The 72089-nt window shown below is 35.0% G+C and overlaps 3 protein-coding genes and 1 long non-coding RNA gene across 4 annotated transcripts; 2 read left to right on the top strand and 2 right to left on the bottom strand.

The window, feature by feature from the left end:
- The first annotated feature begins 9075 nt into the window (after nucleotides 1-9075).
- Nucleotides 9076-12099, top strand: LOC114740935 (disease resistance protein At4g27190-like). The gene has a single exon (XM_028929188.1). The coding sequence runs from the start codon at nucleotides 9076-9078 to the stop codon at nucleotides 12097-12099; it is 3024 nt and encodes a 1007-aa protein (XP_028785021.1).
- A 16639-nt stretch (nucleotides 12100-28738) lies between these two features.
- On the bottom strand, nucleotides 28739-29317 carry LOC114740934 (uncharacterized mitochondrial protein AtMg00810-like). Its single transcript, XM_028929186.1, has one exon. The coding sequence runs from the start codon at nucleotides 29315-29317 to the stop codon at nucleotides 28739-28741; it is 579 nt and encodes a 192-aa protein (XP_028785019.1).
- An 8875-nt stretch (nucleotides 29318-38192) lies between these two features.
- On the top strand, nucleotides 38193-38909 carry LOC114740933 (uncharacterized). Its single transcript, XM_028929185.1, has one exon. It carries the CDS (start codon nucleotides 38193-38195, stop codon nucleotides 38907-38909), a length of 717 nt encoding a protein of 238 aa, XP_028785018.1.
- Nucleotides 38910-42490: 3581 nt separating this feature from the next.
- Nucleotides 42491-63111, bottom strand: LOC114740932 (uncharacterized). The gene is made up of 3 exons (XR_003739729.1): nucleotides 63028-63111; nucleotides 59834-59836; nucleotides 42491-42503 (listed from the first exon to the last, which is right to left on the bottom strand). It is a non-coding gene; the product is annotated as an uncharacterized LOC114740932 (long non-coding RNA).
- Between the last annotated feature and the right edge of the window lie 8978 nt (nucleotides 63112-72089).

Here is a 72089-nt window from a genome sequence, read left to right as displayed (position 1 = left end):
ATCTACATGCTTGTTTTGTGATCCATTTAAACCATAACGCTTTCAAACATGTACTAAAGAAGGTTTAAGGAAGAATATTTTAGTCAACTTGCAATTTTAATAACAATATTTTCGATACATTTTTACCTTTAATTTAGTGTGTGTTTGGATTAGCTATGGAAGAAAAGGATTTTGATAAAAATAATTTATAAAAAATTTGAAATATGATTTATAAAATTAATTGATAACAATTGCTCATCAGGAGATCCTTTAAAAAGCCTACAATGAAACATTTAAACTAATATTTTAACTCCAAAACAGATTTTAGAGTTAAAAGGTGTTTGGATATTTTCAACAAAACCAACATTTTGAAATATATATTTGTATAACATTCTGAATTTTCTGACTCAGGATGAATAGAAAAGAAAAAATTCATTAAAATTATTTAGTAGCCAAATAAAATTGGGAAAAATTATGGAATATTGATTTTCAGAGTTTAGAGATATTTTGGAAAAGTTATTTCCCAAAAAATGGCTTAAATAATTTTAATAGATAATTTTAAGAGAAAAATGGTTTGTTTTCTCAGAAAATTTTGGAAAAATACCTAGAGATATGTAATTAATCTTAAAATTTTAGCATAATTATTTTAGATAGTAAAGAAGGTATTGGAGGCATAAAATCCTTAAAATAAATTAAGGATTAATTACTGGAATTAAATGCTATTTTCTTGGAAAATTCAAGAAAAATAGTTAGGAGTTAACTTTTGACCTGAGATTTTTAGAGAAGTTATTTCATAGGTCAAAGAAGTTAATGGATAATATAGATCCATATAAAATATTATGGATTAATTCTGGATTTATCTTATAATTTCAGAATTATAGAGGAAGGATGAAATTGAAAGAAAACATTAATGTAAGGGCAAAATGGACATTTCATTTTCACCCCACACCCACACCTTACAGGCGTGCTTGGCCCTTTTAATCATCAGATTATATACTCATCTCCCTCATTTCACTTCTGCTCACGGAGAGATTAAAAAGAGAGAGTGACCAAGAGTGAAAATATAGAGAAGGAGTGAGTGCGCCGACGGAGGGGTGACCGGAGATGGTTTCCATTGCATGCAGTCAGTGTTTTCAACTAAGGTGAGCCTCCTGAACTTCCTTTCACTCTTGTTTTCTCCGATCTGTGGCTTAATAAGGTGCAATGGTTGAGTGACAGAATCTGGTTAGTGAGACAAAGTGAAGAAAGGAAGAAAAGGATTGGTGAATGTGTGTTTGTTGGTAAGATAGAAGTGTGTAGAAGTAGTTTTTCTGGTTGCATGCGCTGCTTTGCTCTGTTTTTTTCGTCGAAAACCAGAGGAAAAATAGAGAGAGAGACAAGAGAACGGTGGAGAAGCAGAGAAGAAGAAAGTACCGATTGGAAGCCTGAAACTTGCATGCAATCTTGGTTTTTGACGGAGGTGAGCCTCATGAGTCCCCTTCTGGTTTCATTTTCTTTATTGGTGCTGTTCTTTGGGTGTGATTCCAGAGAGAGAATCTTGGTTATAGTGAGAGGAAGTGTGGGAAGGGATAAGCTAAGCTATGATGTCGTGTTGAAGGATGACAATGGATGGTGTAATTGTGGTTTTTGGGTTTGCATGTTTCTTTTTCCCTCTCTACCGTGAGAATGTGAAACGGGGTGTGAGTTTGGTTCATGTGTATCGGGTTACATGGTGCTATGAGAGAGAGGAGTCTGAAATTCATATATATTACTTTGCATGTGAGTTTTCTGCTCTTGTTCATAATTTCCGAAACAGGGGACAAGCAATCTAATATAAGACTTGGAAATTTCTCAGTTTGAACTTCAAGAGTTGGATTTCTGGAAGTGCATGTGATATTATATTTTATTTTTGTGTTGACCGAATCGGGAGTCCAATGAACCAAAAGAATGGCGTTGAATTTGGGTTTTATATATACATATATATATATATATATTTGTATATGTTAGTAACCCAGTTCATAGGTATCGTTTTCTGCTTGATGGAGTATTATTATTATGATGCTAGGCTTGAAATGATTGTCATGGAATGAAGGCCGTGAGGTACATTGGAAATAGGTTGCGTGCAGTGGGGTTTAGTAGGAAATGTAAGAATATATTTATATGTGCCTATTCATTTCTCTCGGTCAAGCTTATCAAGGAAGAATTTGAGCTTGCTCGATTTGAATTTAAATGATTAAAATTAAAAGTTAATGATAGAGGACATGTAGTTAAGTTTTCAAATGTAGAAAGATATCGGTAGGTTGAATTATGAATGTTAAAGTATGTTCGTAAATCTGGAAAATATTTCCAGATTAAGTGCAAGGTTATGTGAATAATTAGAGATATAAATATAAATGTGTATAGGGATGTACTGTTATGAAAACTCAATATATAGTTACTGTTTAGTATCTCTAGATGTTCAACAAGTATTTTAGGTTACTAAATTGAGTTTAGAAACTTCAAATGAAGTGGTGCTGGTATGGTTTAGGGATGCGACATAGTACTTAAATATAATAACTAAAATAATATTGTTTTGATCAAGATGGCCAGTTACTAAGTAAAGTAACTGTTTGGATTAAGATAAAGAGAGAAACCCTCCATAGTAAACATATTGAATAAGAAAATTATCCAGGATGACCAACTATTATGTAAGGGTAGAATTTAAAGAAGGTTAGTTAATTTATAAATTTTATTGGATCAAGTATTAATCTACCCTTACTAACATAATAGGTTTTGATATCTGCTCAAGCCCACCAAAAAGTAGAAAGAAAGGAGAACGGTAAGCTTTGATTTGGAGGGAAGTGGCCCAGTTCTTTCCTTCCTTACACTTGTGTATGATTGTTGCATGTCTGTTTATGTCATATTGCTGTTCAAAGCATGAGAACATATAATTCTTATTTCCTTACATGGATTATTTAGCCATGATCAAGTGTAGCTGATAGACATGGGGCAATATTCGCCAATTATTTGCATATTATTTATTTAGTTTCTCTATCTGTCATTGAGCATAAATGCTTAACTGCATTAGCTTGCAAGGTTATGTTCTACTTTGGCTTGTTTTGCATGCTTTGTGTAATCTGCACATTTGTTTGATGGAAATTACTACTACTGAGATTCTTTAGAATCTCACCCTTCCATTCATGATAAACAGCGAAGGTTAGTAGCTTGAAGGATAAAGAGTTTGTTTAAGAAGAAAGTGAGCTGGTTGAAAAGCAGAGATGCTTGCTATATTTTGTACTTATGAAGTAAGATATTTTGATAAGTTAATATTTGTACTATTGTATATGTCATATGGGCAAGTAACTTTACTTGCTTTGAGTAAATATTATTTTGTATCCTTCATAAGGAGGAGAGTACTGCCAGGTGCCAGTGTGTACTGTTAACCAAGATGGTTATTATATTTTTAACATAATAGTATGAAATTGCACAGTATGAAATCATTCTAGGTGATAATAGATTAAGATGAAAGTAGGGTTGATTGTGATTACTCTTTAATAATTCTAAAGGTTTGAAATGTTTGATCAACGTATTCCAATGTTGAAGGAAAAAAAAATCCCTATCTCTTTCCAGGTCAGAAACCTGGCGTTAGTGATTCACGGCCCTTAAAATGACTTTGTAAGAGTATTAGAACGTTAGGTGTTGCATAATTGCACATCTTGATCTTTTCATAATCAAAGGTGTCATAGCTATAATAACAGCCACACGCTTTCAGTCCCAAAGAAGATAAGATAACAACTTCTTGTGGTCCAACAAGGATTGATTAGAGTTGAATAAGGAAAATACGGAGTTTGCGAAGTTCAATACAAGAGAAGTGTTAGATTTTTTTTTTTTAAGATAGGTTTTTACCACAGAAAAAAGGCTAGGGCGCATCATTGTCATCTGAATTAACATGATTAACATGATTTTAGGAATTATAGTGTGGTTGTTAGAATATCCTTATCAAGTATTATATGATTCTTATTTTTTTTAATTTTATTAAATGAATATTGAGACTATCCAAAATTATGTCTTGATAAAAATTTAACTTTCCAAATTATGAAAATGCGTAGACTATATCGAGACTATATTTTTATTTTTACAAAACAATCTTCTCCGAGTTTTACAGTCATGAAAACATGAGAATCAAATATTTTTGCCCCTTTTTGATCATGACAAAAGCCTCAATGCAATAAATTAGTGTCAAAGTTGCTCTCCCTTAATACATGCGCCGACATCATGTGAACGGATTATAGATAAACCAGCAGGAATATTCAGAGGATCAACGGACTGAAATATATTAACACTTTGAGGTAACACAAGTTCATTAACAAGTTCAATTTCAACAGCCAAATCATAGGTCATTAATTAACTAACAAAAAATCAAAGACATAAAAGACATACCAATGACCGGATGGTAAATCTTTGAGCGTTTGGATTAACTGGTTAGGAGATTGTTTCAGTTTAATCAAAAATCTTGAGTTCAAGATTTGGGAATGCAGCAACATTGAACCTTGATGGTAGAGGTAGCAACCATAAGGGTTTTCACATACCAACATGCATATTAGAATGGAACTATAGATTCTTTATGACGAGGCCAGCGGGAGATAGTGGGTGCGTACCCAAAAACAAAAGGACTAAATGGTAATAGTTGGAATGTTAGGAAAGTCAACTTCAAGTCTTCAACTAAATATGTGGTCCACAACTTCCAAAAGACTCTCTCCCAATTTCCTAATGAATTACGTATTGTGTATTTTGGGGTTATAAAAGACAAAGGAAAACCAACAATACTTAGTTGGAACCTTTTTTTTTTTTTTTACTTTTTCAATTTGGATTTAATGATTTTAGGTGCATTTTTCTTTGATTTAGTACAGGCAAGGGTTAACGGCGAGAATAATAGATTGCTGATAAAATTAATTTATAAAATCGATTTTATTGAATTATGACTTATAACAACTGGTGTTTTTCTAGGAAGTCACAACTTTGGTTTTCAAAATTGATTATGAATGTTATTTTAAATTTACAAAGGTGTTTTTAAAATTCGTTATGATAAAAAATGATTTTAAGAATAATTAGAAATTACTCATACTAATTCTAAAAGTAATCACCTATGCGGTCCCTTCAAGAAATACCCATGTATAGTAAACGAGTATATATCTTATCTAAATTTATTTTTATTTTTATTTTTATTTATTTATGCTCGTAAATAAAATATATAGAAAAATACAATTATTTTTTTTAATAATATAGCGTGGTCTCTGTCCAATGAGAAGAGAATTGCACATCTTATATAACCATAACAATGGCCACATGCTTTCGGTCCCAGAGAAGATAAGATAAAAAACTCCGGTCGTCTCACGAGGATTGACTAGAGTTTTTTTTTTTAAAATATTTTTCTTGGGAAAAGAATCAAATCAAATAATCAAATAATATTAAAAAGAAAAGATAGTATCTTTATAAGTACAGAACCGAAGTCAAATGAAAAAAAAGAAGAGAAAATTTAAATTACACGGAGCGCCAAGCATGAACTATTACTGCTTTAAAATGAGAGAACAATTGATAAAGAAAGATGATGTCCTGATAATCTCATTAGCATTGTCTCCGCAGTTGTTAAGCTAAGTAAATTGATTATCTGAAGAGAAGAAGGAAGAGTTGATGAACCAATAAAGAAATGACTGAAAACATTTATAATTAAAATTGTGATCCCCAAAATTTCTGGACCCATTGAAAATGAGTTGGACAAGTGAAAAAGTGAAAAGGAGGACCTAAAGGATTTAATTTTTTTATTTTAAAGTTTTTAAAAAATTATTTCTATATATAATCTAAAATAAAAATATTTTAATGGTTAGTTTTTTCAAAAATAATTTTTTATTTAAATTAAATCTGAGTCGTTAAAATTATGTTTGGAGAGTGTATGTCTTACCATAACTATCGCTGCCATGTGTACAAAAACCAGTTACCTGGTTTGCGAAATTCTATAAAAAGGGAAGTTTTCAATTGTTTTAAAATAGGTTTTTACAGTACAGAAGTAAGGTAATTGTATCCAAAGAAAAAAGTAAGATGATAAACTGATAATACTTACCACAACTAAATCAGGTCCAAATAAATTTGTAGTTTAAACTTTAAAGTCAACCTAGATCATTATTTTTACCAAGATATTTATGAATTTTCTCAAATTTAAATTTAATTGCAAAATGATGTGAGGGAATATATGGACCTCAATTAAAATGCAAAACATTCATATTTAAATACATTAAAACCAATTCAAAAGCATTCCACAAACTACAATAATATTGTATGACACTAAAATATATGCAGACCAAAAAAAAAAGTAAGATAGAAACAGCACAAAATGAGTTAATTAATGAAAAATAAAATTTATTCCTCGGAAATTATAATGATGTCTTATATAGAAATACTATGTGTTGCATGTAGGAAGGAAATTTGCATTAGGGGTCTCCTCTCTCTCAGACTGCGCACTCCTTCATCCAGGTGACTTTTGAAAATGATATAAAAAAGTAATTAATTTTTCATACAAATAAATGCAAAATATGAATTCTGAAATTTCAGAGAATTGTACTAACAGTTAGCTGGAACGCACTGATTCCGTCAACTTTTTCAACTTTGATTTCATATCTTTGGGGTCCATTGGAAAGGATAAAGAAAGAACCTTATCACTTCCTTGCTCCAAGTTTTTCTTGGCCTCTTAAGTTTTTCATTTTCCGATCATCGTTTTCTATTTTAGAGAGAGAAAGAAAGAGCACTATGATTTCCAACCAAGTTGACGACTCACCAAGATCGTGAAGAGTCTGGTGATTGCAGTGGAATTCTGTTCCTCCGGTTTTTGAAAATTTGCAAGCCAAGAATCTTAAACTGAATTCAGTCAGGTATGAAAATCAAACCCTCGTTAGTCTTGCATTTTCTGGAGCTGTCACTTGCAGATATTACATTTGTTACTTGTTCTTCTTTCAACTTGCATGGCACAGAGATCTGATAGGAAATACCACTCAAAACAGTTCATAGCTCCTTTGGTGTCTAAAAAGAGCTGCAAAAAGCTTACATCTCATGGCAATAAAGTCACACCAATTGATCTTTCTTATTTTTCAGATTCTGCATCTGCAAAGTTGCCTTTCATCAGCTTGCTGTTACGTATTTGGAGATGAAGCAGTAAAAAGATTGCTCTTCACGGAATAAAATTTTGTTTTTGAAACGGTACGCACCTGAGTTTGGAAGAAAAATATCTTTACATTAAAAAGTTAATATTTCAAGATTTTTCTAGCACACATGTTCTATTTTTATTAAAATATTATTATATTATCTCTAATCATTGAGTTTTACATGTTTTATATGCATTTTTCTTTTATTGAGAGTACTTTTTTTCAATTTTCTTCAAACACTTTTACATTTCTTTATTAAATAAAGTAGAAAAATGGCTTAAAATCCCTCATTAAAATATTTATTAATTAAATGTACTTGAAAAAATCCCTATTCTTGGCAAGTGCAACATTTTTCCAGCTATGTAGAAAATAAAAGATATTTACTTACGAGTAAAGATACGTTGAACATTAAAAAAGAGTTGCATCTACTAATTCAAGTCAATACACTTTCTAAACAATGATTTACTTTATTTTATTTACCTTTTTTTTTTGTTTACCAAACTAATGAACGAACTTGTTAAAAAATCAGTACATCCACCACTTGTACTGTGTAGGAATTTCATAAGATACTAGTTCTAAAAATTTTTACCAGATATGGTCATGTCAGTGCAATTCTATGATCACTCTCCAAAATCTCCAAGCCCAAACTGACAGTGTAACTTCATCTATGACAGGTATGAAGCAATATCCCTCTCCTGATGAAGTATTTAAACACTTTCAACGGGCAAATCATCTTATGAGTTGTGACAATTTGTAGAATATAGGATTTATTGGGAACTAAATTTTATAATTCGGACTTATCTGTAAATTTTTAATATATTTTTATTTCAAAGAAAATTTATATAAATTCCAAGAATTGAAGTAACATTTAAATGAGTTCAGACTAAAACAAGCGTGGTTGATTCAATCTACTTAAAATTAATTTGCTTAAGACATCTCCTCCAGTTAATCTGAGAGATACATAATAGTAGAAGAGGGAGGAATGGAATTGAGAAAGATGCTTAGAGTATTTTAGGGGGAAAAAATGTCATATTAACTAATTTAACTAAAATCCTTAATCTACTCAAATTAGTTAATTAAGTCTTATATTAAGGACAGGAGAAGTATAACATGTAATTAATTTTCCTCTATTAATGCAAAATGAAAATTTTGAAGTTTCCAAAAAGAAAATCAGAAGATTGCTTTTTTACTTCAAATTTTACATTTGGTCTAAAGACAGCTGGAAACCAAGTAGTAGAGACATTAAGTGGAACGCATGATTTCTTGAAGTTTTTCAATTTCGATTTCATACTTTGAGGACTATCGTATCCAACAGAACTGACCGCTGAAGCTCAAGAATTCTGTTCATCTCGCTAGCGCTCTTGGAGATTTGCAAGCCCAGAATCATCAACTCAATTATACTGTGGAAGCTTAATTATCTGGTATAAACATCAAAACCTCTTCTTCTTTGCCTCTTTAGTCTTTCATTTTCTGGTCAGTGCTTTCTATTTGTTATACATACTTGAGGGTTCTTTCCTATGCACTATCAGTCCCCACTTCCAAGCTCCAACTTGGTTGACGACTTATCAGTTTGGTCATCGCGGTGCAATTCTGTTCTTCTAAATCTTGAAAATCTTCAAGCCAAGACTGAAAGTGCAAAATTCATCACAGTACGAAGCAATATCCCTCTCTTGAATCAGTGTGTCATTTTTTCCCACTTTAATATTTCAGATATTTCCTTTTTCTGTTTTTTATTTCTATCATTGTTCTATTTGTTTTTCCTTACATAAATATCTATCTATGATATCTTTCAATTCTTTGTGTTAGTCATTCTTTTCACATCTTGATGCTACCTTCATGAAAGATGAAGTACGTAATTAAGAAGCTTCAATTCTTCAAAACGAAATCTTGAGTTAATCATTCGATGATCATGAATAACTCTTGCTTCAGGTTGCTATAATACTAAATGGCAGAGGTGGGAGTGTCGGTAGCTGCAAAACTTGCTGAGTATTTGGTGGATCCAACTTTACAGCAGCTGCAATATTTGTTCTGTGACGGAAAAATCACCAGAAATGTTGAGATCAGAAAGGAGGAACTGATATTGAAGCAAGGGAGGGTGCAAAAAGATGTTCAAGGGGCCATCAACAGGACCGAAAGGATATATGACGAGGTTAACAAGTGGAAGAATGACGTGAAGACCCTAATAGCAGAGGTGGAGAAACTGGAGGAAGAACTAAGGGCCAACAATGGCTGCCTTCGAGGGTGGTGTCCCACTTGGAGGAGATATTGTCTCTGCAAAAGGTTGGCTAAAACAACACAGAGGATGATTGATCTAAATACAAACTGTGGTCGCTTCAATGAAGTTTCCCATCCTGTTATTGCTCCAAATATAGAATTCCTCTCTTCTCAAAGCTTCAAGTTCTTCAACTCTACACAAATAGCTTTTGATCAGTTGTGGGAGGCATTGCAAGATGACGATAGCTCCATGATTGGGATACGGGGCATGGGAGGGTCAGGGAAAACCTCCTTGATGAGAGTAGTGGAAAAGAAAGCCGAGGAGTCACAGCTCTTTAATCGAGTTGTGTTCACTGCAGTTTCTCAAAGCGTAAATATAAGAAAACTTCAAGGTGAAATTGCTGATGCGTTGGGGCTCGAATTGAAGGAAGAATCTGAAACGGGAAGAGCAAAAAGAATAGCACTACGATTACACAGTGGAGAACGAATTTTGATAATACTGGATGATGTATGGGCCATGCTGAATCTTGAGGACATAGGGATTCCCGTGGGGGTAAATCATCAAAGAAGTTTCAAAGTTGTCCTAACCACACGCAGTCTTGATGTATGTATTTTGATGAAATGCCAAAAGAGGATTCAACTTGATTTGTTAAAAGAAGATGAAGCTTGGACTTTGTTTCAAACTCATGCTAATGTCAACGATGCTGCTAAAGAAGATATGGCACGACAAATTGCAATGGAATGTAAGGGCCTACCCATTGCAATTGTAGCTGTGGGAACTTGCTTGAAAGAAAAAGGAGTTGATGAGATGAATGTAATGTTATATCAGTTGAGGAATGCAAAATCAACTAATGTGAATAAAGGAGTGAGGGATGCTTTTGCTTGTCTTAAATTAAGCTATGATTATTTGGCAACCCCAGAAGCGAAGTTGTTGTTGTTAATGTGTGCTATGTTTCCTGAAGATCATAATATTGGTGTTGAAGACCTTTTCAGGTATGGAGTGGGTTTAGGCCTATGTGAAGATGTAGACTTATTTGAAATAGCAAGAAGCCAAGTTAGAGCAACTGTAAATTATCTCATTAACTCCTCGTTGTTGATGCATTCTTCAAAATTCAACATAGAGTCACAAAAATATGTGATAATGCATGATATGGTTCGTGATTTTGCATTATGGAAAGCATCTGAAGAGGATCATATCATTAAGGTAAATTGCAGAAAACAATCGAATGAATTGATTGCTGATGAAGTGGTGAAAAATTGTTATGCTGTATCTTCATGGTATGAGGACAATAAATTATTTCAATTTCCCTCTCAGTTGGATGCTCCAAAGCTTGAGTTTCTATTGTTACGTTTAAGACAACCCTTGGACATATCACATGCATCATTTGAAGGCACCAAAGGACTGAAGGTGTTAATTATTAGGTCCTCCTATTTTGGGCCCAAGGTTCGACTATTACAACCTCAATCAATCCAACACTTGTCCAATCTTCGAACTTTGCGATTGCAAGGCTGGAATTTACTTGACATCTCTTTTTTGGTAAGCCTTACAAGACTTGAAATTGTTGACTTGCAAAGGAGTAAGTTTAAGAGAATGCCGAATGGAATTGAAAATTTAAACAAGCTGAAGTTGTTAGATTTGTCATATTGTAACATAGGTGAATGTTGTTACCAAGTAATAGGAAGGTGCTCCCAGTTAGAAGAGTTGTATGTTTCCACACATTTTCCAAAGTCAAAAAATGCAAAATGCTATGAATGCCTTATGGCCCCCATTGCTTTGATGAAACTGAGAAGGTATAGGATAGAAATTGGGGGGCGTAACATAGGCTTGATACCTCAAAATGAAAGTGCAAGATATTTACGCTTTGTTCAGTTAAATATCGCCATGCTAGGTGTAGGAATCAAGGATCTTGCACAAATAGCAACTGCAATTGAATGTTATAAGCTTAAGGGAGGCAGCAGAAGTTTCATGCCTAATGTAGTTCAAGCTAGCGGAGGCATGAATGAGTTATCTAAACTCTATCTTAGAAGGTGTTCAGAGATGGAATGCATTATTGACAAAAGTAATGCTCATGAAGATGCGATTGCCCCAAGATTGGGTGAGTTAGTGCTAACAGACATGGATAATCTTCAACAACTACATCGTGGTCCTTCTTCTGTTAGCTTGTTCCAAAAGCTAGAAACACTAACTATATCCAATTGCCCTCAGTTGCTCCACATATTCCCTGCCGATTGCAACTTAGGCAATCTTAAGTTTCTCAATATTTTCAGTTGTCCGAGGTTGACATCTCTCTTCACTATCTCTACTATGTGCACTTTGTTGTCCTTACAAGAGCTCCGAATAGAAAGTTGCAGTGAACTGAAGCATGTATTAGAGGGAGAGGGTGATGGTGATGCATGGGAGAATTCTAGATTCCCAAAATTGAAAATTTTGTCTATTGATAAATGCCGCAAATTAGAATCTGTATGCCCGGTCTTTTTAGCTCAAAGGTTTGTACAATTGCAGCGTCTATCCATAACAACTGCTCCTCAGATGAAATTTGTGTTCGGTGAAAATGCTGATGAAGAACAACCACTACGTGACCAAGATGAGACTCAAATAGCTCTTTCTCTTTTGGAATACCTCACACTAACAAATCTTCCAAACCTTGTCGGAATTTGCTCAAAGAGGTATCATCTACGGTGGCTATCTATAAAGACAATAGAAGGGGAGAATTGTCCAAATCTGGTACGTGCTGCCTCACATATTGTGATTTGATTTGCAAAAAAAAAAAAAAGTTAAAAAATATTAAAGCTTTTTATATAATAAGATGTCTTTGTTCATGTGATTTAAATTTTTTTAGTAAGCGTTGAATATCAAATAGTGTTCAAGTGTATACATCTTGAGACATGATCCAGTCAATTAACTCATTCACATTCTTCTATTATTTAAAATAACAAATGAAATTAAAATATCTAAAATCATACATCATTCTTTTTGTGCATTTGAGTCTCACCCTGCTTTTGGTTTGAATTACTCTGCAATATGAAAATAAAATGCAATTACTAGTAACAACTTTGGTTTTAGATTTGCTCCATATTAAACAAATAAAATACAGGTACATGTAGAATTTTAATTTTGTTATTTCAGACATTCGATTTGTTTACCGTTTCAACGGCCCACCATAATCAGTGACTCTTATGGGCCCCTCGTTATAATTTTTCCTGTACTTCATTGATTGTGAAACATATCTATGTATATATTTGCCATCATGTATATTGAACCAATTGAACTAAAAAAATTCGTAACTTAACTTCTGTGTGTAATATTTGTTTTCTTATATATGCAAATGGCTGATCTTGTTTAATTTACCACAAAATTGATGGACTGAGTCTATGTAAGAATGATACATGTACATATATATAGAATTTTAATCAATCTCAATTTATTGTTTTTAAGGAATTATGTTAATACATGTCATTTTCTTCCATTCTTTTTTTCCTCTTTCACAAAGGATTTGCAGGAACTTGAGAGCCATCCACTGAGGAATGGAGAACACAGGTCATTGACAACTATAGAAAGTATTCAACTTCATAACTGCGGAGTAGAATCCATTTCCCTCTATAAGACAGGCGCTGAAGAACAATTTCCAACATTTGAATCCCTTAAAAAACTAGTCTTGCGAAATCATGCAAGATTGAAATTTGTCTTTTCTACTCGTATGTGTCAAAGTCTTCCAGAGTTAACTTCTGTAACCATATCTTGCTGTGAGGAGTTGGAGGCAATCTTTTTGGAGAATGAAAAGACTCAGAAAAATCTAGCTAATGCAGAATCCTGTCTGCCGAAATTAAGGAGGTTGGAAGTCTTTGAGTGCAACAAGCTTAAATTCATTTTATCTTTCATGATTGGTCCTACTGTCTCAATGCTTCCACAACTAAGCACTCTAACCGTATCAGATTCTTCTCAAATGGAAGCAATTTTCAAATGCTCAAAGGTTGAAGATCATCAAAATGACAGTAGTGAAAAGGAGATTACATTACCAAACCTGAAATCTATGAGACTGGAGAACTTGCCAAGACTTGTTAATGTCTGCCAAGGATTCAAGTTGCAGACAGGGGAGTTTTGCACACTTAACGTTCATGAATGCCCAAAACTTATGCCAATGATGGGTGCAACTATTGATTGGACTAACGAGGTAACTAATATTCTGCATTTGTAATTTCTCCATATTGCAAATATTTTTCTATGTTTTTTTTTTTGCAATATTAATTAAACTCATGCGGGCTGAATATTTAATACTTCGTTTTTTTTTTGTTTTAATGTTTTGTTTTGTTCATTTAAGCTCATGAACTGAGGTCTAATACATTCCTTTCTACATACAAAAAGCTGCTTCAAAAACGAATCATTATGCATTTCATGAAACGAACCAAACGAACTGCGGTTTAGTTTATCAACTAGTGACTATTTTGGTACTACCGATACAAATACGATATAAATTTTTCTTATACCATGTTACCTCACAATAAATGATAGTTCAAATCATAGAAGTTGAAGAGAAGAAGGATTTCGGCAATGCAGAGCATTATATATTTCCAGTTTTAACATGATTCTGGCATGTAGACAAGCAAGTGACTAAGACATCATATATTCCTGCATACAAATCTAAGTTACCAGTTAAGAACTGAAAATCTTAACTTGTACAAATAGATACAGACGTTGAATGTATTGCAATCTCTTTCTTTTCATAACCTTTTCACGGAGCATAGAATATTTTATCCCCTCACCTTTCACTTCCATGTTATATGCAGCGACTCGTAAGGAAGTATGTGTTGAAATACAACCAATTAAATAATAATGAGGCTCTCAATCTTCCGCTTTCTGTTTTGAATGCTGGAGAGCTTGATATTCGAAGTCCTGGAGTTGAACACAAGTGGCGAGTGATTGGTGATGATGAGCAAGAAGAAACCAATAACTCAGAAATGTTGAGATCAGAAGAACAAATGGTGGGAGGTCTTGTTCCCACGCAAGTTTTGAGCTTTCAACATCTTCATTCCTTAGAAGTAACTCACAATAAAAGGTTGAAGTTTTTGTTCTCAAGGAGCACTATTGTCCACACCAGCCTTCCCAAATTGGCTTCCATAATCTTATCTGATTGTGAAGAACTGAAGGAAATAATTTCAGAAAATGAGGAACATCAGATCATGTCCAATGCTGAAGTTCACTTCCCAGAACTTAGGGAGTTGAAGGTTGAGAGGTGCAACAAGCTCAAAAGACTCTTCTCTGCATCCACGGGTATTATACTTCCACAACTAGACTCTTTGTCAATAACTGAGGCTAATCAACTAGAGGTGATTTTTGGACATAGCAGTGAAGGTGATACGAACTCCAGTGAGACAACTGTGCTTTCCAGCTTGAGGATCATACGGCTAATAAATTTGCCAAATTTGATGAGTGTTTGTCAAGGGTTGCAGATGCAGGCGCATCTAAGTGACATCAGCATACGGAACTGCCCTAAATTTGTGGATTCAACTTTGGGAAGGGCTCTTCAACGATTGGGAACAATATTGGTATGAATGAATATTCCATATCATCTTGATTAGAATCTTCAAAATTAGATGGAATAATATGTGATTAGGATCATCATATACATGTCATTTTGGTAGCCGTATAAATTATATAGGGAATTTATAAATTACAAGGAGATTTTCAAGGACGTGAAGAAGAAAAAAAAAACTTGATGCATGGTCACAAATAGAATTTCTTTCAATTTTACATCACAATGGACGAAAAAATAATGGAATATATATGTGTTGTGAGACTTCATTTCACGTTTTTTTTTAATATTTATTAAATGTATTCTTTTAAAATTTTTCATATCAAAATTGTGACTGGGAAATTTCACCCAAAAAAATGGCAGCGAAAGAATAATTGTGTGCGTGTTGATTCACAAACTATTTTAATAAAAAATATACTCCTCCGGTCCTTAATATAGGACCCAATTGTTGAATTAGTTTTAGTCCTAAATCTAAGATCCCTTTCTTATATTTATCAATTTTTTCTAAATTACCTCTATGGATATTCCCTCAACCATAATTAAGCAAAAGAGAGAGATGGGGTATTAAGAAAGATGATTATGGTGTTTTAGAAAAAACATATCACATTTCTTATAATTAACTAACTTACCTAACCTTCTTCAGATTAGTTAAATGGATCTTATATTAAGGACCGGAGGAGTATTTTATAGGAAATTAAACTCAATCAATTATAAATTGATTTTTTTTTTCCGCCTGTAGCCATACACTGATGATATATAAACATTTGTACATCAGTAAAGAGCAAGGAGTTTGCTTGGTATGCTTACAATGTATCTAATTTTTTTAAATCCAAGTTTTAAAAAAGAAACTTTGAATACTCTAAATTTGATTGATGTGAATAAATTTGTCCTTTCAAAAAAAAATGGGATTACAATTGCCACAGGTTTCAACGGAAGATTCGAATGTTCAAACTTTTTCAAATGGAGAAAAAGAATTGCAATTAAATGAAGAAAAAGGGACGGTGGTGATCTCAAGAGTAGAGTTCTTGTATTTGGAGGATTCAATGAACCTCGTATCTGTATGGGAGAGTCCCAGTTTCATGGTCTTCCAAAATCTCAGGAGTTTATTTGTGAGTAAATATAGAAAATTGAAGTGTATGTTCCCAAGCACTGTGATTAGAAGCCTACCTTGTTTGTGGTTTCTAAGCATTGAAGAATGTGAAGAGATGGAGGAAATAATGTCATCAGAAGAAGAGCATTATCGCTTTCCAAATGCATCCTCTAATTCCTTTTGCTTCCCAAAGCTTCAACATCTTACAGTCAATAGATGCAGAAAGTTGAAATGGCTCTTTCCCTCTTTTCCCTCTACTCGCCATCTTCCACAGCTGCAAGATCTGACCATTAAAGAGTGCTTTCAACTAAAGGGACTTTATAATTGCAACGAACTTGAAATCGAAGAGGAAGGCTTCATCAACAACAACATGCTTCCAAAGCTGAAATATCTTATCGTTGAGGATTGCTCCAACTTCTCCGAAACCACACTTGCTGCTCTTCAAAGGTACGCACATTATTTATACTATCCACCACTCCTCTACCCATATTTTGAATTTCGCAACTTGAAAATTTTGGCCTGGCACACCATACCAAAGTTTTATGTATTTTGAATTTTGAATTTATTTATAAACATAATCATAGTAAAGGGCCAAATTCACAAATTAATTATTTAGAATGCTTTTAAGTTTACAACTCGCACAATGCATGTTTACCCGTAGAGAGTCAGCATTACTGTTCACATAATACAAATTAACAACTAATTAAAAACAGATTTAACATCAATAGATTCTTCCTTACTAATGTACCATCTCCTCCATGATCCATTTTCTTCTCAAAAAGATGTATTAATGTACACATTTTGGAAGAAGGAGAGAATTAAACGTTTTTTTTTTTTAAAACACATGCTGCATGTTTTCCTCATATCTATTCTTTACTCTACTAAATGTCTATTGTAAATTGATTTTGAGATTGTCATTCTTCTCATATCTGTACAGTCACGCAGCGACAATACGAAGAAGAAGAAGAAGAAGAAGAACGAGAATATGACGACGACGACGCTGCTTTATTTGGATTCATTTTTCTCATTTTTATTTAAATACTTTGATTTGTTGTCAACAAATGAAAATACTAATTTCTGAAGTTTCAATTAAAACTTTTGCCAATATATGAATGATCGTTCATTCATTTTCGGTGCAATATTTTTTGTGGCGCAAAATATATGAATTTTAATGAATAGTTTTTTTTTGTGGCCAGAGTACTAATACTTTGTGTATATCAATCAAATCCCTTAGTGGAGTCAGGGTTTTCGCCCCTTTTCTTTTCTCCTAGGGTTTCCCTCTGTGGGAGACTGTTTCTCTCTGTTAGTGGAAGCTCTTTTTTCGGCGCCTCTCTTCGGCATCTACCGTGGGAGAGGACGTCTGGATGTGTGTGTGGGTTGAGGGTGTGTGTGTCGTGGTCTGTGTTTTTTCGAGCTTATTAGGAACAAAATGGAGAAGCATTTGTTTTATAGATCCGAGAAATTAGGACCGAGAGTTGATGGCCAAGGCAGAGCCAAGTTAGTTGAGGGCAAATCCCTAACGGAAAAAATTCCGGAGCGATGGAGATTGAGATCATCAAAGGTCGTGATGCGGAGATTAAAGAGTGGTGAGGATGATTGGCTTGTGAAAGCCGGCATCTCACTGGTAGAAGAAATATTCAGAAGTAATCTCTACTGTAATAGCATCAATCCGAGTGCTCTGTTTCTCTGATCCAAAGATGGTGAGCGATTCGAGGTTAGGTTGGAGCTATCTTCGTGGCTTATGCATTCGCTGACTCCAAGATGGTACTAGTATAGTGATGTAGGCTTTCTGAACCTAATGTCCCTAAGGTATGCCAATTCCTGCTTGGTCCTGATTTATTTGTTGAAATTTTGTATCATCTTGATGAGCAGGAACTAGTTGAGGAGAGCTTCTGAAATATATAACAACTATCCTTTACATGGGAAAGAAATGGAAGGAAAGGAGAGTCGAATGAGGCTAGATTTGATTTGGAATGTAATTATCCATCTATTTGCTATCGTTTTAGCTCAGAATCTAATCTAGTCCTTTTATGTTGATTATGAGGAGAGTTTGTGGCTGCAATACTGCTTTCTCACTAACAGATCATGGATCTGTCATGGAACTAATATTATTTGCACGAAAAGAAATTATGCAAACTTGGGACATGTTGTTCTAAAGAAGCAGGATGATTTGAGATGGGTTCCACCTGGAGAATATGATTGTCTTTTGATGTCTCTGGTTTTATCTTTGGTTATAAATAGAGTGTTGCGGTTAGACGTTGGTGCTCTCAGGCTGAATGATGTATGGTCTAGTTGCTGTATGCTGCTTGTCCTGGAGGTCTATTTTGGATTCCGATGCATTCCTTCCTCTCTTGTTTCAAAGGAGTGGATTAAAGCTGCGATTGAAGATGCAGCATTGGCGGCAAAGAAGTTGGGCTCTTTTGTTGAGCAAGTCTCAAGACTAACACCTTCTATAGACGTTTTATTGTTCGTTGAAGCATTGGAAGTTGGCTTGCATTATTCAGCTGCAGAGTGTTCCATTTTACTTTCATTTAGAATTCTTTGTTTTGTGTTTTTGTTGTTAACACTTTTTGGCCTTGGAGTCAGTTTCTTTTTTTGGTTTTTGTGATGTTCTGTAGACTGTTTTTTCTTTGGATGATATGAATACATTTCTTTGGCCAAAAAAAACAAATACATAAAAAAAACTGTGTATAAAAATTTGCGGAGTACCAGTATTTTTTATATATGCACTAAAATTTATTATCTCCATCTTGTCGATAAAGTTTTTAATGGAGGACTTTTCATAATTTTTCCTGAGGAAAAGCTACCATTTTGAGGAAGTTTTAAATTAATTTGGACATAACGAATTAGTGTCACCTGATTCCCCTCTTAAATCCTTAGATTATTAAAAGTGAAGGCGTACACTTGTCTCTAGATTATTTTTTTAAAAGTAATTATCATTAAAAATATCAAAATAATTTTATTTATCAATTAAAACAATATAATTTTTATCACTCAAAATGCATTCATTTTAAAAATTAATATTGGGATAAGGAAGAGTCATTTTTTGAAATTATATATATTAATATTTATCCCTTATTTTCATATAATATAGAGTTAAAAAATCAATTTAAAATTTTCAATGATATTAAAAAAATTGAAAACATAAAAATTAAATCATCACGGTAATCATAAGATCAATAAATTATATAAAAATATTAATCAAAATAATAAAATTAATATTAAAAACTGAAAAGAAAACTTAAATATATATATATTTGGGCTAGGTTAAACTCTCCCTTGTGCCAGCCCAAATAGTAAATGAATACAAAGAAGTATTGCAGGGACTTTATTTCCTCTAACATTTTTCCTGTTTTCCTAATTCTTTCCTTTTTCCACAACCATTCTCCGAAGCATTTTGATTCATCCGTTAAGTAGGCCTCAAGATTACTAATTTAATATTTAATTATGGATCTAACATATATAACTAACTCCAAAGATGAATCTTAATTATTGTTATTAATATAGGCTTCTGAACAAGTTAGAATTAGGCCATGAACAATCTCACTCATGGAACAAGAACAAAAACAAAATTATGAAAGAAAAAATAACAACACTGCTACATCTCACAAGTACAGAAAGTCCTAGTAGTCTTAATAGTGATTGTTCTTCTTTACGAGAAATTTGCCCGTAAGTCCACAAGTAAGAGCCTTAGTAGGAATTCTCTTTACATATTGAACTCCTTCTGCAAAAATCACACCCATACCCATATGCAAGTGAGACTCTAAGTGACAATGGAAGGCCCAAACTCCTGGGTTATCTGCCTTAAACCCAAGGGCAGCTCAATGATGAGGAAATCTAACTGCCGTATTTCTTAGGGTTCTTCAAGTTCATCATCTTCTTAATCAAGTCTCTTAAAGTGTGCAAGCATGTGAAAACCATTATTAACGGGTAATCTATAGCTACTTCTATAAGCATTTTTTCAGTAGACTTTATGGGCGACAAATGAGAAATCAAATCGCTTATAATAAAATGATGGATGAAGCCAAAAAGGAAAGTCATATGTCATTCTATCATTTAATTATGTCGTTTGATGAAAAAGCATAGCGCAATTCTTTTATTCTTTTTATTTACAAAAACTATAATCGAAATAATTAAAATGTAACAACAATAAATGATCTTTTTTGATGATACATATATACGCAAGACATGATGAAGTGGAAACTGTCAAAAAGCTTCACAGTCACTGCTTAATTGTCGATCATGAAGTGCCAGGCAAGGTCACTGATGCCCAATGTTGCAAAATTTTCGTGTTTTATTTTTCATGTAATAAAATTTATAATAACCATTAATTTCATAGGAACCTTAAAGCGGATTATAGATCTGTAAGGTGCGGATGATATTGCTTAGCATACTTACGGAGTCCTGGAATAATTGGACAGAATATGTTATCTCAGTTCATGCAATGCCTCAACGTTTGAGGCAACTGATTAGTAAGAGGCAGATTAATTAGAAGATAGATAACTAACTTTCATAATTTTTATGAATTAGTTATCTAGATCTTATTCTAAAGATCAAAGATAGTACATTTTTGCCTTTGGTATGGTGTGTGATTGGTCCTTTCAAAGAAAGCCGACGTAAAAAAAAATACATAGTATTTACAACATGATGTCAACTGCAAAAATTAGGGTAAGTCCGTTTTCTTTTTTCATGTATGTCTTTTAAATTTAAATGTGTAAATGAGTCTGTATATTATCTAAATTGTTTTTCTTTTTTTTTCATTTATGTACTATCCTAAATAAAAAATATAGAAAAATACAATTACCTTTTTTCCGTAATAACAGCCACATGCTTTGAGCCACATTTATTCATTTTCAATACAGTCTTAGAAGATAGATTTTAGGCTAAAAATTTTATTAAAAATTTTTTTCCGCATAAATATTATTAAAGCTAATTGATGTTACTTTCAAGTTTAAGTACAATAAAAGAAAATATGCAAAATTGAATTTAAAGGGACATTATTCGCCCTGGTAATTCAATATGCAAAAGTAAGAACGGTGGTCCACTCCAATAATTAAAAAACAAAAACTGCATCTTGGGTGCTGGGTGTTCGTTCTAAGTTTTAAGTGATGAATGTCTTGAATGCATCTGACAAAATATTTTATGGATACACCTTAATCCAAATTTTAAGTCCACATTGCTATTATCAAAATTGAAACTTGATGAGTTTGCGATTAAATTTAAGAATAAAATATTCTGACTATCTTTCTGTTTTATCTTAATTATATAAACCTACTCTCTATTTTGATGACAGACATTTTAGTTTAAATTATTAACACCGTTGAAAAAATATTCTGAAAAGACTCTTTAAGTATACTTTTAAATAAAAAACATATTAAAATAAATCTTGTTTACTACTTTACCATTCATTATATTAAATCTCTAGTTTATCTTTCAAAATTAGTGTTTATTAATGATCTATTTTGTAACACCCCGAATTTTCTGACTCAGGATGAGCAGAAAAGAGAGAAATTCATTAAAATTATTTATTTGCAAAATAAAGTGGGGAAAATTATGGAATATTGATTTTTAAGATTTAGAGACATATTGGAAAAGGTATTTCCCAAAAATGGCTTAAATAATTTTAATAGATAATTTTAAGAGAAAAATGGTTTATTTTCTCTGAAAATTATGGAAAAATACTTAGAGGTTTCTAATTAACTAGAAAATTTTAGGGAAATTATCTTATGATGTAGAGAATTTATTTGAGGCATAAAATCCTTAAAATGGGTTAAGGATTAATTTCTGGATTTAAGGGCTATTTTCTTCCACAATTCAAGAAAAATAGGTAGGAGATTATTTTTGACCCGAACTTTTTATGGACATTATTTCATGGGACAAAGAAGCTAATGGATAAGGAAAATCCATATAAAACATGGTGGAATAATTTCTGTGTTTATTCTCTAAGTTCAGAAAAACATAAAAAGGATGAAAGTGAAAACAAAAGTTTGTTGAAGGGTGTAATGGTCATTTCTGCTCTCCCCATTTCATTAACCTGGCGGCAGCTTCTTCCTTTCTTCATTCTATATCGATCACGCAGAGATTAAAAAGAGAGAGTGACCGAGAGAGAAAATAGAGAGAAGGAGGAGTGAGTGCGCCGACGGAGGGGTGACCGGAGGTGGTTTTCTTGCATGCAATCAGCGAATCTGCCTAAGGTAAGCCTCCTAAGCACCATTCTATCCTTATTTCTTTCTGTGGCTACGTTTTCAGCTGAGGTTTGAGGAGTGGAAATCCGTTTTAGAGAGAGAAAGTGAAGAAAAGAGGAAGAGGACCGGTGAACTGTTATTCCACGACAAGGCTGAAGTGGGTAGTGGTAGTTTTTGTGTTTGCATGTTGCTGCTGTCTCTGTTTTATGATTACCGAAACAGGGGTTAAGTTTTGAAGCCTTGACGTCGGTTTCTGATGGAAAAGAAGGGAAATAATATGTTTTTCCATTGCATGTCTGTTTTGGGGTGCTGGCCGCTGGTTTAACGTGAAGTTTTTTCTGTTGAATGAATGAAAAATTACTCTGTTTATGATTACCGAAACAGGGGTGAGGATTTAAGGGAATGATTAATTGAAGTTTTGAGTAGGAAGAGGAGCAATACATATTTATCGTCGCCTAGATGCGTTAAATGTGTGATGGTGATTCTGGAATTTACATGAAAAGGATAATTGAAGCTTATACATACATACATAGATATATATATATATATATATATATATAGGGACTCACGGTTGCCATGGCTGATTTGAATTAATTCTTGGAGTTAACAAGAGGTAACACGTGTGTGTGTGTATGCTTCGGTTGCATTGTACTAAATCCAGAAAATTTTCCTAGCTACCCGAAGCATAAATGGAGAATAGAAAATGTTGGTATGGGCCATGGATTAAGCTTATATAAGAGGATTTTGGGGCTCCGTTAGAATATATATATGTGTGGGCGTGTTATATTATGATTTGATGGGCTGGAATTTGAAGCTAAGTACCAATGTGAAGCAAACTGTTAGATGCTTTTAAGTGTTAAAAATTATTTTAGATGGTACAACTAAGTGTAGACACTTTAGAATGATAATTCAAACATTGTTCTTGATTTGGAAATTTTCTGGAATTAAGAAAAGGGATAGGTAGTGTTTCAATTGTAAGGAAATTAAGGAGAATAACGAGATGTTCAAATAATATAAGATAAATAAATATAAATATATATTTTAGCTGTTGCTGTATAAAGAGTGGGTCTTCTTTTAGATGAATAAAAGTGGGTCCAAGGATTCATAGATGATGGTTTAAATGTGCTTGAGCTAGGAATTAATTTGATGCTGTTGTTTTATGTTTCTTGATGCCCAGAAATTGTTTTAGAATGTTAAACGAGGAGTTGAATAGAAATATTTTTCAGATTTGAGGTTAAAGTTACTCAAGAAACGAGAAGGAAATCTGTATTCTTAAGGTGTTGCAAGATGTCTTGAAGTTAGGAATAATTTCTAGATTATGAAAGGCAGAGGAGTTGATTTAAATTTTATTGTTGAAATGTGCTTGAGGTTACCAACCAGTGGATAGGAATTTTAAATAATTAGAGGATAGGTTGGCAAGGATTAAAGTTGTATAAGAGGATTATGAGGCTATGGGAGAATATATGCAATGTGTATGTGATTGAGCTATGAGTAGATAGGGATTGTAAGCGGAATTGTGGACATTGTAATATATATACACATATATATTTATATATCTTTAGTTTTTCCATAATGACCAACCACTTAATAAAAGTGGAGCCTGATTTGGAAAAGGGGATACGATGTTATCCTTAAATTATAATAAATAGAAATAGTGCTTTTGACCAAGATGACCAGTTACTGGGTAAAGTAATTGTTTGGGTTGAGATAAGGAAGGAAACTCTCCAAAGAGAAAAGTTTAAATAGGAAAAATTGTCCAGGATGACCAACTATTAAGTAAGGGTAGAGATTGAAAGAGATTGGGATTTAAAGAGAGTTATTTAATTTATAAATTATGTTGGATCAAGCATTAACCTACCCTTACTAATATGATAGGTTTTTATATCTGCTCAAGCCCACCAAGAAGTAGAAAGAAAGGAGAACGGAAAGGTTTGATTTGGAGGGACGCGGACCAGGTAGTAGTTCTTTCCTCCCTTACACTTGTGTATGATTGCTGCATGTCTGTTTGTGCCATATTGCTATTCAAAAAGCATGAGAACATGTAATCCTTAATTCCTTGCATGGATTATTTAGCCGTGATCACGTGTAGCTGATAGACATGGGGCAGTGATTGCCAATTATATGCGCGGCAGTGATTGCCAATTATTTGCGCATTATTTATTCAGCTTGTCTATCTGTCATTGCGCATAAATGCTTAATTGCATTAGCTTCCAAGGTTTTGTTCCATATGGCTTGTTTTGCATGTTTTATGTGATCTGCACATTTGTTTGATGGAAATTACTACTACGGGGATTCTTCGGAATCTCACCCCCCAATTCATGATGAACAGCGAAGGCTAGTAACTCGAAGGATAAGGAGGATGTTTAAGAAGAAGGTGAGCTGATTGAAGAGTAGAGATACCTGTTATAATTCTGTAAATTGTATAGTAAAATATTCGGGCAAGTAACTTTACTTGCTTTATGGAAATATTATTTTGTATCCTTTAGAAAAAGGAGGTGAGCGTTGCTTTATTTTTTAATATAATATTATAAGATTGTATAGTATGAAATTATTTTAGGTGATAATAGATTGAGTTGAAAGCAGGGTTGATATTGGATCACTAATCTGTTATCTGAAGGTTTGAAACATTTGATCAACGGATTCCAATGTTAAAGGAAAAAAAAAAGAAAAAATTCCCTGTCTTTTCCCAGGATGGAAACCTGGTGTTAGTGATTCACAGGCGTTAAAAATGATCTATTAGTATATTAAAAGTGAGGTGTTACGTATTTAATATTTTTACTAAATTTACTAAATTAAAACATAACTTTGTAATAAATATTTAAAAAAATTACATCACAGTTAGTTTTTAATAAATAAATGAGATTATTAAAATAAAAATTTTTATTTATAAAATTAATTAAATGTATGATATGTAATCGATTTAATAGTCTGACAAAAAATATTATATGTATTAAAATTATTTTTAATTTTAAATAAAAACATATCATATGTGATTAAATTATAATTATTAAGTAATATTTGCATCAAGGAGAGGAAGGTCAACCTTATGATTTAGCAGTCAATTAAGGGTGGAAGTTTAATATCAAAACTAAAAAGAAGATTTGTGCAACATATATTTTAATTTTAAGGAAGGTTCATATAAGTTTTTAAAATAAAAGAAAGTTTTCTGTAATTTAAGTTAAATAGAGGACAATTGATGTATTTTACTCTAAATTTAGATACATTAATTAAGCTTTCTTCATACTCAATCGATTTTTACTGACAACATCACGTCGCAGCGGGACATGTGAACGGGGCCATAAAGAAAAGAGAGCGCCAAATAATGGAAAGATAAGATTAGAAAATGAGAAGATATGAAAGAAATCTAAATTAAATTTTTTTATATTTATAAGTTAAATCCTTATATTTACAAGTCAAAATATAAAATTTGTAAAAGAAAAGTAAATGTTTTAATATTTTTATACCATGATAAACATAATTTTCTCAATAAATAGTTTTTTTTTGGGGCCCCGGGGGGGGGGGGAGATAGAATCATAAAATAGAAGAGATAACAACGGGAAAAGGGACTTGGTTTGCCGCATGTGAGAGATCAGGTAAAGAGGAACTAGAAGATAAAAGAGAAAAATTTTCACTTAAATGACATCATTTGAACTTAATAAATAGAAAGTTTTGAAAAATCATAAATCAGTCTTTTTAGGCCACAATGGAATTAAGTCGAGAAGAACAAAGACCAACATAACCCTAGATGACATCAAATCAGTCTCTTATGTATTTTTGTTAATCGCCTAATTTTAGTTCTCAACAGTTGAATGGGAGTTGTCATCAAGGGGTGTCGTTGTTATTTCCTATTTGTAGTTATTCAAATGCATATTTTCACCGGTAAAATGAGAGTTATTAATTCTCTTACGTGTATTTGTTATTTGTTTTAGTTGTATTTATTCTAATGCATATTTTCAAAGTTGAAATCGGAATTGTTAATTCCCCCCCTTTTTTTTTTTTGAAGTTTTTAAGGGCAACATAATGATTTTCCCTGCTAGCATGCACTAAAGCGAAGACAAACGTACCTAAAAGCATTAAATATAAAAGCAAAGAAAAAAACATGTTTCAGCTAGTCCATCTGTTCCTTTTGTACACAGTAGCGTTTTTAAATATAAGAAACAATTTTTTTGGGTCAGAAATTTCAAACTAGTCTGTATATTTTCACTCCCATTAAGGCCTTGTTTGCCATTATTTTTAAAATCACTTATAAGCATGTTTTTAGTAAGCAAAGATAAAACTCTTCTTACATACTTACCTCGTGTCTCATAAGTTATAATTGAAAAGTTATTTATAAGCCATTCCAAATGGGCCTAAATATATGACAATCTCCTTTTTGTGGACCACATTTATAGTTGAAGACTTGAAGTTGCCTTTCCTAACAAATATAGACACATTCTTCTGTATTATGCATGAAGGTTGGTAATGAGTATTATGCATGCTTTTACTATTGACTTCTTAATGAGACGAGTGGCCAAGGGATAAAACGGCAACAGAGCTCGGCTTAAAGGGTGTTTCAAGGTGTCAGCAATAGCGAATGGCATCGAAAGCTGTTAACCTCCAGATTTTCATGCCACTTCAGCGCATTTTCCATAAGCTTTTGATGTTTTTTGGTGCATTTGTGTATATATTGAACATTCAAAGGTAGGAAAATGTTTCTAATGTTTTTGGGCTCCACATTATTGCTTAATTGTGTACATTTTGGCTTAAATCCTTGTCATTTATGAGCTTATGGAGTTACTCTTAAGCAAGGTATATTTTGATTCAATAATTAAATTTCAGGCCACTTCAAAGCATTTGAGGAGGAAGATGCCTAATGAAGACATTATGGAGATCAAAGAAGATTCATTACAGGCCATTACTGTTTATGAGTTATCAGGAAAATAAATTTAGTAGCTGATTAGATTGCTAAAACTTCATTAGATGGACCTTCGAAAGGTATATTTTTATTTGCTAGCTGTTTATATGTTTTTTCCTAATTAGTTGTTATTTTGTTTTCGGTTTTGAAGTTTGATGGCGAGTTATGAACCTTTCTGGATGTTTTGTTTCGTTAATGGAGATGGTCTTTTCTTGTGGAGAAATTTTTAAAGGATTATGGGTCGCGCCAACAATTATTGTATTTTACTATTGAATGTTTGGGAAGACTTCGAAATGCGTTCTTCGAATTCAAAGTATTCCTCTTTATTTTATTATCCCTATCACATGGACTCATGGGCTAAAATTTTAATATTTAAAAACAACGAGTAGGCCAGATCATAATAGTATGCATGTGATATACAAAGTTTGATTCTGAAAGCTCATCTCCTTATAAACTAAGAGCTCAACAAATTAAAAAAGACTAAAAACTCTATCAATAAGAGTTGATTTGAAATTACACTACACAAAATGATATCGTCTTCATCAAAATTTGATTTGAAATTCCTGATATTGCATAGAATATCATGCAATAATTTTTTTTAATAATAATTGCAAATGGAGTTGATTAATTGATATAAACTAAGTTTAGATTCCAATTCTTTCACTAATAAATCATCTCATTCTTGATATGCATTCTCCAACGATCAACGTGCATGCACATGGCAAGAGCTTTAATTTATGGTTGATTCATCAGTTAATCATAAGCTCTGAGGGAATTTCCCACTAATTTCCACTTAGGCAACCTTATGTTTCTCAATGGGCATATTTTGACATCTCGTTTTCCCAGGTGTGCTCCATTAAAACAAAGCTGCAGTGAATTGAAAAATCTATCTGTTTTCTCATCTCAAAATAAAGAATATATTACTATGTACATACCTTCTTTTTTTTTTTTTGGCCAAATACTATGTACCTTCAGTCCTAAAAATAAGAGTAAGAAAGCTACTTTAATTGAAGATTTTGCAACAATCTTCGTTCTGAATTTCTTTTCAATCCCCCTCCCTTTCACATTCTCTATCTGTACTTGAACAATATTTGCTTGCCTTTTTTTGACCAAATTAAGAAATGAACTTCCACAAAATGATAATATCGGAGTATGAAGAACAGATACTCTAAGAGGTAGTCATGTGAGGGTATATATGAATGAGTATATTCAGCCACTTGTACTATATAGTGATTTCATATGATACTAGTTAAGCAAATTCTTGAACATCAGTTACTAAAATGCACAGCACAACTGAATCTGAATAATTTCATTAATTTGGAAGAATGAACAATTAAACACACTATGGGCCTCCTTGACCCAATATTTATAGGCGGGTAGATAAGCATCTGCCCCTAAACTAGTACAGAAACCTATATGGGCCCAAGCCCAAGATACACATACAGCGCAACAGTTTATATAACAAGATAGAAAAAATACAACAACAATTTTCCCATACTCCCCCTCAAGTTAGGGGCCTAAAGACATCTGTAGCTCCTAACTTGTTCAAGAGCTTCTTCTGTATGCTTCCTCCTACAGCCTTCATTAACAAATCTGCTTCCTGATTGTGGCTTCTAACATGCTGCAAATCAATCAACTTTGACTCCCATTTTTCTCTAACAAAATGGCAGTCTATTTCTATATGCTTTGTACGCTCATGGAAGACTACATATTGCAGCCTTGCTGTCGCAATATATTTTTACTGGATCTTCATGACTTATTCCTAAATCCTTTAGCAAGCTAACAGCCCAAACTATCTCAGATGTGGCCATGCTTAAAGCCCTATACTCTGCCTCTGCAGATGATTTGGAAACAATATGCTGCTTTTTGGTCTTCCGCATCATAAGTGATCCTCCCAGCTTCAACAGGTAGCCAGATACGGATCTCCTTGTCATGGCACATGATGCCCAATCTGAGTCACAATAACATTCCAGCTGCAGTTCTCCTTCTGAATTAATGAATATTCCCAAGCCAGGCGTCCCTTTCAAATAACGCAGTACATTCCTTGCTGCAGCCATGTGTGCTTTAGTTGGCATTTGCATGAACTGACTCAATGTCTGCACAAAATAGGAAATGTCAGGCTGGGTCATGGTTAAATAAATTAACTTACCAACCAACCGTCTGTATTTCCTTGGTTCTTTCAATAGGTCCTCCTTTCGGTTCCTCTTCTCATCATAGGCAAACAGCTTCAAATTTTGTGCCATCGGAACCATCAGTGGCTTACAACCTGTCATTCTAGTTTCAAACAACAAATCTAATACATACTTTCTTTGTGATAAAATGATTCCCTTCTTAGATTTGGCAACCTCTTTCCCAAGAAAGTATTTCATTAGACCAAGGTCCTTTATTTTGAAATGACTATGTAAGAAATGTTTAGTTTTAGCAATACCAATTTTAGTGCTTCCAGTTATTAATAAATCATCCACATACACAAGAATAAGCACAATGCTGTGATCAAAGTGTTTGATAAAAAGAGAGTAATCAGCTTTACTTTGAATGAAACTCCCTTTTGCAGAGCTTCAGACAATTTTTGGTTCTATTGTCTTGAAGCCTACTTCAAACCATAGAGGGATTTGTTTAATTTGCAAACCATTTGTTCCCCTTGTCTCTTAAATCCTTGAGGAACTCTCATATAAACTTTCTCATTTAAATCACCTTGTAAAAAGGCATTATGAACATCCATTTGGTAAATGTTCCACTTATATACAGAAGCTAATTTTAAAACAACTCTAACAGTAAACATTTTCACAACAGGAGAGAATGTTTCATTGTAATCAGGATAACCCAAAAACACACTAGGAATATATCTAGGTTGTAGCTTGTTGTTGACTCTTAAATCAGTGGCATAGGCTAAAGACCCAAAAGTTTTCAGATTATTCAAGTCTGGTTTTACTCCATAAATTCTCTCATAAGGTGTCTGATAGTTAATCACCTTTGATGGGATCCTATTTATTAAGTAACTAGCCATTTTGACACACTCTCCCCAATACTTAATTAGGATTCCAGATTGCAGAATAAGGCCCCTTGTTATTTACATAATGGTTTTGTGTTTCCTCTCTACTACCCCATTTTGTTCTGGTGTATAAGGACAAGTAGTTTGGTGAACTATTCCCCTTTGTTGTAAGTAATATCTCAATTGGCTGTTAGTGAACTCAGTCCCATTATCACTTCTAATCTTTTTCATAGTGACAGAAAATTGTGTTGAGACATAAGCAATAAAAATTTTTATGTGAATCTTAGTTTCATTCTTATGTTTCATCAGAAAAATCCAGGTTCCTCTTGAAAAGTCATCTACTAATGTTAGGAAGAACTGAAAACCGTGATGTGTAGGGTTCCTATATGGACCCCATACATCTGTATGGATTAAATCAAAGCATTTCCGAGACTTAATAACACTAGAATTGAAGGGAAACTTGATCTGCTTGGACTGGACACAAATATCACAAGTATCAAAATTCTTATTCAAAACAAATTTTTTAGTACATGTATCATCCAGATGCTTCATCACAGATAATGGGGCATGTCCTAATCTTCTATGCCATAAGTGGATATCACAGTCTTTTCTCAAGTTTTTATCATTTTGAATGACATTTACTAATTCAGGTGTATTTGTCACTTTTAGCACATATAGTCCCTTATATTCTCTACCAGTCATCTTTATCCTCCCATCCTGAAGGCCTTGCAGCACACAGAGATCAAGAAAGAAGGCAGCCATACAATTATGTTCCTTTGTGAATCTAGATATCAATATAAGGTTAAATTCCAAACGAGGTGCAAACAAAACATCATGAATCACAATATTTTCAGCAATAGTAACAGTGCCTATATCCGTAACAGATAGTCTATCTCTATTAGGTATCTTAATTGCTTTAATTGGACCATTATATTGTTCATAAGTGTCGAATAGTTCCAATTTACTAGCCATATGAGTAGTAGCACTAGAGTTTAAAATCCAGTGTGTATGAGATTTAACATGTGGTATAGAAGAGGTCAAACCTGTACCCGTTAAAGCATGTACAACAGGCTCTATTCTTTCTTTGACAACTCCAGGATCCTTTCGTATTGCTCCTGTGTGAACGTTAGAGCTTCTGTCGTTGCAGTATGTCCTTGGATATTAGATTCAATTCCTTGCTAGAGTCAGCTCCCTCTTACTGGGATTCCCTTTGCTGTCTTCCTTTTCCACCTTTGAAGTTTACCGAGAATCCAATTATTTGAAAACAATTCTCCCAAAGGTGTCCCCTTCTGTGGCAGTGAGTGAACTTAGGCACATTTTCTCCTCTCCCTCTTCCGTGCTCGCATCCCCTTCCTCTTATAGCCATTGCAAGTCCTTATATGGGGATGACTTTATCAGCATAAGAGATGGAGCGTTGTGTTTCATCTTGAATAACCATAGCGTATACATCATTTACGGATAGAAGAGGGGACATGAGCAATATCTAACCTCTCACTTGCGAAAAATTCTCATTCAAACCCATTAGGAATTGCAATAATTTTTGCTCCTGAATGGCGTCTAAATAGGGTTTGGTCGTTGCGCATATACAGGATGGAATTGTCACAAGCGCCGCTTGCTCCTCCCACAACTCCTTTAACTTTGACAAATAGGCAATGACCGAGCTTGAACCCTGATGGAGGGAACTAATTCCCCTGTCCAGTGTGAATACGCGTGATTCGCTCTTCTTGTCAAATCTTTCCTTCAGCTCAATCCAGACACGATGTGCATCTTAGAAAAAGATGATGCCGTTAGCCAATTCTTTTGAGATGGAGTTGATAAGCCACGAGAGGACAATAGCGTTATAGCTCTCCCATTGCAGTCGCAGGTGCTCCTCTTGATCGACTTTCTTGTAGGTGTTGTCGACGAATCCAAGTTTATGTTTCCCAAGGAGCGCGATCCTCATCGTACGAGACCAAACGGTGTAATTCTCTGTGCCGATCAGAATATAAGGGATAATCGCCATGCCCTGAGTGTCCGATGGGTACAGGAATAGTGGGTGTGAGAATGGACTTGCTTTGAGTGCTACCTTTTCTTCTCCCATCAGGTTTGCGGTGGAGAATTTGATGATCTTGCGTCAAAGGTCTCTCTGGTTAACCCTAGACGGCGATAATCTGGTGCACTAATGCCATCTTGAACATTGGTTACTAAAACGCACAGCACAACTGAATCTGAGTAATTTCATTAATCTAGAAGAATGAACAATTACACACACTATGGGCCTGCTTGACCCAATATTTATAGGCGGGTAGATAAGCATCTGCCCCCTAAACTTGTACAAAAACCTATATGGGCCTAAGCCTAAGATACACATAGTAGTTTACATAACAAAATAGAAAAAATACAACAACAATTTCCAATACAAATAATAATACGAAGGCTAAATTGGATAATTTTTGAAGTCATATAGAAATAATTTCTTAACCTTTGAATTTTGGGAGAAGGGTAGCGTGTTTTGTGGCTCTGCTCGTCACTTCCAATTTCCAAGTTCCAACTTAGTTGACCACTCAATTTCTCTCAAGATCGGTCATCACAATGCCCTTCTGATCTCTCACTCTTGAAAATCTGCAATCCAAGACTGAAAGTGCAAATTCATCACAGGTATGAAGCAATATCCTCCTCCTGATCCAGAGTCTTATTTTTTCCAACTTTAGTCTTTTGGATTTTTCTTTATCTATTTTCTCTTACCATTATTCTATTTGCTTTTCCATATATAAGCGTCTATTTGTGATCTCTCCCAATTCTCAAAGTATGAATAACTTCTTAGTTACTAATAATTACTGCTGCCATTTTCAAACTACTTTTTTCCCCCCTTCTCTTTCACCTTTGCATCATTCTGCTAGAAAAAACAAATCGTAAAACAATAATTTGTTACTCTAATATCTAAACATAGCTGGGGCAAAAAAAAAACTGATATCAGAGAAAGAAAGCTGAACCAAAACAATTTATCTTTCTTATTTTAATCTGGATGGATAAAAAAGTTATTCTTTTCATCTTGATGATATCTTCATGAAAGGCTAGTATGCAAGATGCTTCAAAATAATTCTTCAAAATGAAATTTTGAGCTAATAATTTAATGACAATGATGATTGGCTCTCCTTTCAGGCTGCTATTAATATTAAATGGCAGAGGTGGGAGTGTCAGATGTCTCCTTTTCTATTTTTCTTTTTATCATTGTTCTATTTATTTTTCCTTACATAAGCGTCAATGATATCTCTCGATTCTTTTGTGTTGATCATTCTTTTCATTTTAATGATATCCTCATGAAAGATTAAGTACGCAATAAGATCCTTGAAGATAATTCTTCAAAAATGAAATCTTGAGCTAATCATTTCATGATCATGAATGGCTCTCGTTTCAGGTTGCCATTAATACTAAATGGCAGAGGTGGGAGTGTCAGTAGCAGTAAAACTTGCTTGATATTTGGCAGATCTGACTCTACAGCTACAATGTTTGTTTTGTGTCAACAAAATCAGCAGAAATGTTGAGAATAGAAAGGAGGAGCTGATACTGAAGAAGGAGAGCGTGCAGGAACGTGTTCAAGAGGCAATCAACAAGATCGAGAGGATTGATTATGAGGTTAACAAGTGGAAGAATGATGTGAAGACCCTCATAGCAGAGGTGGAGAAATTGGAGGAAGGACTAAGGGCCCATGACGACTGCCTTCACGGGTGGTGCGCCCCTTGGAGGGGATATTGTCTATGTGAAAATTTGGCTAAGACAGCCAAGACGATGATTGATCTAAATGCAAAGAGTGATCTTCAATCCATTTTCCCATTTTGTTATTGTTTTAGATATAGAGCATTACTCTTCTCAAAACTTTATGCTCTTCAACTCTATAAAAATGGCTTTTGATCAATTGTTTGAGGCCCCATAATATGATGGTACCTTTATGATTGGGCTATGGGGCATGGGAGGATTAGGGAAACCCACCTTGGTTAAAGAAGTGGAAAAGAAAGCTAAAGAGTCAAAGCTTTTTGATCGAGTTGTGTTTACTACAATTTCTTAAAGCCTACATAAGAAAAATTCAAGGTGAAATTACTAACATGTTAGGGGTTAAATTGGAGGAAGAATATGAAACGGGAAGGGCAAAAAGAATAGCACTATGATTACAAAGTGGTGAACAAATTTTGTTAATACTAGACGATGTATGGGCCATACTGAATCTTGAGGACATTAGGATTCCCTTTGAGGGAAATCATCAAAGAAGTTGCAAAGTTGTTATGACCACATGCTGTCTAGATGTATATACCTTGATGGGATGCCAAAAGATAATTCAACTTGATTTGTTAAAAGAAGATTAAGCTTGGACTTTGTTTCAAACTCATGCTAACGTTGATGATGCTGTTAAAGAAGTTGTGGCTCGAGCAATTGTTATGGAATGCAAGGGCCTTCCTATTGCAATTGTAGCTACAGGAACTTGCTTGAAAGGAAAAAGAGTTGATAAAATGAATGTAATGTTGTATAGGTTGAGGAATACGAAGCTGAATAATGTGGATAAAGGTGTAAGGAATGCTTTTGCTTGTCTTTTAAGATTATTTGGAAACCCTAGAATCAAAGCTACTATTGTTAATATGTGTAATGTTTCCTAAAGATCACAGCATTGTTGTTGAAGATCTTTTCAGATATGGAGTGGGGCTAGGCCTATATAGAGATGTCGAGTCATTTGAAATAGCAAGGAGCCAAGTTAAAGAAAGTATAAATTATCTTATTGATTCCTCATTATTGATGCATTATTCTCTGAAGTTCAACATGCATGCACAAGAATATGTGATAACCTCTCGAAATTTCTACTAATTCAACTAGTTTTAACACTTTTTCTTGGATTTTGGAAGATAATTGTGCAGGATTTTCCTCTTGAAGTTAGAAAACATGGTTTGGTCAAGTGAACTTTAATTTATGCTAACATTAGTGAATTATTTGTGCAATGCTTCTGAGATTCTTTGTGCAGGAAATAACGAGAGCTGTGAGATGAATGACAAGGAGGAAGATTCAGCCAATTTTGGGCAATCAAGGGAAAATCAAGGGCCTAGAGTGAGCAAGGATAGAAAACCAAAAGTGAAGAAACTGAAGATACACCATCTGTCGTGGCGTATGAAGAAAACTGCCACGGTGGCTACAATAGAGAGGAAAAAATGGCATTAAGTGTAAGGCGCCACAGCGCCCAGTCTGTCTCAAGAAGCTGCTATTCGGTGTAAGGCACCGCGACGCCTGTCCATATCTGTCGTGGCATCCAACCTCTTCCCAAAGAGTCCCATTCTGTGTAATCCACTGTGCCGGATAACCATATCTATTGCGGTGTCTGCCTCCTCACAGCTATGCGTTTTGTAATGTAACTTAAAAATTAGGACATATATGTGGGGGGACTCATGATTTTCAAATATACTTTGACTAGGGGCTCATTTAGAGGTCTACTCTGCTAGGGTTTGGAGATTTTAAAGCTTAGGAATGTTGGGCTTGAAGTTGCAAGAGATTGAAAGCTTCTTCCTTCATTTTTCTTGGTTTTCCTCTTCTCTTCTCCTTTATTTTTGAAATGGCTTGCAACTATCTCTATAGTTATGGCTCTTTGCTAAATATGTGTAGCTAGAGTAGTCATCCTAGGGTTATCTTGATCTATTGTATGGATTAAGACTTATTTTAACTCTCTCTTTGGTGTTAACGATAATGTTATGTTATTTTTATCTTGAGCTTTATGCTTCTTTGTGATTAGCCACCATTTGGAATGTTTAGTTGATTGGTTGAAGCTCGAGAAAGTTTAATTAATCTTTAAACTTAGGTAAAAACGTGCTAGAACGGAAATTTATCCTATTAAATGGAAGGTTTATTGATAGAATAGAGATATATTTATTAACCTAGCATAGTCTAAAAAAAGGTCTTGGTTTTTAAAGTGCAACCTTTTCAAACAAAAGCAAGAGATTGCGAAGTTTTATTAAGATTGCAAAACTTGGTTTTCACTTGAGAAAGCTTAATGAATATTTGTGAACCCTAGGCTACCTGAACTTATTGTTAACCACTATGTGAGAAGAGATTAATCAAGTTTTATGAAGTATAGTAGTGAAAAATAACCCTAGACCCTTATTTGTCTCAAAGTCAAGTTTATTTTACTTCAATTTAAATCATATTTTTTTGATCACATTACACAATCTCTTTTACAACATTTACTTCACTTAACCTAATCAAGAACACAATTATGATTTTTAACTTGTCTGGCCTTAATCTCTAAGGGAACGATACTTTTTATATTACTTGCGACCTATCCGCTTGCGGTTAAGCTATTCAGTGAACAAGTTTTTGGTGCTGTTATTGGGACTAACAGCAAGATTGTTTGTGGTTGATTGTCTTTATTGTGTGATTGGTTACGCTTAATTTTTTTTAAAGCATTTGTAGTGATAGTTATAGGTAGAATAATAGTATTTATTTAGTTCATTTCACTTGATAAGTTTGATACTTTTGTTTTTTATTTCACTTCATAGGTACCTCCTGACGCATGCAAGGAAATCTGGAAGTTATTTTAGAAGAGGTTATTGAAGAAGGATCTAGTTTGAGAGAAACTGAGAACACACTAGAGATTCAACAACGACCTTGGCTAGGTCTACCACCACCACCACCACTTACAACAGAACAACAAGAAAACATGGTAGAACAAGATAAGAATGACTTGTACACTTTGGATGATCACTTGGATAAGGAAAGGCAGACTGTTCACTCAAGTATTCTGCTACCAGACATTCAAGCCAGAAATTTTAAAATCAAGTGAGTTATGATTCAACTACTGGGGATGATTAGTACTTTTGAAGGACATTTCAATGATGATCCTAATGAGCACTTGACCAGGTTTGTGAAGGTGTGTGAAAACTTCAAGCAAAATGAGGTCTCTAAAGATGCTTTGAGGTTAAGGTTGTGCCCTATGTCTTTATCTCACAAGGAAAAAGCATGGTTGAATTCCTTGCCAGAACACTTAATTAAGACTTAGGATGAGCTTGTGGCAAAGTTTAAGGCCAGATTTATTCCAAGAGATAAACAAGGTACTCTAAAGGGTGAATTACTTTCCTTTGAGCAGCAACCAGATGAGTTATTCTATGAGGCCTGGGAGAGATTCAAGGATATGTAGAGGAATTTACCAAATCATGAGCAAAAAAGATATGTTCTAATGGAACCTTTCTAAAATGTGTTGAATGATCAGACAGTGACTATGCTCAACATCGCTTCAAATAGGGGAATTGGAAAGATGAAGGTAAATGAGCTGTATTAATTGTATGAAGATGTGGCCTCTAGTACTATGCAACAATTTAACAAGAGAAGGCAAGGCTCTGGGAGATATAAAGAGCCTAATCATTCATCATTTAGATCGATAATTTGGAGATGCAAATCAAGAATGGCAATACTATGGGAGTTCATGCACTTCAGGCTCCTGGGTACACTTGTGAACATTATAATGAGGAACATCATTCTAGTCAATGCCCTTACACTTTAGAAAGAGTCAATTATATGAACAATATGCAACGAAGGCCACAAGGAAGTCTTTACTCTCAAACCTACAACCTAAGCTTGAGGAATCACCTAAATTTCTCATAGTGGAATGGGCTAAGTCTGAATCCGCCACAAATATTATCTTCTGGTGCTAAGCAAATGGTGCCTCTTAGTTTTCATGGCCAACCATAGCAATGATCACAGTAGCAGAATCCTTAGAAGGAAGAATCCAAAATCAAAAAAATGTCCGCTCAGTTGTTGGCAAATCAAGAATCTGTGAGGGCTAATAATAAGACAACCTTCTCTCTCTGAGAAACTACTATCAAGAATCTTGAGGTTCAGATGGGTCAACTAGCTTCATAAATGAATGTACTCATGAGGAATAGCCTTCCAAGTGACACCATTCCCAATCTCAAAAGGGATGGTAACGAAGAGTGTAAAGCTGTCACTCTAAGAAGTGGAAAGCAACTACCCAACATTCCTAAGTCTAATGGAATCAACAAAGACATCACTAACACTGTGGTGATTGACCTTGATAAAAATGAGCTTTTAGAAAAGGTGCTATAGTAGAACAGGAAAAGAGCAAGAAAAGGAAACAAACAAAAGAAAATCTCAATGATGTGGTTAAAAGGAAGAATGTAGAAGGTGAAATGATTGATGATAAAAAAAAAAAGGAAGGCAACTCTTCCTCCTTCCTGAAAGATGCTGCCACTTCTTTTCCTCAAAGGTTTAGAAAGAAAGAGGAGGATGTCCAGTTCAAGAAGTTTGTGGACATGTTTAAGCAATTGCACATCAACATCCCGTTTGCTGAAGCATTAGATCAAATGCCTAAGAATGCTAGCTTTCTTAATGATGTCTTATCCAAAAAGAAGAGATTTGGTGAATTTGAAACAGTAGCCCTTACAGAAGATTGTAGCGCCATTCTTCAGAGAAAACTTCCACCCAAATTGAGAGATATGGGCAGTATCTATATCCAGTGCAACATTGGCAAACACTTTAATAGAAAGGCGGTGCTATGTGATTTGGGAGCTAGTGTCAATCTGATGCCTCTTGCTATTTTCAATCACTTAAATTTGGGTAAAGTAAGGCCAACCATTGTTACATTGCTCTTTACTAACAGAAGTATCTCACACCCCAAAAGGGTTATAGAAGACGCCCTCGGGAAGGTAGGCAAATTCATATTTCCAGCTAACTTCATTATGTTGGATTATGAGGTAGATTGGAACATTCCTATCATCTTAGGAAGACCATTCTTAGCTACCACAAGAACTCTTATTGATGTGGAAAAGGGTGAAATCACCATGCCAGTAAATGATGAGAAGGTCATATTCAACATGAATAAGGCCTTGAAATTTCCAGATGATTAAAATGCAATTATGTTGATGCAATTGAATCTGTAGTACAAGAGGAGTTGATTAACTCTCTGACCAAAGATTCCTTGGAAGTATTGTTGGTTGGAAAAATGAGTAGTATTGATGGCAAGATTTAAGAGTACGCAGAAATGTTGAGTATTGAAACATTTCCTTATCAAAGAGTTAAGGCTTTTGAGCCTCTTGATGTGACTAGTACTTTAAGCTCTCCACTAAAGCCTTCTGTTGATGAACCTTTGGTGTTGGAGTTGAAGACTTTACCTCCTCACCTCAAATATGTCTACTTGGGTAGTTCTGCCACGTTACTTGTAATTGTATCTTCTAAGTTGTCCATGTCACAAGAGGAGAAATTTTTAAGGGTTTAGAGAAACCAGGAGAAAGCTATTAGGTGGTCCGTATCTGACATCAAAGGGATTAGGCCCTCCTTGTGCATGCACAAGATTCTATTAGAAGATGATCACAAGCCGTCCATTGAGCATCAGAGGCAATTGAACCCAGTTATAAAAGAGGTGGTTGAGAAAGAGATCCTTAAATGGATTTCTGCTGGCATAGTATACCCTATTTCTGATAGCTCATAGGTGAGGCCAGTTAAATGCGTCCCTAAAAAGGGTAGTATAACTAAAGTGTCTAACACCTGAAATGAGTTGGTCCCAACTCGTACTGTGACTAGGTGGAGAATTTGCATAGACTATTAAAAGTTAAATGCTGCAACCAGAAAGGACCATTTCTCACTGCTATTTATTGACCAGATGCTGGATAAGCTCGCTGGGCAAGAATTCTTCTGCTTCTTGGATGGATACTCTAGATACAATCAAATTGCGATAGCCATAGACGATCAAGAGAAAATAACATTTACTTGCCCGTATGGCATGTTTGCTTTCAAAAGCATGCCTTTTGGTCTTTTGCCCACATGATCGAGAAGACAATTGAAGTATTCATAGACGATTTCTCTATTTTGGGAGATTCTTTTGATTGCTGCTTAGATAATTTGGTAGATGTATTGTAAAGATATGAAGACACTAAATTGGTTTTGAATTGGGAAAAATGTCACTTCATGGCGCAAGAGGGTATTGTCCTTGGTCATCGGGTATCCAAACAAGGCTTGGAAGTTGACAACGCAAAGGTTTATGTTATTGAGCAATTGCCCCCACAATAAATGTGAAGGGTATTCGAAGTTTCTTGGGTCATACGAGATTCTACTATCGTTTTATTAAAGATTTCTCTAAGATCACTAAGCCTTTGTGCAATCTTCTAAAGAAAGATAAAGAGTTCAAATTCGATGAAGCTTGAATGAACTCTTTAGAGGAGTTAAAGAAGAGACTCACATCAGCATCAATTCTAGTGGTACCTAATTGGAAGTTACCCTTCATCATTATGGTGATGCTAATGATTTCGCCGTTGGAGCAGTACTGGGACAAAAAGCAAAAAAATTTTCCATCCCATTTATTATGCAAGTAAGACCCTGGATGATACCCAACTTAATAACTACACCATTACAGAAAAAAAAAACTACTAGCAGTGGTGTTTGCTTGTGAAAAATTCCATTCTTACATTGTAGGCACTAAAGTGACTATTTACATGGACCATTCTGCTCTAAAGTATCTGTTTACCAAGAAAGATTCCAAAGCATGTTTGATTCACTGGGTCCTCTTGCTCTAAGAGTTTGACTTGGAAATTATAGATAGAAAGGGAACTGAAAACCAAGTGGCAAATCATCTATCTCGATTGAGTACTGAAGCTTAACATGATCATTGCCAAGAGATTAATGCAGCTTTCCCCGATAAAGGTTTGTTCTTTGTAGATGATTCATTTACTCCGTGGTATATAGATCTGGTTAATTATCTGGTTTATGGAACTCTACCACCAGACTTTAATTTCCACTAAAAGAGGAAATTTCTTCATGATGCAAAGATGTATTTTTGGGAAAAGCCTTATTTATTCAAAAGATGTGCCGATCAACTGATAAGAAGATGTGCTCTAGAAACTGAATAGCAAGACATTCTATAGTGTTGTCATTCTTCTGCCTATAGAGGACATTTTGGAGGAGAGAAAATTACTGCTAAAGTCCTTCAAAGTAGTTTCTATTGGCCTTCATTTTTTAAAGATGCATACGCCTTTGTGATCCGGTGTGATTGGTGTCAACGAGCTGGAAACATATCAAGGAGAAATGAAATACCTCTGAATAACATTTTAGAGGTTGAATTTTTTGATGTATGGGGGGTTGATTTCATGGGCCTTTTTCAAAGTCTCTCAATCATGAGTACATTTTGGTCGCTGTGGACTATGTTTCAAAATGGGTAGAAGCTATGGCATGTGTATCTAGTCATGCTAAGTCTGTGATCAAATTTCTAAAGAAGAACATCTTCACTAGATTTAGAACACCCCAGGCTATCATTAGTGACGGTGGCTCTCATTTTTGTGACCATCAATTTCAAGCTCTAAGGAAGAGATATGGTGTGAAGCATAAGGTAACTTCGCATATCACCCTTAGTCTAATGGCCAAGTTGAAATACCTAACCAAGAGATTAAAAGCATTCTCGAGAAGGTAGTCAGTACAACAAGAAAAGATTGGTGATTGAAACTGGATGATGCTCTTTGGGCTTACAGGATAGCTTATAAAACTCCGATTAGGATGTCTCCATATCAGTTAGTGTTCGAAAAAGCATGCCATTTGCTTGTGGAATTGGAGCATTGACAAACTCAATTATTTTTATATATTTTGATATCTTTTATATGGGTTTTGTCAACTTAATTAGTCCTTTTTGGTCTTAATTAATTGTTAATTGATTTATTATATTTTATTTTGAATTATTATATTTTAGGGGCAAAATTGTCATATTTTAGTTTAATTATGATTAATTGATTTTTAAGTATAATTAATGCTACCTTATTCTTAAATTTTGATTGCAAGTTTTTGGAAGATTTAAAAATAAAAATAAAAAAGAAAAAACAAAGAAGGAAAAAAATAATATAAATAAATAAATAATATATATAATAATAAAAGGGGGAGCAAAACGCAACGTTTTCCCCTCCCCTCCAACCTAATATACTATAATTTATTCATCACCTTCATTCAGGAGGGGCACGAGTGACGGCGCAGGCGAGAAACAAAAAAAAAAAGAAGGACCAGTGGGCGACAGAAAAAGGGATTCAACGTGAACGGTGAGGGATTACCTCTCTCACCTCTATTCAAGACCATCATCACCGTTGACTTCTTACTAGTGGCAGCGAGAAGAGAGCGACGAGAGAAGAGCGAACCAGGGGGGCTCGACGCACCATCCATCATCTTCTTCTTCTCCTTCTTGACAAGAACAGAGTGGCGGCAGAGGGAGATCCAATGTGAACAGTGTTCTCTGTGGCAGCCCATAGCACTCGAAGTTAATTGCCCTTAATTTGTCACTTTGGGTTACTCCAAAAATTAACCGAATTAATACAATATAGTACACAATCTGAGTCGTATTCACTTTGAGGAACTGAAAATGAAATTAAATCCTAGTAAATAAATGCAAGTAACCTAAACTATAAAAAAGATTTTTGATTTGATAATTTCTAATTAGACACCATGAATTAAATTGAAATCAAAATACTTTTCTTTTTGTTTTTATATAAAAATTATCAAAATGAATGAAGATTAAAGAAACAAAAATGAAACACACAAATAACAATGATAATAATCAATCCTCCAATTCAACAACGCAGGCAATCCTTACTCCAAAAGATACGGGAGTTAAAATAATGAATTTAAAATTATAATTAAGCTTTTGATCTAACAACTGAGCCACCTCGAATTGCCACAAAATATTTTCCTAAAATCCCAACTTATTAACTGCATCCAGAATAGTAAAATGGGATTAAGGATGCTAAAAACCAATACTTAATTAGAACTCCTAAATCCAAAACAATAGAATTAAAGCTAGCAAGAGACAATATGATCCAAGATTCTAAGCCACCTTAGAAAATCACAATATATTAACTCTAAAATCAATATAAATGTCATAACCACAACATCATAATTGAAATCAAAGCTATAAACAGCCCAATGTCAAATGCTAAACAATAATCCAGTCACAATAATCTCCAAATATAATCAGATTAAACAATAAAAATTTTCCAATAATTAGAATAACTATCCTAAGACCTAGGAACTGTTAAACAATTATTGGACAGAAAATTAAAGTAACTAAGGCTCCCTTATGATTCGAGCTCCTGCCATTGTTGTTGAATTAGAAAGTCATTAAGCTCTAGCAACGATTTGCTATAAGGAATGCCACAATCAATGTTCTACTATGGGCTGCCATAAAGAACACTGTTCACGCCAGATCTCCCTCTGCCACCACTTTGTTCGCATCTAGAAGGAGAAGAAGATGATGATGGATTGTGTGTCGAGCCCCCCTGGTTCGCTCTTCTCTTGTTGCTCTCTTCTCGCTGCCACCAGTAAGAAGTCGACGATGATGATGGTCTTGAATGGAGGTGAGAGAAGTGATCCCTTGCCCCTCACGCTAAATCCCTTTTTTTGTTGCCTACTAGTCCTTCTTTCTTTTTTTGTTTCTCGCCTGCGCCGTCACTCGTGCCCCTCCTGAATAAAGGTGATGAATGAATTATACTACCTCCGGTCCTAATTATAAGACCCAGTTGACTTATTTGAGAAGATTAAGGAAGTAAGTTAAGTTAGTTATTTGTAATAAATAAGTGTTGTCATTCCTAAAATATCCTTGCTAATTAAGTATATTGGCTAGAACTATTATTATTAGAAGGATTATCTTGGAAAAAAATGCATAAATATGGGAGACAAAATGGATTGGGGTCTTATAATTAGGACCAAACAAAAAGTCAAATGGGTCTTATAATAAGGACCGGAGGTAGTAGTATATTAGGTTGGGGACAGGAAGTTGCGTTTTGCTCCCCCCTTTATTATATATATTATTTATTTATTTATATTATTTTTTACTTCTTTGTTTCTTTTTTATTTTTATTTTTTAAATCTTCCAAAAACCTGTAATCAAAATTTAAGAATAAAGTAGCATTAATTGTCCTTAAAAATCAATTAATTATAATTAAACCAAAATATGACAATTTTGCCCCTAAAAAATAATAATTCAAAAATAAAATATAATAAATCAATTAACAATCAATTGAGACCAACAAAGGACCAATTAAGTTGACAAAACCCATATAAAAGATATCAAAATATATAAAAATAATTGAGTTTGTTAACTCTCCCACACTTAGCCTTTTGCACTCCTGGGCAAAACATCAATAAAAAGGAATCTAATAAAGAGACTCAATGCAAGCAAACATAAAACTAACTAAGCATGAATGTGCAATTAACTCAAGCAACCTTTATTCCTAATCAATCAACAATTGTAGAATACTTCAGTGCAAAGAAATTAACACTTGAAACATAGCAGGATAAAGGAAGAGAAACATAATAGAGCTCACATAGATTACAAGTGTTTCATTCATCTCTCAAATGGAAAAAATTTCACTCAATCCACCTAGATTAGCACCTACCATAAGCTTGTAGAGATTCTAATATCTCCATCACTAGCATACCTTAGATTCATGATCAAGGGGACTTGAAGGGTTGTAATGTTGAAAAAACAAGGCCAAATGAATGCAATGGACTAACAAGTGAAATACATAAGTAATAAAGTATCAACTCAAAGTAAGCTAAAGTACAATCATGAAACAACACCAATATGCAGATTTTAACCTTTTGAGACAGAAATCCTTGCTCTTCAAACCACCATTAAATGCCTTATTTCAAATTTATTCTTTTGTTGCAACTTATTTCTTTTCTTTTCTTTTTCCTTCTATAACTTTCTTTCTTTGGCTTTTTCTAAACATTTTCTTCTCTTTATTGCCTTTTTCTATTTCTTTTTTTTTTTTTGCTTTTTTTCTTTGGCATCCAAACCCAAGAAGGCAAAGATATAGACATTAATGATATACTTTTCAAAATAAAAAACCAAATGTAACTCATGCAAAACACGTGCTAAAAAGCAATGAATAGAATGAAAGTAAAGGCTCAGAGGGGTAAACAAAGGTTAAATGAAGTGGTTTGTGTTTGGGTAAAAATTTAGAAATGAATGCCCCTATCATCTTCATAAACCTAGGTATTAAAGTAGCTTTGAAAAAGAATTTAGACAAGTTCTAGAGGTTAACCAAAACTAGGTGAAAATCACACAAGATGAGAAAGAATACATGGCTCAATAATCCTTCTATCAAGGCTTTCTCCAAGATGTTTCCTCCTTAAGGATCAAGCTATGAAACGAGGTTAATAACACTACACCAAATGAATTCTACTATGCTAACCAACTAAGAACATAAATCACTCAAATCAAATGCAATCAAACTCAACCGTGCAACATTCACAAGCATTGTGCAAAAAGATTTTAAAAGAGATGCCCAAGGATTACAAAAGTCAAAAGTCAGCAACAGAGAAAACAGCAACTCGCCCATACAGCAGTGCAGAACACTGAGGTGAATGAAAGCAAGAGGACATAGAAACCAGCAACAAAATTCCTAAGCAAGAATCACTCTCAAATCATGCGATGCAATTCAGAAATCAACTAATAAGGCAAAGGAGAGAGCAATTATAGCAGCAATACTTAGGAAATAGGAGCAAATCCAAAGGCAAATTTTTTTTTTCAAAAACAGCTCAACAACTCAACAACAATCCCTCCCCCATACTTGATCAATACATTGTCCTCAATGTAAGAAAAAACAACATTATCTTAACGTAAACTCTCAGGTGAAGTCGAAGTTGTGAAGTCCGATTTGAAATCGAAGCACAACACATCACTATCACGAAAAAGAGAGAAGGGAGGGATATGATAAGATAATGTGAAAAGAAAATGGACAAGTATAAATCAAGTGATCAAAAGAGATGGCAGAATCAAGAGGAAAGAAACAAACAACTACTAAACAGAAATAAAGAGCTACAACTACAACTATTAGAGAAGTTCCCTCCCCCACACTTACTCATAACTATCTCAGCAATAGATATCACTAGCAATACAACAGAAAGTAAAAGAGTAGGGTGGAAGGGAACAACCGTGTGATTAGGAGGTCTTTGATCCTTATGGTAGTGCTTCAGCAGATGGCCATTGACTTGTGAAGTCATAATGGTCTCCTCATCTACGAGCTCTACCGTGCCAAAGGGATATACTTTAGTAACTCTAAATGGACCTTCCCACTTGGTAACAAACTTCCTAGGCATCAGCTTCAACCGGGCTTTAAACTTCAGAACCTTGTCACCTTCATGAAACTGCTTCCTCAGAATCTGTCTGTCATGAATCATTTTTAGCTTGTCTTTATAGATTCTGGCATTATCATAGGATTCAAGTCTCATTTCTTCAAGTTCTTAGAGTTGTATCTTCCGATTGACAAGTGAAGATTTGAGATATGCATCACATGCCTTGATTGCCTAATAAGATTTATGCTCAATCTCCATAGGTAGATGGCAAGCCTTGCCATAGAGCAATTGAAAGGGGGACATGCCTATAGGGGTCTTGTAGGCAGTCTTGTAAGCCTAAAGAGCTTCCTCAAGCCTTTCACTCTAGTCCTTATGGGATGGTTTCACGATCTTCTCAAGTATTCGCTTCACTTCTCAGTTAGAGACTTTAGCTAACCCATTCGTCTAAGGGTGATAAAGAGTGGCAGCTTGTGATAGACTCCATGTTTAGCCAATAGAGACTTGATGGTCCTGTTGCAGAAGTGTGTTCCTTGGCCACTGATGATTGCTCTTGGAATGCCATACCTGTAAAAGATATGAGAACGTAAAAACTTGGCAACAGTAGAAGCATCATTTTTCCTAGTTGGCACTGCCTCTACCCAATGAGACACATAATCTACTGCAAGTAATATGTATGAAAACCTAAAAGACGAAGGGAAGGGACCCATAAAGTCCATGCCCCACACATCAAATATTTCACAAAAAATGCATAGGTCTTAGAGGCATCTCATGCTTCCTACCCAAACTCCCAAACCTCAGACACTTATCACAAGACTTGCAGAAAGAATAAGCATCCTTAAATAGAGAAGGCCAATAAAAACCACACTCTAAAACCCTCCTAGCAGTCTTATTAGCACTAAAATGCCCCCCGCAAGATAAAGAATGTGCAAAGGTAAGGATAGAGCAGATCTCATTATTTGGAACACAGCGTCTGATGATCTGGTCACTGCATTGCTTCCACAGGATTGGAGTATCTTGGATATAGCATCTTGCCTCTTTCTTTAGCTTATCAATCTAAAATTTAGACATAGAAGGAGGTATAAGGTCAGTGACAAGATAATTAACTATATTAGAATACCAAGGCCCATAAATAGCCAAGGTAAAAAGTGCATAATCAGGAAATGAGTCAATAACAAGATCAGAAGAGTCAACTCCTTGTATGCCTTCAGATAATTGACTAAGGTGGTCAGCTACATGATTCTCCGCTTCGGCTCTACCTCTAATCTCAATATCAAACTCCTGTAGTAGCAAAGTCCATCTCAGCAATCTAGGTTTAGACTGAGGCTTCTTAAATAGGTATCGAACCACTATATGATCTATAAAAACAACCACTCGAGAGTTTATTAGATATTATCTAAACTTATCCAAAGCAAAAATAATAGCAAACAGTTCCTTCTCTGTAGTGGTATAATTCACTTGAGTGGAATCAAGCGTCTTGGAGGCATATGCGATGACTTTAGACCGTTTCTCCTCCCTCTGGCCAAGCATGGCACCTACTGCAAAGTTAGAAGTATCACAAGACAACTCAAAATGTAAATTTCAGTTAGCTGTAGTGAGAATAGGAGGTGAAACAAGCATAGATTTCAAAGTGTCAAAAGCATACCTACACTTATCATCAAATTTAAATTCAACATCTCTTTTCAACAAGGTAGAAAGAGGCAAAGCAACTTTACTGAAATCCTTAATAAAGCGCTGATAGAAACCTGCATGCCCTAAAAAAGACCTCAAGTCCTTTAAACAAGTAGGATAAGAAAGTGATGAAATAACTTCAAATTTGGTCCTATCAACCTCAATTCCTTTTTGGAAGATGAGGTGACCTAAGATTATCCCTTTATCAACCATGAAATGATACTTTTTTCAAAGTTTAAAACCAATTTTTTATCAATACACCTCTCAAGAGCCTGCTCTAGGCTATTCAAGCACTCATCAAAACTCGCACCGTAAATAGTGAAGTCATCCATACAAACCTCCATGTTCTGCTCTAGAAGATCACTAAATATTCCCATCATGCACCTTTGAAAAGTGCTTGGAGTATTGCACAACCCAAATGGCATCCTTCGATAAGCAAAGGTACCAAAAGGGCATGTAAAAGTAGTTTTGTCCTGATCTTCAGGAGCAATGGGCACTTGAAAATAGCCAGAAAAACTGTCCAGAAATCAATGGTGAAACTTTCTTGAAATTCTCTCCAACATTTAATCTATAAAAGGTAATGGAAAGTGGTCCTTTCTCGTGGCATCATTCAACTTCCTATAATCTATACACACTTTCCAAGCATTTTGAACCCTAGTTGGAATCAGTTCATCATTTTCATTTCTCACTACTGTGATACCGCTCTTCTTTGGTATTATTTGTACCGGACTTACCCACTCGCTGTCTGATATGGGATAGATGATCCCAGTACTCAATAACTTTGAGACTTCCTTCTTAACCACATCCAAAATGAGAGGATTCAATCTCCTCTGTGGTTGCCTAACTGGCTTGGATCCTTCATTCAAAAGGATCCTGTATGTGCAAACTGATAGATTAATCCCTGGAATGTCCGTTAAAGACCATCCTATAGCCCCTTTATGACTCTTCAACACAGAAATCTATCTTTCTTCTTCAAAACTACTTAAAGAACTGGAAATAATAACAGGCAATTTAGAATCAGCAGTAAGAAAGACATATTTCAAATTAGGAGGGAGGGGTTTCAATTCTAAATCAGGAGGTTGCACAACAGAAGGAACTAATTCTTTTATGTCAAGTGCATTCAATGCAAATGGCATGTCTATGTGGCTTAGGGAAGGAGATATAAGCTCATCATGATGTGTGTGTCCTCCACTTGCCAACTTAGTGCCATTCTTGGATGACCTACAAAAAAGAGGATCGGTATCAATTTTATCAACAGAAACATTAAGTAAATCACAAGGAAGAGTGGGATTAGAAGTGACTAAGTGAGTAGCAATCTTGTTGCTAGCCTTTTCTAATGTTCCAGCACCACTCAAAGGAGAAGCTACCGGTGTAGCTTGTGTAACAGCTCTTTTATTATTAGTACCTACAGAATCAACAAACTCACCTTTCTCAAGGCTATCATCAAAGTGTAATGTTCAAGGCAGAATCATGGTTAAGACAAGATGATGCATCAAAATCATGAGAGATGGAAAGGAGGTGATCAACTTCTAAATAGTTAACACACAACACGTCACCATAACATGAGCAAAAAGAAGCAGAATGAGGGGTAGATAAACAAGCAAATACATCATCATGCTCAACAATCTCAGCGTACCAGTCATGTTTATGCATCTCAGATTCATGCAAATCATTAACATCATTAACGGCATAATCAATCAAATTAACACCCAAATAAGAGCAATCTGCATAACCTTGACTCAGCATAAAAAATGTCGAAGGTAATTTGTTGGTCCCCAAAGCCCATGGTAATGACCCCGTCTTTCACATTAATTATGGTTTGGGCTGTTCTAAGAAAAGATCTTCCTAGAATCAAAGTGCTATCGACTTTAATCTCATCAGTCATATCTAGCACACAGAAGTCAGTTGGGAACACAAGACCCTTCACTTGCATGACAACATCCTCAAGAAAGCCCTTATGGTGTCTCAGTCCTATTAGCTAGACCTAGCACAACATTAGTATCTTTCAAGGCATGAATACCCAAACTCTCATAAATAGAGGTAGGCATAACATTTATGGCTGAACCTAAGTCTAGTAAGGCATGTGAAATGTTTGTTTTGCCTATAATACAGGGAATAGTGTAGGAACCTGGGTCTTTACACTTAATAGGTAGCTGTGGCTTAAAGATAGCACTAACAATAGACCCCAATTGGATTCTCTTACAATGCCTATACTTCCTCTTGTTTGTACATAGATCTTTCAGAAACTTAGCACACTTAGGCATCTTCTTAATCAAATCAAGTAATGGCACATTAACCTCAAGTTTGCTAAACATTTCAAAAAGCTCATCATTATCTTTCTTTTCAACAATTTTCTTACTCATGAGATATGAATAAGGAAAAGGCAAGTCAGAAATGTTTACCTCATCACTTTTGGATAGTGATTTGTTCTCTATTGGCTCTTTAGATTGAATAGAGGTCTCTTGAATAGCCTTGGGAATGTCTTGAGTAATTTTAGAAGGAGGAGACTCAACTTCTATTTCTTCATTGACTGGTTCTTCATTCTCTTCATCTTTGAATTGCACTGTCTTAGCATCAATTTCCTTACCACTTATTAATGTAATTGCATTCAAAGATTTAGGATTTATCACCGTGTTGGAAGGCATTGAACCACTAGCCTTAGCTTGCTGTTCACTCATACCATTTGACAACTTAGTGACATAAGAAGTCAAATTAGAGGTTCTAGTTTCCCGTTGCTCCATCCTATTCTCTAGGGTTGCAAATCTAGCTTCAGATTTAGCTTTAGACTTAGATATGTGCTCAGTCATTGCCTCAATGCCCTTGAGTATTCGAGAGAACCGCTCATCATCCTTAGACTGCGGTTACTATGGGGTAGACATGGCTCTAGAAGATTCTCCTTGTAACCCTCTATAGTAAGATTTCCCTTGAGGAACCATATTCCCTTGAAACCATTCTTAAACCTGCCTATTGTCACCTCTTCCCCTTCGAAAATTTGGATGAGCTTTCCACCCTTCATTGTATGTATTTGAGTATGGGTTCCATTGCTTAGATTAATTGGCCCTTCCTTGATACATGGCAGAAACTTCCTCATATCTATGAGGGCAAGCAGCAGAGATGTGCATAACAGAGTTACAATGCTCACAACTAGGTGCAGTCATCTCCATAGAATTAGGATTCTAAGTGTCAATAAGGGGAGTGTGAGATGCAAATTTATTCAACTGTGTAGTCAAAGCAGCAATTTGAGAAGTGAATGTGTCCAATTAAGGAATGTGGAGTGAAGAAGGATTAGTATGCATTGCATTGACATTTTTAGACTCCCTAATGTTATACTATTGATGGTTCAAGCCTATTTTCTTGATAAGTTCCCATGCCTCCTCAGCAGTTAAATCAATGAGAGAACCCCCAGAAGCAGCATCCAACATCCCCTTGCCTTGGGTCTTAAGTCCATCATAAAAGCATTGGACTAACTGCTTATCTGGAGTCTGATGGTGTGGACATCTAGAAAGCAAGTCTTGAAAACAGTTCCAGTAGTCATAAAGTGACTCATCGTAGTCTTGCTTTGCAGAGTAGATCTCTTTTCTCAATGTGGAAGTCTAGAAAGTAGGGAAATACTTCTCCAAGAATGCTTTTCTGAGGTTGTTCCAGTTATGGTAGGCATCTACCATATGCTTAGGCAAGCTCAAGTACCATTCTTGCGTTTTGCCTTCTAGAGACAAGTGGAATACCTTCCAAAGAACCTTATCCAGATTAGCCCCAACCAGCTTCATGCTAGAACATACCATAGAGAGATATTTCAGATGATTGTATGGGTCCCCACGTGTCAAACCATAGAATTTAGGCAAGAATTAAGCAGTAGACCTTTAATCTCAAAATTGACATCAACATTAGGGCATGCAACATTAAAGGATCATAACTTGCATCAGAAGTAGTGGCTTCCCTAATGGTTCTTCTTCTGGGATTACCTCTATTATTCTCTCATACTCTATCATGTTCCCATTATGTCCATTGCCCCCTCTGTCATTACCACCATTGTTGTTACCGTTAGGATTCTTAACAATTCCATTATGTCACCTAAGTCAACCAGCAAATCTAGACCAGTTAAATTGTCTAGTTCAACCTCACTAGTCCGTTCTACCCTTTGGTCTTGTCCAACTTCCCTTAAAGAACTTTGAAGCTCAAGATTGGAAGGAACTAGGGTTTTGAACCTACCCTTCTTGGCATAAACAATCAACCAATCAGAAGCAATTAAGCAAAAAAAAAAAAAAAAAGATGAATGTAGTACAATGCAAGTGTATGTGTATGAGAATGGAAATGCAAGAGGTAAAATGAAAATGAAAATGAAAAATACAAATGAATGAAAAATCAAGATATTTAGTTGTGTTTTTAAAAAATTTTCTATGCAAAGGAAAGAAATGCTATGAAAAGTCAAAAGAAACAAATGCAAAACTACTAAAGAAAATGCAAAAACTAACAAAAATAAAAATTAAAAAGGCTCAACAAATGAACCCCAATCAAGGCTACTTGACACTTAATTACTAGGGAACCAATTTCTTGGCTCCATGGCAACGACGCCACTTGAAGTTATTTGCCCTTAATTTGTCACTTTGGGGTTACTCCAAAAATTAACCGAATTAATGTAATATAGTGCATAATCCAGGTCGTATTCACTTTGAGGAGCTGAAAATGAAATTAAATCCTAGTAAATAAATGCAAGTAACCTAAACTATAAAAAGGATTTTTGATTTAATAATTTCTACTTAAACACCATAAATTAAATTGAAATTAAAATACACTTTTTTGTTTTTATATAAAAATGATTAAAATGAATGAAGATTAAAGAAAGGAAAATGAAACACCTAAATAACAATGATAATAATCAATCCTCTAATTGAACAACACATGTAATCCTCACTTCAAAAGATACGGGAGTTAAAATAATGAATTTAGAATTATAATTAAGCTTTTAATCCAACAACCGAGCCACCTTGAATTGCCACAAAATATTTTCCTAAAATCCCAACTTACTAACTGCAACCAGAATAGTAAAATGTGATTAATGATGCTAAAAACCAATGCTTAATTAGAACTCTTAAATCCAAAACAACAGAATTAATACTAGAAAGAGAAAATATGATCCAAGATTCCAAGCCACCTTAGAAAATCACAATATATTAACTCCAAAATCAATACAAATGTCATAACCACAACATTATAATTGAAATTAAAGCTATAAACAGAACAATGTCAAATGCTAAACAATAATCCAGTCATAATAATCTCCAAATATAATCAAATTAAACAATAGAAATTTTTCAATAATCAGAATAACTATCCTAAGACCTAGAAATTGTTAAACAATTATTAGATAGGAAATTAAAGTAACTAAACTCTCCTTTGATGATCCGAGCTCTTTGTGTGTAAAACCTTAGAATGAAACACCCTTTTATAGGCCTCATATTTTAAATGTTGGCAACCTCCTTTTTGCATTAAACCGCTAATTTTGTAAAATTGAATGCATGCCATCAATTTAGGGACGTTGCAATATCATGGACGTTGGAAGTAAATGGAGAATCCGTTCACTATTTCAAAAATTTTTAATATATGATCGGTTAATGCATTGAACATATTTGAATGGACCTAATTTCAAATGCTTCAACCGTTTTTATTTAAATTGAACGGACCGTACTAATAATAAAAACCTACCGTTTTTATTTAGAATCTTCCACAGTTTGATATTTGAACTTTTCAACATACAAAAATAATAAATACCCATTAAGAATTTTCAAACACTCAATCTTTAAGGCATTGAAAATCCGTTTATGATATTAAAACTCTTCAATATTTGATTTTCGTATTCCAAATAATAATAGGAAAATCTGTCCATGATTAGTGCTCAATTTATTTTTATCTTTCTACATTCCCAATTAATGTAGGATTCTTTCTTTGACACACCCAAAAAATATTACAAAAATCCCCCACATGTGTCAAAGAAAATACTATTAGCTGAGTTACACACATGAGTACAATCATTGTATCTGGTGGTCCTTTCAACTTAAAACTAGACCTAGACCAATAATACTTAGTACACAGAGGTGTCGGTGGTTCTTATGAACTTAAAACCAAAATCTCCACGTGTGTACTAGAGGTACTAATAGTCAGACTGTACCCCTATATTTCTGCTATTAACGGCGTTTTTGCACATTAAAACGGCCATGCGCATGCCACTGCCTGCTGCATAACGAATGCTCTAGAGATTTTGCCACGATCTCATAATAGCGGCCCTACTCCATATTCGTAGAGGTGATTTCATTAAGTGTACCTACAATGAGCACACCATCCCGTGGGACTACGAAATCATTAAGAGCTTCCGCTCAGCCTCACCAAAATGCATTATAGCACTTTCTCACACGCCATAGGAAGGGGCTGCTAGTTTATTTAGTGCTAGCAGAACTAACAAATGACTTGTTCTTACCCATTGAACCTTCTTTATGGGATCACCAATCACAAAGGTTGGGTTGCTATCGCTGTTAATTTCGAATTGGCTTCAGTTCCATTCCCCTTGATGTTTCATAAATTTGTTTCCTCCCTAGAGGTTTTGTTAACAGATGCACTAGGTTCTCTTCTGATCTCACATAATCGATTAAGATTACTCCATCTTTTAGCAGCTGCCTTATAATGTTATGTCTCAATCGAATATGTCCACTGTTACCATTAAAGGTTTTATTTTTAGCTGTAGCTATCGCCGATTGGCTATCACAATGTAAAGACACTGATGGTGTTGGTTTTTCACCCAATGGAATATTTGCTAAGAAGTTTTTCAACCACTCAGCCTTAGAACCAGCCAACTCCATTGCAATAAACTCAGAATCCCTTAAGGATTTTGTTAGTATAGTTTGTTTAGCTGAATTTTATGTTACTACACCACCACCAAGATTGAAAATATAGCCATTAGTGGATTTTGTCTCATCTGAGTCTGATACCCAGCTAGCATCATTGTATCCTTCTAATACAACGAGAAATCCACTATATAGTATACCATAGTTCATGGTACCCCTCAAGTAACATAATACCCTCAGCAAAGCCTCCCAATGCTTACTGCTTGGGCAGTGAGTATATTTGCTCAACCTACACACATCATAAGCTATGTCCGGCCTGGTATAGTTCATTAAACACAACAGACTCCCAATAATATGTGCATATCTAGATTGAGCAACTGGATCTCCTTCATGTTTTGTTAAATGCATATTGGAATCATAAGGAGTGCTAAAAGGAGAAACATTATAGTGTTCGAACTTTCTCAAGATTTTCTCAATGTAGTGTTCTTGAGAAAGTAGGATACCACGTTCATTCCTTATGATTTTAACGCCCAATATGACCTTTGCTTTACCCGGATCTTTCATATCAAAATTTGAAGCAAGAAAACTTTTTGTCTCACATACAACATTCATGCTAGTACCAAAAATAAGCATGTCATCCACATATAAGCAAATAATCACACAATCACCATTTACAAGTTTTGTGTAAACACAACGTTCTACCTCAACAGTAGAGAAGCCACTACTTAACAAAACTTGGTCTAGCTTTTCATGCCATTGTTTAGGCGCTTGTTTCAAACCATATAAAGACTTAACAAGTTTACAAACTTTGTTTTCTTGTCCAAGAACTATACACCCCTCAGGTTAGGTCATATAAATTTCTTCTTCTAAATCACCATTTAAAATGGCTGTTTTAACATCCATTTGGTGAATAAAAAGCTTGTGGATCGAAGCTAAAGCAATCAAGATTTAACAAAAGAAATCCTAGTCACAGGAGAAAATGTATCGAAATAGTCAACGTTTTCTTTTTGAGTAAAACCTTTGGCTACCAATCTAGCCTTATATTTATCAATTGATCTATCTGAAAAATATTTTTTCCTAAAAACCCATTTGCACCCAATAGGTTTTGCTCCTGGAGGCAAGTCAACCAAAATCCATGTTTTATTTTGATTCAAGGAATCTATTTTAGCTTTAATAGCTTCTTTCCAAAACTGAGAATTTGGTTAGCATTGTAGAATGCCTTTGGTGCAGTGTTATTAACCTTGTCTCATAGCTTGACCCTTAAGGAGGAAACATCTTAGAGAAAGCCTTGATGGAAGGATTTTTGAGCCATGTATTCTTTCTCATCTTGTGTGATTTCCACCTAGTTTTGGTTAACCTCTAGAACTTGTTTAGATTCTTTTTCAAAGCTACATTAATACTTAGATTTGTGAAGATGATAGGGGCATTCATTTCTAAACCTTTACCTAAACACAAACCACTTCATCTAACCTTTGTTCACCCCTTTGAGCCTTCACTTTCATTCCATTCATTGTTTTTTTAGCAGGTGTTTTGCATGAGTTATTTGGTTTTTCATTTTGAAAAGTACATCATTAAAATCTATATCTTTGTCTTCTTGGGTTTTGGATGGCCAAAAAAAAGGAAAAAAGGGGGGGGAAAGAAAACAAAAGAAGAAAAAGAAATAGAAAAGGCAATAAAGAGAAGAAAATGTTTAGAAAAAGCCAAAGAAAGAAAGTTATAAAAAATATAAAAAGAAAATAAGTTGCAACAAAGGAATAAATTTGAAATAAGGCATTCAATGGTGGTTTGAAAAGCAAGGATTTCTGTCTCAAAATGTTAAGATTTGCACATTGGTGTTCTTTTATGATTGTACTTTAGCTCACTTTGAGTTGATTCTTTACTACTCATGCATTTCACTTGTTAGTCTATTCACTACCAAAGAAAAAAGGCTTTTAAAGGTGGTTAATAGTGGTTTTTCACGGTGGTTTTGAAGGCGAAGTTGATACAGGCGATGTTGAAAGGTAAACAAAACACGGCGGTTGAAAACGGCCGTGGAAAATTGATTTTCCACGACGGTTAAGTAAACAACCGCCGTGGAAAATTAAAATTCTACAGCAATTGCTTAAGAAACCGCCATAGAAAGTTATATTTCCACGATGGTTACATAAAAAACCGTCGTGGAAAGTAAATCGATGTTGAAAGTTTACTTTCCACAGAGGTTTTTTTATGTAACTACCGTGGAAAACTATTTTAACGGCGATTATTTATATAACCACCGTTGAAAATTTTTTTTTTTTAAATTCTGCTCGATTTCATTTTTACTACTTTGCAGTTTACAGTTTCAAATAAATGTAGGCAGTGCAGAATACGCAGAACAAGATCAATTAGTTAGTTAATATATACAGCATTGAAATTTCTTTTACACAAAGCAAAAATAGAGAAACCAATAGAACTAAGGGGAACCTAAGACCAAAGAACACGTATAGACTAGGAACCAAGAAAACCAGCAATTCTAAAAAAAAAAGTAATCACTTTTGTCTTTACAATAGAAATCATGAACATGTATAAGAAGGAACCAAGAGAAAATATCTAATAATAAATTTTTGGGGAATGACCTAACTATTTGAAAGTTTCAATATTTTGTACCAATGTTGTTGACAAAGTGTCCCTCATCAAGTTGATGTCATCCATGGGATATGGCGCAGTATTTTGAAATACCTATCAATCAAAAATAACATAGTAAACTTAGTCAAAAATGTGAAATGAATTGAAGAATGTCATGCAACATAACTCATCTTTACCTCGTCTAATTTCTCAGTCACTCCTGTCTCAATGATGTCATTCATATAGCGAATGACATAATATTCACATTTAACATGTCCTTGTTGACAACGGTACTAACAAAATGAAATATAAAATTGAATGTTAGACATTGTTGATTATAAACATTAACTTTAATTCATCTAAAAAGGTTTAAAAGTTAGTTCAAAACAACATACCTTTAGAAGAATCCATGTTGGTAGTTGTCTATTTTGTTTAATCGCCATAACATTAAAACCATGAAAAGCCCTATCAACAGTATAAAAGAAAATGATATTAGAGCATGTTTTTATAAACTTCACAAGTAATAAATATATAAGCATAAACTAACGTGTCAATGACATCTTTGGTTTCTTCGGATGGACTTCCACAGAGTGAATCGAACCAGTAAACTTTGTTATCAAAAGGGGCACAAACAATTAGAGTCCAATGATAACTATAAAAGACAAACCATGTTAATTATAATCCTACACATACAACTTGTGTATCTCAAATACAATAATACACTTACCCTTCCATGTAAGGTACAAAATATATTAGCTTTCTGGTCTGAGCTATTGTGGTCATCATGTAGATCGACCTCGCGTCCATAGTATTAAGCTGTTTCTGCACCCTTTGAGGACACATAAAACTATATGTTCCTTCAAGTCTTCCATTCCGACAAATTTGAGTAAAGTGCCTGTTGTTCAAATAAGAAACATTAGGACATGCATAAAGTATAACATAAAATAAGAAAATGATATTGTAACTTACAAAATAGCGAGTTGCACGAAAACTATATCAAGGTCCTCAAAGTTGAGGAACTGAACGAGGTCCCTCTTGTTAACGGTGAAGTCGTATGTTATATCTGAATCCACAATCCCCAGCGGCATCTTGAAAGTAACAGGTTTATCCATATTTGGCACTATGAAATGAAGAACCTCCAAACTGGAATACATAAGCACAACATCACCAGGAAGAGGCAAGAGTACAGGATCTGATGATACGCTCGTTGTGGCCTTCTTCGCTGCCGCCTTCTTTACCATTGGCTTTGCAATAAGTCTCTTTGGCCACAAAATGAAATGTCCTTTGGCTTAGGCCAAGAGTTGAACCTCATTAGTAGGATTGGATACTGGTGTACCCCCTGACCATAAACAATTCTCTCCACTGTCACCCTTGCTTGATTGCTCAGAATTTTGTTGTCGTGAATCGTTGTGCCCATGAATGCTCAACCACTAGCGACATGAACAGGTGAATTTTCATAATCCACATAGAGAGTACACGGTATTCCATTGTCTTCGACTGGGTCAGGGCTAGGGTTAGGGCCAGACACTGTCAGTTGCTGTGTTGATTATTATTGCCCTTCCCGCTTTTTATCATAGGTGAACCCTTAAACATAATATAAAATTAGTTAAGGCACATTAAAGAAGTTTAAATAGATCAAATGAACCTTTAGAAGATTTGAAAAGATGTGTGATTATTACCTGGGAATGTTTAGATATTCGGGGCATCTGGAATCTGCTTGTGCCCATCATCATCAGAGTCTGTTGAAGCTTGGCATCGAATTCGTCATGTATCTTTTGCATCTCTGCCATGTGTTGTTGACTGAGTTCAGCTCGAACTCTGTCTGTTTCTTCCTGTACTCCTTGGTTGAGCTCCTCTTTAGATACCATGTTAGCGGAGGATTATATAGTGCTTCTTCGTGAAGCAGAGCCAAAAAATTCTTTAATACCAATCCCTGTAGGGGTCCCTCTGACTCTGTCGAGATGGTTAGCCTTTTTAATAGTAGTGGCCAAGATATCCATCCGTCCTTAAGGGATGAATGTACCTTGGGATAATTACTCTTCAAATGTATCCTGTAACATTAGAGTAACAAATTCAATTTAAGATAATTGAAAAAAGCAATTAATGAAGCATAATTCTTAAATATTACTTACAATCCTCTCAGCAACAACCGCAGACTGTGGAGTAATGTATTGACCCTTTTTAATCCTCGCTACCTTCCATTTTTCTTGGCGAGAAGGACGCTCAATGGGTGGAATGTAGCCAGTAGGATCTGAAACAGCAGCCATTTGTGTATTCTTCATCCGTTCCTCCATCATACTTCTTTCCAACCCACCATACCCTGCACGAGACATGGTATGTGGGTACACATTTTGCTCAAATATTTGTTTATTCTTCTGACTCAATGCCTATGACAATGAAACAAATTCGACAAAATTAGTTTAGTTAAATAAAATATGACCTGATTAAAAACTAAGTTTGAAGAAACCAAACCTAAAATGCAGGGTCTTCATGTTGCTTCACAAAACTCTCCTATGCCTCGTCACTAATAAACAAATATCGTTCCTTATGATGCTCACCCTTTCTTTTTTCACGAATATAATGTTTTGTAAGTGTGGCTTTAAAATCCCTCCACTATTTATCAAGTTGCTTAAACAAACAGTCTCTCATTTACTCAGTGGCGGGAATATCAAATGTCAACTGCAATACAATAATAGTATAGAGTTATAAAGTAAATAAGCAATTATAATTGAAATAAGTAGAGAAAACAATTCATGATTACCAATATATCCTCCCAAATGTTTTGCATCAAATCTTTATCCACCTTCTTCCAGCTAGGAATGTCAATGCCAATCTTACTACGTACAACATAACCCACATAACTAGTAAATTGAGCCCCGGCCTTTCCTATAGGCTTCAAATCATTATCAAACTCCACTGTAATCCTCATAGGCTGTGTGGTCTCATCACATAAAACTAAATGCCTCATATGGGTTGGCCCTCTACCCTTTCTCTGGCTAGTAAAAGAGTTGTCGTCGCCAGAACCTTGTTGACTGGATCCGTCCATTTCCTATTTAAAGAAAAATGAATTAATAAATGTAAGAATAAGAAATATCAAGTTAGTATAAAACATTATTAAGTATATTTAACAAAAACATCAAATAATTCATTTAAGCCTTACAACGATTATCCTCCCAAATTCCTTCACAATGATTATCTCTCACAGCATAGTCATAATCTACCAAATATAATTTAACTGTTTTTGGTTGAGTAGCTGTGAAAGGCAGGGTTTCATCAAGATTAAGCTCTAAGCCACCATTATCTCCACCAACTCCTTGCCTTTTACCTTGAAGCATGATAGACAATTTCTTTTTTGCTAGATCGGGAACAAAAAACACTTGTTTTGCTTGACTTACCAAAATAAATGGCTCGTCTCCATATCTAAACCTCTCAAGATTGACCGAAACAAATCCAAATTCTTCATCCACTTGCATAGCATTACTATTAACCCACTTATATTTGAAGACGGGAACTTTAAACTTGGTATAACTAACCTCCCATATCTCTTCTATTATTCCATAATAGGACATTACCGCCAACGTTGGGTTTCTGTCTTTAGAACTAGCAAAATGCATAGCTTCCGCTACTACCATCACCCTACTATTCTGCATGGTACTCTTATCGTCTTGGGTTTTTATGTAAAAAGAATCACCATTTATGTCATATCCGCCCCAACACAAAACCTCAAAAGAAGGCCTGCAGCTAGCCTCTGTATTGTCTCAGAAGGATTGCTATCTTTTAACACTTCTTGCTTGAGCCACTTTACAAATGACTTATTATGTTCATTAGCTAGTTGCATATCGTTCTTTCTTGGATTCAAGTTCTTCAGTATATTCTTGTGAGCATTCAAGTAAGGCAAACTCAACTCATACTAGTCAGGGCCACTTACTGTGGTACAAGCTACCAATCATGGTGCAGTGGAGCTAGAAAATAACAAGGTGAGAGGTTTCATGCAAATAGTCATCGGTTGAAGCATTACTCAGGTAGAAAGCTAGATCGTCAAGTTTCTACTATCTATTTCTTTAAGTCATCATAAAGAGCTGAAGAGTCAGGATAAAGACTATAAACCAAGCACTACTTGAAAGGTGACCTAAGCTCTGAACTTTTCTTTACATTGTTTATTGCTTTTGATTCTATTTTAGTAGTTCACGTTTGATCTTTGTTTTTATAGGCATGAAGGTTTATTCCCCAAAGTTTGGATCCTTGCAAGAAAGAATGGCTGAATTCTAACCATTGCTAATAGGAAAGTGCACCTGAACCTAATCTCAAAGAAGTTAAACTGTGCTCCTTAAGCCTTAGCTATGCTCTTGCTGTTATAGCTGGAATATCAAGTTCCCCTAACTTAAAATTAATTGATAGTATAGCTCTTGTGGTTACTTGGATTATTCTGGATCTTGTGATCACCTGAGGCTTGGTTTGTATGTTGTCTTTGAGTGTTTGTATAGTCCCTGTGATTGTGATTTTGTGGGTGACTTTTGTGTGTTGGGGGTTAGGTATCTAGTTAGGTGGTAAAGGTTTCTGGGTATTCTAGGATAATTCTATGAAAGCGCCACGATGTGTTTTATAAGGTGCCATGGCGGATTCCTAACTCAGGTGCCAATTCGGTATAAAGAGCCGTGGCGTAGTTACTAAACTGCCGTGGCATTTAACCTTCTTGGTTCTCTAGTTCTGTTACAAGAGCCGTGGTATGTGTTAATCCGTCGTGGTGTCTGTCTTTTCAAAAAGCTTGTATCCCTTTGTTTGAGCCCCCATGGCACCAGGTCATATCTATCGTAGCGCTCGCATGATTTCTATACCTGATTTTGTCCCTTCTTCCGTTAAAAAGCCTAAAGAGTTTTAATTTTCCATTTTACCCCTAGGTATCTAGTCGGTTTTTGGGTTAAATTTGTTCTCCTAATTTTAAAAACCATAACCCTTCAGTCTTTTCCTTCTCTTTCTAATCTCAAAACTCTTATTCCCTCTCATTTGAACAGCTTGCCATAACCATTCTCAGTTTTCTCTCTTACTCACGTTGCTACCTTGTCTTCTCTACCATCAGTTTTGGTTTTCCTCAGTCTCTCTCACCATCGATTCACTCTGTCTATCCCATTGCTGCTGCCATCTAATGAAACTCCTTAATTACATTTTGCTTGTATAAAATAAATGGGAGTTTAGAAAAATTTTAACTAGAAATAATAGAAAAAAATGATATTTTGAGAGCCTTAATATTGTTTCAGATGGCAATTTTTTAGGGGCAAATTGGGAAAGTACAGAGCCAATTTTGGAACACTAAAATGTGGAGTTTTTGAAGAAAGTCTAAAAGCAATTGTGTTGGCCAGCTGTACACAAATTCAACTTGCATTGAGGGACACGTGGGTAGCTCTTCTTTGACCAAAAATTCAAGTTGAAAATCAAGTGGGGATCGAACGGAAGTTGGACAGAAATTAACGAAAGAAGTGGGGACCAGATGATCTATGAAAATAATATACATATTATTAAAGAAAGAAAGATACACACGGGGGGAGGACCACACGGCTTGACTTCATTCTTTTTCTCACTTTTTCTCTCTCTCGTTTTCGGACTTTCTTGCTCTCTTGGCCAAATCGTCGTTCGCACTGGTTTAGCTATGGGGAAATTAATTCAAAGATCTACCAAAGCCATACCTACGGCCATGAGGAGCTAAATCTTCTTCTTCCTTTAGAGATTCAACCGAAGCCTGAGTCATGAAGTTTGAAAGGAAGTTTGCTCAGATTATTTTTTTGGAGTTGGAAAATCTCGTCTCTATTTAGAACTTGTGATTCCTACTCTTATTAACTGAGTTTGTGCATTTCTTTATGATTGTTTAATTAGGATTTTGAAGATGTTATGTGTTTAGGTGTCTAATGCTCTTTTGTTTCAGAGTAGATTCGGTTGTGATTTTTTGGATTTGTTTAAATCGGATTCGTGACTGAGTTGATTAAAATTTAATGGATGCTGTTTAGTATTCATCTGGGAGCTCTGAATGCATTTCATCTTCTTAATCTTTGAAGGCACATTCAAATTTTTCTTCTAATCTAAACAAACTAAATCTTGATAGGCAGTGAAGGCTAGGTGACTCTCTAAAGGAATTCTTCCAATTTGTTGATTTCAATTCTGTTCTTTTAATACTCTACTTCTAATCATTTTCCTTCTTATTCTACTCTTTAAAAGAATTTATAAACCAACAATTTGCATAGGATAACTTTTCTTCAACTTAATTTGTTGAATACTCTGTTAACTGATTTTCAAGGAATCTTAGCTCCTCAAGAGATCGACCTAGGACTTACACAATTACTACATATTTTCTGCAAACTAGCATTTTTGATAAGCTCCTACAAAAGAGTCTATCACCATCCCCTATCTTTTCAGCCCCTAGTGTTCATCCTCTGGTTCATCCGTCTCCTCTCCATTTTTTTTCATATGGTTTGTTTGTTCTTTGTCAGAGGTATATTCATTCTTTATTTTAGTTTGTTTAGTTTATTCTTTTGAAAGTTAGGAAGTGTGATCCTAAGGAGGTATATTGTGGTTTGGAGTGAAGTTTGAACCAAAGATAAGGGGGGGTTTGATTCTCTGAGGTTGATTGTGGTTAGAATAGGGTTAATTTTGAGAAGGTTTTCAAAAGCAAATTTCTATAGAATATCTTATGCATTATTTGAAAGAGAAAATGTACTACATTCAATTGTGAAAAAGTATGTCACTTGAAATCTATGTGGTACTTGAGAAAATTTCCAAATGGTGGTTCTACCCTGCCCAAGTTGTGATATAAAAGTGAAACTCAGTTTGCAATGTTGTTCTTCTTAAGAAAATGGGTTACTCGCATGTTAAATTCCTGCTTTTCAATTTGAGTTTTTGGGCAGGTTCTTTAGAAATCATTCTGAATAGGCATCTACTGATGGATGCCTATCTTTGAAACCCTTTTATAAAACCTTTGTGCAGCTCTATTTGGATTGAGGGTCCTTAAGAACTAATAGTGGATTGGAATTAAAGAATGGTGAGAGTGTGCTTTTGGGATTGGTTGAAGATTACTTAGCTTTAACCTATGATCTTAATCTTTGATCTAAGTTTTAGGGAGATCCTTCTTTTTCTTAAGATAACTTTGTTTTTCTTTCTCAGTGGTTTTGTGTCTGTGGTGTTTGTTTGTTTAGTTTGTGTGTGGTGTGCTTTGTTCATTTTGTGCAAGGAAACAACCAAATGGCTCCCAAGAAGAAAGCCCATGCTACCTCCCCTGATCCCCCTATCAAGGAGCCAATTCACAGGAGAGGGTTACATCAAGAGCGTGAATTGTCATACACAAACAAATTTGGGTTTTACAAGAAAGCAGGGAAGATGAAGCTCTTGAATCTAATTAGACCCAAAACCCCAAGAAATGAGAAGTTGGTTTGGAAGTTTTATGTTAGGGTGGCCACAAATTTGAGTAATGAGATGTTCATTAGGTACCAATCTGTCCTCATTACTCTAGAGCGGATAAGAGAGTACTACCAACTTCCAACAGTTGAAAAATATCAATATCAGTGGTACCTGACTAACCAGAAAGAAATACCTCTTAGTACAATCTCATCGACACTTACTGATTCAGAGGAGGATAAGTGGATGAGACCTAAAAAGGGCCAGGCCTACATTCTGCGAAAGCACATGACATATGAGGTGAGAATATGATTGCATATTGTCACCAGAAATATTATGCCAACTAGTCATCTGAGTAAGAACCCATGAAATCTAGCCCTTCTAATTTATCTCCTCATGACCAAAGTAATTGTGAGTATAGAGCATTTGATTTTCAACGCCATATGGGATGCCAGCAGGAGCCACAATACCAATCTCATTATGCCCCACCTGATTTCAGATTTGTTAACTAAAGGAGGAGTAGAGTGGAAAGAAAAGGATCTAAATTTCAAACCAGTATCAAAATTCAACTATTCCACAATAGCTTCCGAATGAGAACAGCAGCGTATCGCTAAACAGATATATGTTGAACAGTTCCCAGTGACTATAGGAGGGAACAGGAAGCTTGAGCCAATACTAGCTCTGCCCCTACCGCTCAAAGTTTAGATCTCCTCCATGAGAAGTTGGACAGAGAGATACATCACAGGAGGTATAAGACAAAGGCGCATGGAGGAGCTGTTGGTCCAAATTACACAAAAACTAGAAATTAATAAGCCAAATGTTGAAGAAACAAGCATTGAGGCTGAGTATGAAGAAGAGTCGAATGAGGAGGAAGATGAAGCTAGAGCTTCTGGTACCAGTCTTGGTAAAGGAGATGACATGGCTATCAATCTGCTTACTAAGGACGATGCAAATCAAGGGGGTGACCAGACTGAGGATGAGGATGACTAGCTGGGGCCGTTTGCTGCTGCTGTTGCTACCTGTTTTATTTTGCTTTCATTTGTGTTGTTTGAAGTTTCTAGTGACTTTGTTGTTTAGCATTCTCTTACTTGTTTATTTGTTTATGGAAAGGCTACTAATGGCCTTATTGACTTATTGTGACTACTGAACAATGCTTATGCTTATAACTAAGTTGACTGCTGCTAAACTGTTGAATATTTTGATAGTTGTCTGATTTCAATACTGATTATTCTGTAGTTAACAATAGCAATTGTTGATTTCATTGGGGTTATCTAATTGTTATACTTGTGATAGTTACACATACTGCTATATTTGTACAGGAACAAGTACCAATTTTGATTTTTCATGCAACAGATTTCTAGTTTTTATGGTTTTGATTGCATGATTGATAACCTTCACTTAACTCCTGTTGACAATGAGAGCACTGTCAATTTTAAGTTTGGGGGTAGGGGTTGATTTTTATTTTTGTGGATAACAAGTTTGGTTTTGAAAAGTTTATTTTGTTGGGTAAATATTTTGAGTAAAAAGAAAAAATGGTTGAAATAGTGGAAATTTTGTGAACTTAAATTTTTGCTCATTTGGTATTTTGAAAGATGAACTAAAGTGACGAGTTGTTAGTTGAAATTGTATGAATGGTCCAATGATTGAGCAGTCGCTTAGTCACTATGCTTGATAGGAAGCTGTGATTTGATTCTTGATGCTTGAATTGTGAGTCTAAAACATATGTTTCTTTAATTTTGGGAAAATTAATGAACAAAAGGGGGTCAAAATATTTCAAATGCTTATGTTGAGGTTGAGTGTGATAAATTAGCCTTTATACTTTGTTTCAATTCAATAATTTCATAACCTTCTTCTGATTTTTCAAAGTTTATGGTTTATTCTATATGAATTTGAAAAATGATTAGGACAATTCTCAAATGCATTGAGCCTTTCAAGCTGACCTTAATGATCTTCTCTTTTGAACCTATGTTTTAAGCCCTTTAAAAAAAAAAGAATTGTTTTGAATCCTAACCTCTTCCTAACCCAAAACCAATTAAGAAAGACCGTGAATTCCCTACCTTTGAGGTAAATGGAAGCAGAAGGGATAAGGAGTGTGATGGTATGCTGAAATTATGGAAGGTTGGCAAGGGGTATGGAAATTGTGAGAAAATTCAAAGTATTCAGAAAGCAAGCTGTGATTTATGACTCTTTATAGTTATTTTAAAAAAATAGAGAAAGAGAGAGAGAGAGAAAGGTATGTAAATATTTAGTTCAATTCTATAAACGCTTAGTGAGAAGAGAATTAGTTTTGGTATAAGTTTAGGGGAATGGAAGTGGTTGGAATGAGTTTTAATGACAGTCAACTATTTATCTCAAAGTATTTGCATGTCCTGTTCTTCTTATCTTTCATGAACCATGACCTTTTGACCACTTTACAAGTCAAAAAGTCCTTTTGATTTTGAATTTATGTGGGGTGAGTTGTCGACGTAAAGGGAGAAGGAGTTAGGTTTATGAAATTATATGGTTGAAGGTTAGTATATTAGCTAAGGTTTCACACTCTGCTTGGACATTGGCATGAGAGATGTTCTTTGACTCTATACACACACTCATACTCCAAAATCATTTAAAATTTGTTTTAAGCTCATAAAACTTGCATTTTTGGGTGATGATTTTCTACCTTGTATATTTCTTGGAGCAATTGATCAGGATGCAACCATTTTGACAGTTTTTGGTGTACAATTTGTTACCTAGTTTGCTGGTTTGTTGTTTTACTCGAGGATGAGCAAAAGCTTAAGTTTGGGGGTGTGATAACCTCTTGAAATTCCTACTAATTCAACTTGTTTTAACACTCTTTCTTGGATTTTGGAAGCTAATTGTGTTTCCTCTTGAAGTTAGAAAACATGGTTTGGTTAAGTGAACTTAATTTATGCTAACATTAGAGAATTATTTTTGCAATGCTTTTAAGATCCTTTGTGTAGGAAACAGCGAGAGCTGTGAAATGAATGACAAGGAGGAAGATTTAGCCAATTTTGGGCAATTAAGGGAAAATCAAGGGCCTAGAGTGAGCAAGGATGGAAAACCAAAAGTAGAGAAGCTGAAGATACACCATTCACTATGGCACATAAAGAAAACCACCACGATAGCTCCAACAGAGAGGAAGGATGGCATTCAGTATGAGGCACCGCAATGCCTGTTGTTCGCCGATTAGCTAAACCGCAAGCGGGCGAGTCACAAGTAATATAAAAAGTATCATTCCCTTAGAGACTAAGGCTAGATAAGTTAAAAATCATAGTTGTGTTCTTGATTAGATTAAGTGAGACAAATGTTGTAAAAGAGTTTGTGAAATGAAATTAGGAAAGCAATGGTTTAAGGTAGTACAAAATCAACTTGACTTTGAAACAATTAAGAGATTAGGGTTATTCTTCACTAAAATACTTCATAAAACTGGATTAATCAGTTCTCAAGTAGTGCTTAACAATAAGTTCAGTTAGCCAGGGTTCGCAGAATTGATTAAGCTTTCTCAAGTCAAAACCAAATGTTTGCAATCACAATAAAACATAGCAATCTCTTGCATTTGTTTGAAAAGGTTGCACTTTGAAAACCAAAACCCATTTAGTCTATGCTAGGTTAACGGATACATCTTTGTTCTATCAACAAACTGTCTATTTACTCAGTTAAATTTCTAGACTAGCACGTTTTTACCAAAGTTCACAGATTAACTTAACTTTCTCAAGTTTAAACTAATCAAACAATCAATCCAAATGATGGCCAGACACAAGAAAGCATTAAGCGCAAGGTAAAAACAATTAAACATCATCATTAATACTCAAGAGATAGTAAAACCAAGTCTCAATCCATACAATAGATCAAACTAACCCTAGAAAAACTAATTTAGGTATACATGTTGAGAAAAAAACTATTACTATAAGAATAGCCAGCAGTTATTACAGAAACAAGAAGGGAAGAGGAAGGAAACCCAGAAAAATCGAGTAACAAGCTTCGAATCTCTTCTAGCTTCGAGCCCAAAGATTCCAAGCCTCCAAAGCTCCAAACCCTAGCAGAGCAAGCCTCCAAAATCACCCCAAAGTCGAAGTGTATCCAAAAAAACCGAGTCTTCCCCTTTATATGGCCTAATTTTTAAGTTACATCATAAAGCGCATAGTTACGAGGGGTCAGACGCTGCGGCGGATTACACAAAATGGCTTTGCTGCGAGCGGCTTTCACCGCAGCGCCTGTGATCATAGGCCACGACAGATTACACTGAACAAGGATTCCTTCAGGACAGCTTGGGCTCGACGGCAAATATGGTCAAGGGCTACGGCGCCTCACACAGAAGTGTACTCCTTCCTCTCTGTTAAAACCGCGTGGCGTTTGTTCCCATGTGCTGCGGCAGTTGGTCTCTTTTCAGCCTCTCCACTTCTGGTCTCTATTCCTTACTTACTTTAGGCTTTTTCCTGCAAAATTGACTTCCAAACTAAACAAAAGAGCGCTAAGACAAGTTGAATAAATTGCACATCAAAGATTGTAGGAACAGTTATATCCTCATCAAATGCTCAAGAAAATATACAGGGTAGGAAATTACTGAATCACCCAAAGAAACAAGTTTCATGAGCTTAAAACAAACTTTCAGTGATTTTGGAGTGTGAGTGTGTGTATAGAGTCAATAAACATCCCTCATGATAATATCTCAACAAAATGTGAAACTTTAGCCAACATACTAACCTTCAACCGCATACTTTCATAAGCCTAACTCCTTCTCTCTCCCCGCCTACAACTTACCCCACATAAATTTGAAATCAAAGGGACTTTTCAGCTTGTAACGTGGCCAGGAGGTAATCGTTTAAGAAAGAAAGGGAAAATAGAGTATACAAATACTTTGAGATAAATAGATATTCATAATTAGAACTCACTTCAACCACTTTCATTCTCCCAAACTTGTACCAAAATTTATTCTCTTTTCACTAAGATTTCATGGAGTTGTACTAAATATTTATATGCCCTTCTCTTTTTCTTCTTCTTCTTCTCTTTTTTTTTTGACAAGTAAAACATTAGAAACAATAACTCACAGCTTAGTTTTCTAACACTTTAAATTTCCAGAATATTTCCATTACCCATGCCAACCTTTCAAAATCCCAACATCTAATCAAACTCCTTATCCTTCCAACTTCTATTTATCTCAAAGCTGGGGACTTCATGGTTTTTCTCAATTGATTTTGGGCTAGGAAGAGGTTAGGGTTTGAAACAAAATGTAAACATATGTATACACCTTTTTTTTAATTACGGCTCAAAGTATGGGTTCAATGGACATGATCTTTAAGGTTAGCTGGAAAGGCTCAAACACATTTAAGAATTAGCCTAATCCTTTGTCAAATTCATATAGAACAAACCATAAACTTTGAGAAATCAGAGGAAGGTTCTGAAACAATTTAGTTGAAATAAAAGTATAGAGGCTAAATTATCCACTCAACCTCAACATAATCACTTGAAATGTCTTGACCCTTTTTGTGCATTAGTTTCTCCAAGATTAAAGAAACACAGGCTTTAACCTCACAATTCAAGCATCAAAGAGCAATTCATAACTTCCTATCAAGCATAGTAACTAAGCATTTTGTTCAATCATTGGACCATTCATACATTCTCAACTAACAACTCGCCATTTCATCTCATCTTTCATAAAACCAAATGAGCAAAAATTTAAGCTAACAAAATTTCTACTATTTCAACTGTTTTCTCTTTTTTTTTACTCAAAAAAAATTTACTCAACAAAGCAACCTTTCAAAACTTTTCAAATTTAACCCTGTTATCCACAAAATCCTGTTATCCACAAAATCAATCCTCACCCCCAAACTTAAAACTGATAGTGTCCTCACTGTCAACAAGAGTAAGTGAAGATCAGGGTATGCAGTCAGAATCCCGTTGCATGAAAGGTCAAAATTGGTTTTTCTTCCTATACAAGTATAGCAATATGCACAACTATCAACAGTACCGCTATCAAATAACCACAATGAAATCAGCATTTACTATTGGTATCCACAGATTAATCAATGGAAAGATCCGTTAACAATTAACATATTCAATTAGTTCTCAGTAGTTAACATAGTTATAATCAACAGTGACAAATACTCTTTAAGAGTCACAATCAATCTAACATGCCATTAGTAGCCTTTTTCAGAACCAGAAAAGCAAATAACAAAACACAAAATAGAGCAAGCCACAAGAAACTGAAAGACCACAAAAAAAAAAAACAAAAACAACAAAACAAGCAACAACAACAGCAAAAATGGCCCCAACTAGGCATCCTCCTCAGATTGTTAACACCCCTGATCCTCATCACCCTCTGCAACTGGATTGACAGCCATATCATCTCCCAAACCAAAACCAGCATCAGACATTCTAGCTTCATGTTCCTCTCCAGGTGACTCTGCCTTAGTGCTTGTATCTCTAACAGTTTCCTTGCCATATGGACTAACAGTTCCTCCATGCACCTTTGTCTACGTCTCCTATGACGTGTCTCTCTGTTCAATTTTTCGTGGAGGAGATCTAAGCTTCGAGTGGCAGGGTCGGTACTGGCACTAGCTTGAGCTTCCTGTTCCCTCCTATACTCCTCGGGGAACTATTCAGCGTATATGGCTTCAGTGATCCGTTGCTGTTCTCGTTTAAGAACCAAGTTGGAGTAGTTGAATGGTGAAACCGGGTTGAACTCTCGATCTTTGTCTTTCCATTCTACCTCCGCTTTAGTTAACAGATCTGAGATGAGGTGATGCATGACGAGATTGGTGTTGTGGGCTCTACTAGCATCCCATATGGCATCAAAAATCAATTTCCCTACATTCACTATCACTTTGATCATGAATAGATGTATGAGAAGTGCCAGATTCTGTAGGGCTTCACTAAGATGAGTGGTTGGCATAATGTTCCTTGTAATAATATGCAACCAAATTCTGGCCTCAAGTATCATGTCCTTTCGCATAATATAAGCCTAGCCCCTCTTAGGTCTCACCCACATCTCCTCATCAGAACCAGTGAGTGTCACTGAGATTGCACTGAGAGGAATCTCCTTTTGGTTGCTGAGATACCACTGATATTGGCAATTTTCAACCTCGAGAAGCTCATAGTAATCTCTGATGTGCTCTGGAGTAATAAGGACACGTTGGTACTTGATGAACATCTCATTACTCAAATTTGTTGCCACCCTAATATAAAATTTCCTAACCAGCTTCTCATTCCCCTTGGTTTTGGGTCCAATCAGATTTAAGAGTTTGAGCTTCCTTGCTTTTTTACAAAATCCAAACTTGTTTGTGTAAGGAAATTCCCTTTCTTGATGCAACCCTCTCCTTTCAATAAGCTCCTTGATAGCAGGATCAAGGGAGGTAGCACGGGCTTTCTTCTTAGGGGCCATTTGATTGTTACCTGTATAGAAAGAGCAAAGCACACCATACACAAACTAAGCAAAAACCACACCACAACCACAAAACAACCGAAAAAGAAAAACAATACAAACCTAAAAAAGCTCTCCCCCAAACTTAAATCAAAGAG

The sequence above is a fragment of the Neltuma alba genome, unplaced genomic scaffold (genome assembly GCF_004799145.2).
Source record: "Neltuma alba isolate B1F8T4 unplaced genomic scaffold, ASM479914v2 tig00003204_pilon, whole genome shotgun sequence".
Classification (NCBI taxonomy): domain Eukaryota; kingdom Viridiplantae; phylum Streptophyta; class Magnoliopsida; order Fabales; family Fabaceae; genus Neltuma; species Neltuma alba.
The sequence above is the reverse complement of the archived record's forward strand: the minus strand, read 5'-3'. Positions and strand labels throughout refer to the sequence as shown.

Bases quoted from the DNA above. Each gene is read 5' to 3' on its own strand.
- LOC114740935 (XM_028929188.1), top strand. From the start codon at position 9,076: ATGGCAGAGGTGGGAGTGTCGGTAGCTGCAAAACTTGCTGAGTATTTG.
- LOC114740934 (XM_028929186.1), bottom strand. From the start codon at position 29,317: ATGACAGGTTGTAAGCCACTGATGGTTCCGATGGCACAAAATTTGAAG.
- LOC114740933 (XM_028929185.1), top strand. From the start codon at position 38,193: ATGATTGATGATAAAAAAAAAAAGGAAGGCAACTCTTCCTCCTTCCTG.